The sequence below is a fragment of the Cricetulus griseus genome, chromosome 9, assembly GCF_003668045.3.
Source record: "Cricetulus griseus strain 17A/GY chromosome 9, alternate assembly CriGri-PICRH-1.0, whole genome shotgun sequence".
NCBI classification, from domain to species: Eukaryota; Metazoa; Chordata; class Mammalia; order Rodentia; family Cricetidae; genus Cricetulus; species Cricetulus griseus.
The window spans coordinates 14427429-14499517 of NC_048602.1; the positions used below are offsets into that span (position 1 = coordinate 14427429).

General features: G+C 36.0%; 1 protein-coding gene across 1 annotated transcript; it reads left to right on the forward strand.

Annotated features, from left to right (window-relative positions):
* Positions 1-36955: 36955 nt before the first annotated feature.
* Positions 36956-38569, forward strand: LOC118239322 (zinc finger protein 665-like). Its single transcript, XM_035449128.1, has 3 exons — positions 36956-37683; positions 37768-38357; positions 38442-38569. Exons 1-3 carry the CDS (start codon positions 36956-36958, stop codon positions 38567-38569), a joined length of 1446 nt encoding a protein of 481 aa, XP_035305019.1.
* Positions 38570-72089: the final 33520 nt, after the last annotated feature.

The window sequence follows — 72089 nt, forward strand, 5'->3', positions numbered from 1 at the left end:
TCATCAGGCCTTCTTTTTTCCCCACCCATCACCTTGTAATGATTCAAACTGTTACACTTTTCTTAGAGCCAATTGTTCTACATTTTCAGGTCATAATTTCTGGCAATTTTTGTATTGCAATTACTGACTCTTATTACCCTACGGTAGTATAAAATGGATATTCACCATAACAAGTCAGTAGTAATTGAACACAAGTTATATCATATTTATTGATAATTGAGAAAATGGGAATAAACATTAGGTTTAAAATTCTATATATATATTCTGTAAAATTGCAAACAATAGGGACACAGTTATAGTTACATGAAACTATTAATAAGAGTTCAATATTCTGTTCAATAAAATATACAGAAAATTTGGCAATGATGTTGAATTGCATGGTTATCAGTAAATTTAATCTGGCATAACAATTCATATTTTAAATTACTGGTGCATTTGAATCTTATCAAATTTATCCTATATTATTTTAATACATGGTTTCATTGTAGTTCACACAGATATATTGTTTCATATGTAGATTTATTTCCAACAATATTTTTGTGAATAGCCAGTTTATTTCTTGGTATAATGCTTTTAAAAAGATAGTGATCCTAAGACTTCATAATGCCACTCATCTAACTAAACAAAGTTTCAACATTTGCTAAAATTTTCCTTCCACACTTTATATTATAAAGAACCTTATTTTTGTATGATTTTTGGAAGAGTAATTCGTTATTGAGTTTGTCTCTTTCATGAATTTTCAGATGTTCTCTAAATTTTGAGCTTCTTTAAAAAATATTTAAAACACTGTACATCTGTTAGGTTTCTTTCCATTGGTGATGCTTTGTTGGCTTTGACTATCTGAGCATTCCATGAATCTTGCCATATTTTTAATAATGTGAGTGTATTTCTAGTAAGGATTCTGTGATGACCATTAAGATTTAAGCACCCAGAAGAGATTTTCACATTTATGAGCTTTCTCTAATGTATGGATGTAGTGAATTTTTGCAGAGAAGAGTTATGGGAAAAGGTCATAACATGTAACAGTCTTGTTAAATATTAAGGATTCTGACTTCCCTGGTTGTATAGTCTTGTTAACCCTAAGAATCATAGGCACACAATTTACCACACTTTGTATATTTTAACATGTTTTTCATTATGTATTATTGGAAGAAATGTAAGCATTGGGCTCTTAGTAAAGGACTTGCCACATGTATTTCCATTGCAATGCTTCTCTCCAGTATGCAGTTTTGAGAAATTTGAAGTGTTGAGCTCTGTTAAAGGAGTGTCACATACATTACACTTATACAGTTTCTCTTAGTGTGTACTGTTTGAAGAACTTGAAGTTTTGTGCTTTGTTTAAACAACATTTCACAATCTGAATATTTTTAAAGTTTCTCTCCAGTGGGTATATTTGATGAACTTCAGGAGTTGAGCCTTTGATAAAGGACTTGCCACATTCATTACAATCGTAAGGTTTGTCTTCAATATGTATTTTTGGTGAATTTGAAGATCTGAGCCATTGGTACAGGACTTCCCACATTCTGTACAACTGTAAGTTTTCTCCACAGTATGTATTCTTTGATGAACTTTAAGTGCTGGTACCATTTTAAAGGATTTCCCACAATTTGAACATTTATGAGGTTTCTTTCCAGTGTGTGTTCTTTGATGAACTTAATAATGTCAGCCTTCTGTGAATGTTTTCAACATTCTGCACATTTATAATTTTTCTCACCAGTATGTATCCTTTGATGAACTTAGAGATTTGAGCCTTTCATAAAGGACTTGCCACATACACTACAATAGTAAGGTTTCTCTCCAGTATGTATTCTTCGATGATATTGAAGATGTGTGCTCCTTTTAAAGGACTTTCCACAATCTGAACATATGTAAGGTTTTTCTCCAGTGTGTTTTCTTTGATGTACTTTAAGATACTTGTCATCAGTGAATGACTTTCCACAATCTGAACATTTGTAAGGTTTCTCTCCAGTGTGTAATCTTTGATGAACTTTGAGGTTTGAGGCTTTCTTAAAGGACTTGCCACATATTTTACATTTGTAAAGATTTTCTCCATTATGGATCCTCTGATGAATTTGAAATGTTGCAATCTGAGTAAAAGTCTTGTAACATTCTTCAGACATTGAAGGCCGTTCTTCTCCACTCACTCTATTGGGGATTTAATTGTCATTATAGGATTTGAAGAGAAGGATCTTTAGACACTATGTTACCTCACTTGACCTCATGAAAATCGTTTGAAGAAATATGAGGAACTGTAATTTGGGGATGCTTATTAAAAACATGTATATGTAAAAATAATTTAACTGTCATTAAAAATAGTTGGTATAAAGCTGGGCAATGTCCCTTTGTATGCTGTGACTACATGTTTCTTTTGTTGTTTCTTGTCAATTTTTATTGTTAAAACAATATTATTTTATCTACCAATCCCAAATCCCTCTCCCTGGAATACTACCACTCCCCTGCCTTTTCCCAAACCCACCTCCATCCTCTCCTCACAGAGGATGAGGCCTCCCATGGGGAATCATCAAAGCATGCCACATCATTTGTCTCATGTCCATAGCCTTTCCCTCTGTATCTTGCTTGTGCAAGCTAGCTCTCATTAGTAAGGGTATCCAAAATCCAGTTCATACAATATTGATAATTACTGGTTCCAATGCCAGCAGCCCAATAAGCTGCCCAAGCTGCCCAACTGGGACCCGCATTCAAGGGGCATATTTCAGTCTAATGCAGGTTCCCCAGATGTCAAGACTGGACTCACTGAGTTACCCCATGCTTGATTCAGCTGCTTCTGTGATTTCCCAACATGATCTTGACTCCTTTGCTCATATTATCACTCCTCCCTCTCTGTAACTAGAATGCAGGTGTTTGGCACAATGCTTAGTTGTGTATCTCTGCATCTGGGGACATCAGTTAATGTAGGAAGCCTCCATGATGTTAATCAGGAAGTAATCACCATGATTTTAGGGGAAGGTTTCAATTATTGTTTAGATTATTCTCGGGGTTCTTCCTTGTGATTTCCTGGGAATTTCCTTAGTGCTAGGTGTCTGGTTAATCTGTTAATGACTCCCATTAACAAAGCATCTCTTTCCTTGTTCTCTCTTTCTGTTTTTTCCCCATCTTTATAATTCTGATCCATCATCTTCTCCTGCCTCTTACCATTCTCCCTTGCACACTCTCTTACTATACTGTCCCCTTACCCCACTCCCAATTAGGTAAGAAAAACTTCTGTTTTTCCTACTCTGCAGGTGGGGATTCATGCATTTTCCTTGTCAATCGATGAATAAAGAATTTACTGGACAATAGAAAGGCAGAATTTAATTAGACAGTAATGTCAAACAAAGTGTAGGGGGAAGCAAGACATTGTCAAGACATAACATGTAGCCTTCAGGGAGACAAGCCACCAGGGTATCACATAGGTAAGCCAAAGCCACAGATTAATATAAATGGGTTGACACAGGAAAATCTCCAGGACCACATCTGCCACCATTGGATCCTTGGCCCCCCACACACCTGGAGAGGTGAATGCCTTTGCCCCCAATTTAGCCCCTAAATTTTAGGTCCTAATTGCCTCGGGCACATAGTCCTCCCCAACCCTGCCCACTGTAATCCCAGATGCCTGGAAGCAGCCTAACCACTCAACAAATTTTCCACCACTACATCTGTTGTCATTGGACCATTTGCCCCATCTCTGCAACAATTTGCCCCTACCCCCATGCCACCAACCTCAACCCTGGCTGGTGGCCATTTGCCTCTTCATTCTAGTGACCTGGGATACATCACATATGCATTCCCCCCTACTTAATCCGAAGATGCATGGATACAGCATTCCTACAAGCCAAAACATCCAACAAATTCTTAATACAGAGTATCCAGGAAAATCTGGGACTGTGTAAAAAGACCAAACCTAAAAAATTAGTTATAGTAGATATAGAAGATGTCCATCTCAAGGTCTCAGAAAACATATGCAACAAAATCATAGAAGAAAACTTTCCCAACCCAATGAAAGGAAAAGGCCTATGAAAGGAAAAGAAGCTCACAGAAAACCAAATAGACTGGGACAAGAAACAGTCCACTCCAAATATTAATCAAAACAAAACATACAAAATAAATACAGAATGTTAAAAGCTGCAAAGCAAGGAAAAATGCCAAGAAACACACAAACCAGACCTATCACACTTCTACCTGACTTTTCAATGGAAACTCTGAATGACAGAGTCCTAGATACAAATTCCATAGATATTTACCAAAAAAAAAAAATGGATGCCAGCCCAGGCTACATGCTCAAAGCTCTCAATTACTGCAGAGGGAGAAAATCATATATTCCATGAAAAAACCAGATTAAAAATTATCCCAAATCCATCCCTACAGTAAGTACTGGAAGGGAAATTCCAATCGAAGCAAGTTAGCTACACTCACAAAAACATTCAAAATAGATAATACAACATGCAATATTCAAAAAAGGGAAACACACACACCCAATACCACCAATAACAACAATACCAAAAATAAAAGGAATCACCATCAAAAGTTATCAATAATTTAATATCAAATGTCTCAGTTTTCCTATAAAAAGACACAGGCTAGCAGAGTTTACAAGAACACAGAATCTGGTCTTCTCCTGCATGTAAGAAATACAATTCAATTTCAAAAATAGAAATTAGCTCAGTGTAAATGTTTTAGAAAAGATTTTTATATTCAATTGGACCTGATAAATAAGGTTGTGTAGTGACCCTAATATGTAATAAATTAGACATCAAAATAAAATTAATCAAAATAGATGAAAGGTCATTTCATATTCCTGGCAGGAAAAATCCTGAAAGATGAAGTCTCATTTCTGTATATCTATGCCCCAAATAAAAAGGTATACAAATTCAAAAAAGAAATATTACTAAATCTGAAGATACACATTAAACCCCAAACCCTAATAGTGCAAGACTTTTACACCCCACTTCACCACTGAACCAGACAACTAGACAAAAACTTAAGAGAGAAATAAAAGAACTAACAGAAGATATGACAATATTGGGTTTAACAGACATCTGCAAAACATTTCATCCAAACAAAAAGAATATACATTTTTCTTAGTACCCATTGGAACCTACTCTCAAACTGACAACATAGTCAGCACCAAAGCAAACCTCAAAACATAAAGTAAAACTGGAATAACACCCTGTGTTTTATTAGTTCTCCATTGTTTAAAGATAGAATCAAACAAGAACACAAATTGAAGAATGTGTACAAAATGATGGAAATTGAACATTGTTCATTTGCACCACACTTGGTCAAGGAGAAATAAAGAAAGTAATTAACAACTTCCTAGAAGTCAATGAAACTAAATACACAACATACTCAACCTTATGGAAAACATTGAAAGCAGTGCTAAAAGGAAAGATCATAGCACTAAGGTCCTACATAAAAGAAATGGAGAACTCCCAAACTGGTGACTTAACAGCACACCTGAATGCATTGGAAGGAAATAATAAACTCATCCATTAGAATTAGACATCAGAAAATTATACTGATCCATAAAATTAGGCTGATCCATAAAATAGAAACAAAGAAAACAATGAAATAAATAAATGAAACAAAGAGCTTCTTCTTGAAGAATATCAACAAGATAGACAAATCTTTATCCAATCTAACCAAATGGCAAAGAGAGAACATGAAATTAACAAAATGAAAAGGGAAACATAACAATAGACACTGAGAAAATCCACAGAATAATCAGGTGAGAATTTAGAAAACCTCTACTCCACAAAATTGGAAAATTTAAAGGAAATGGACAATTTTCTGTGTAGATATCACTTACCAAAATTAAGTCAAGAAGAGATAAGTAATTTCAGTAGACCTAAAAGCCTTAGTGATATAGTGGCAGTGATCCAACTCTCCCAACAAAAACAGCCCAGGGCCAGATGGTTTCATAGCAGAATTCTACCAGAAATTCCAAGAAGAGCTAAAACCGATATTACTCAAATGGTTCCACACAATAGAAGCACAAGGTTCAGTGCCACCTCTGTTTATGAAGCAACAGTTTACTTGGGACACAAAACACACAAAGAAACAACTAAGAAAAGGAACGTTAGAACAATCTCCCTCATGAATATTGTTGTAAAAATACTCAATAAAATCCTGGCAAATGGAATCCAAGAACACATCAAAATATCATCTACCGTGATCTACCAGAGATGCGGGGGTGATTCAACATACAATAGTCTATCAATGTAATTCACTAGATAGACAAACTCAAAAAGAAAATAAAGCACATGATAATCACACTAGATGCTGAAAATGCTTCCGAAGAAATCCCATTCACTTTCAAAATAAAGATCTTGGAGAGAACAGGGATAATAGTAACATAAGAAAACATGATAAAGGCAACATACAGACAGCCACCAGGGAAGATCAAATGAAATGAACAGAAACTCAATCTGATTCCACTCAAATCAGGAACAACACGAGGTTGTCCACTCTCTCCATGTGTCTTCAATATTGCTCTTGCAGTTCCAGCTAGAGCAATGGGACAAGAAAAGGAGGTCAAGTGGTTATAAATCTGAAGGGAAGTAGTCATGTTTTCAATATTTTCAGATGATATCATAGTTTTCATAAGTGACTAAAAAAAATTCTATCAGGGCACTCCTACATCCAGATAAACACCTTTACCAAAGTGGAAGGATACAAGATAAAATAAAAAAATCAGTAGCCCTACTATATATGGAAGATAAATGGACTAAGAAAGACAACAGAGAAGCAGTGCTCTTTTAAATATCAACAAACAGCAAATGCTGAAAGAACAATACTCAAAATTGTATGGAAAAACAAAAAACCAAAGACAGCCAAAAGTACCTGTAGAATAAAGAAACTTTCAGAGGCATCACTATCTCTGACTTTATCATCTATTATAGAGCTATAGCAATTAAAACAGCATTCTTTTGCACCCCCGCCCCCAAAAAACCAGACAGGTATAACAATAAGATCTAACTGAAAACTCTGATATTAATCAATCCACATATGTACACCTGATTTTTGAAAAAAGCAAAAATTATAAAATGGAAACCAAATATTTTTGACAAATGATGATCACATAACTGAATGCTGACATATGGAAGAATGTATATCCAGCCACACTGAAATCCTTAGGAGAGAAAGTGGAAGGACCCTGAAATGATTTGGTACAGGAGATCATTTCCTAACCAAAAAGCTAGTAGCACACACAATGAGATCAACAATTAATAAATGGTACCTCTTGAAAATGAGAAGCTTCTTTAAGGCAAAGGACATAGTCAGTCAACAAGACAAATCAACAGCCCACAGACTTGAAAAACAACGTCCCCAAACACACATGTGACAGAAGGCGGACCTCAAAAATGTACAAAGAACTCAAGTAGCTAGTCGCCAAAACACCAATTAATCCAATTAAAAATTGGGGCACAGAACTAAATAGAGAATTCTCAGTAGAGGGATCTAAAATGACCAAAAGCACTTAAGGAAATGCTCTGCATCCTTAGCCCTCAGGGAAATGCAAATCAAAACAACTCTGAGATACCATCTTGTAACTGTCAGAATGGCTAAAATAAAAATGCTAATGAAAAATTATGCTAGAGAGGATGTGGAGTGATGGGAGCATTCTTCCATTGCTGGTGGGAGTGCAGCATTGTGCAGACAATTTGGAAATCAGTTTGGCAGTTAATCATAAAATTTGGAATTGATTTGGAATTCAATTGTACCTCAAGACTCAACAATACCACTCTTAGGCATATACCCAAAGATGCACATTCATACCACAAAGACATTTGTTCAACTATGTTAATACCAGCATTAACTGTAATTGCCAGAAACTTGAAGCAATGTGTATTCTCCTCAATTGAAAAACAAATAAAGAAAATGGGACACATATCACAGCTGAGTACTGCTCAGTGGTTAAAGCAACATCTTGAAATTCCCTGGCAAATGGATGAAAGCAGAAAATACCTTCTGCCTCCAGTAACTTAGGCCCAGGATGATGTGGTAGACTTTGGGGAGCCCACCTGGAGGGCCCTACCCTGCCTGAGGAGTGGAGGGTGGATGAGGTATGGGGTAGGTGGGGGAGGACAGGGATAGGGAGAAGGGATTGAAATGTGAAGTAAGCTTGTCCTAATTTGAGCTAATAAAAAAATAATAAATAAAAAGAAAGTACATCTAAAGACATAAATCTTTGACAAGAACATATGTGTGGTTCCTAACCCACAGAAGTAGGAAAATCTGTTCTTTGTTTGCTTAATCCAGGGTATAGCAATCAGATCCAAAGTCTTTTCTTCCAAATTACTTGGCTGGCACACATTTTCCTCTATTTTTATGTATTTTCTGCTCATGTGCTGATAGAGAATAAAATGGGATGGGGAAGACATGACATTGGGTTAATATAATAAAGTGATGGTACACAAGGAGGTAAATGAAAGAAAAATAAATAGATGCTGATATATTGCAAAAGTGTTCAAAAATTCAGAAAAAAATAGACAATACAATCCATTTATAACTGACATATATCAGAAAAGTCAGACATATATATGAAAACAAAATAAAACCACACATAGATTGCTATTGGCATACTAAATTTTATCTAACCACTATTCTGATGAAATGAAGGAAAACCACATAAAATTTTCTGTGTGCTGGATCCTAGTATGCAATTCTAAAAGAAATACTTGGCCTTCACTTCTAGTAAGGAGCAGGGCTAATCCCACTGTAGATGTTATTTTGTTCTTGTTTTATATTCCACACATGAACCATTGTTTCCTTTCACCTTACCTGGTTCCAGTCCTTCTGCTTCCTCTATATTCACCTTCCAGGGTTCTTGGTTTTGTTCAAGACAGGTGACTAGTTCAGGTTTGGATTCAGAATTACAAGAATTACAAGAGACGTGTAATGAATTTATTTCCATAATGTGGAGAAGTGTTGGGTTGTAACACAGGCTTGTACTCAATGAATGTAAAGGAATATAAGGAGAGATTCATAACTGAAGTCTTATTAGTACATAATTGACAGGTATTAAAAACTTTTAAGAAATTAATTTTAATTTTGTATACCTTCAACTTCCCTTGCATTAAACAATTACAAGTATATAATTGTTGGATTCAAACTGTATTCATACTTTATTGCTACTGAATGATTGCAAAAATTACCATAAGGGATTGAATTATATATTAGGCTAAATTAAAAGATCATTTAAAATTATGTAAGAAAAAATTAGTAAATATTTCACTCATCAATATCAAGGAATAAATTATAATATAAGTTGTTATACATTCCTATGGCTAAGCAGTATTCAGAAAATGATTTATTCTCACCTACAGAAACCAGGTTGCTGTAATTCTCCAACATGACACCTCTGAACAAATCCCTCTGAGAAGTATTCAAACATTCCCATTCTTCCTTAGAGAAATTGATGGCCACATCCACGAATGTCAAAAGACTCTGTGTAGGGAGACACCCCAGCCCCGCCCAATAGTCCTGGGACAGGTACCAGGTGGACCCGGGACTCCCCCATAAGGGCGTGGTGAAGGAAAGCTTGGGTGACATAAGGGAGCTTCTTAAGGGCTGCACGTGGAGACCCTAGCTCTCTCTTTCTGGCCACGCTTGCTGGGTTCCTGTAACCTCGCTCTGGCCTGCGTTGTGCCCTGGTGCTTTCTGGAATAAAGAGACTTTACTATCACGGATTACAGTTCATCTTTTGGCGCACGCTCCAACCTTTATTCTTCAACTCTGAAATGAAAATTGTTTCTCCTTATAATGATAGTTTGAGACCTTAATTTCCCCAAAGGAAAGACTATTTAACTAGGGAACTTGCTGTTTTATCAGTAATTAATCTGCAATTTTCAAATCTATATGTTATGAGGGAGGATGTGGTGACTTTTGAACAGAGATCAAAGTACCCAACACCTAAAATCCTCAGGAAATTTGTGCCTTTTCTCATTGATAAATAATATCTGAAGTTGTCCTCAGTAGGAATTGAGTATCAATATTAATCTCTCATGTCAGAAAAATTGTAAACCCTTCAGAGCATGCATCAATGTAGACATGTCATACTGGAAAATAAGAGGCAGGGAAGGGTGGAAAGTGAGATACAGCATAGAAATGAGAGTGATAATAAAGAATCGCTATGGAAAATACAATAAAACCTGAAAACAGATTTCTTACAATAAGGAGCTACAGGGAATGTTGATCTGTGCAAACCAATCATTTCTCTGTGGACTGTCAACCTGTCACAACCTTGTTCACACATTTACCTGAGAACAAGCCATCTGTCAATCCCCTTCTTTATGGATCTTTTCAATGAATTTATCTTCAAGGTTTACATTCCTGATACTATTCTGTGTGTAAGGTGAAAGCACCTTCATTCCATGCTACCACACTCAGAGACTGGAAAGCAGCTTAAAAAATATCCTCAGTTTGTGACTAGTTCCACAACACAGATGCAAAAACCATGAACTTTTACAGTGTGACGAACTCTTAGTTTTTCCTCTTCTGCATTGTAGGATCTATTATTCCAGCAGGTAGTGGTTATCTACCACCTGGGTTTGTGACTTCAGCAACCTGCTTTATACTTTGCACAGGTATTTCAAATTGAGTCTGATGACCAATTAAACAAAACTGACACATGTATTTGAAATATTGGATGGAGACTCAGGGGTAGCCAGAGGTATAAGTATTTTTCACATTGTGTAATTAATATATTTCTTATTGGCATGGCAGAGTGGGGAATTGATGCTTCACTAATGTCTCCAAAAATCATTTCCATATTCTAATATAAAATTCCATTATTTCCCAGATTTGCAGCTATACAAATGGTTAGATTGTCTCTCAAGTTCATTTTGTGCAGTGAAAAGCCTCTTTTGATTCACTGTCAAAAGATATCTCTACTCAAACCTAAACATGACATTCCTGTGCCCAATTTAAAACTTTTGCTTTAATAAAGACACTCCAATTCCAACCACCTAGGTTTTTCATGTTGAAAATTTGATTGTTTGCAAAATCCACCTTAATATAAGCACTCTTTTCCAGACAGTTGTTAGCTTCCAGAGGTTTTGATAAGACACACCTGACCTGAGCAGGTGGGAGTTCAAGGACTCCAGAATTACAAATGGGGAACTTGCCTAAGACTGAACTCAGCCTTCTGAGGGTGGGTGTCATTTGGGGTTCTCAGTCAGTCGATTATGCAGCTGGCAGTGGAACCAGTATCTATGCCTGGTGCCTGTACTGAATTTTGAAACTCACTCCTTATGGCGAGATACTCTCTCAGCCTAGATACAGGAGGGAGAGCTTCTTGTCCTACTCCAAATGGTGAAACAGAATTTGATGATTCCGCATGGGAGGCCTCACACTCTCTAGGAGAGGACAGGAGGTGGGAAGGGAAGATGATGGCGTGAGGAGGAGGACACAGGACAAGGAGTACCATAAGAGAGACAAACATGGACCCCAGAGAAGGGGAAGTGGTAGAAGCATGAAGGGAAGTGTTTAGGGGGAGTAAGAGCATGTGATGGTAAGGGAAATATTATTGTTACATAAAATAAAATATTTTAATTGACATAAAAGTAAGAAAAATAGAAAATGATTAATTTCCTAGAGAGAATTAGCCAATAAGAAGCCTAAGACCTTAGCCAAATAATTATAAGTAAAATTAATCCTCGGAGTGAATATTTCATAACCAAGTTGTGGAATGAGAATACAGAGAGAAACCAGTCTGTTAGGACCATTAACCAGACAGAGAAGTGTCTCCTCTACAGTTGGTATCAATAGGCTGGAGGAATAGCTCAGCCTTTAAAGGCCAGGCTCACAACCAAAAATAAAATATGTATCAACATTTGATAAGAATTTCTACATAAAGTTTAACAAACAGCTTCTTTTTAGCCACAAATTTTCAAATAGACTATTGGTGGTGGTAAGATGCATGACTCTTTTAAGAAATGACTTCTTCCTGCTGTGACATTCAGGGTTGAGCAGATCATCCTGATTTCTTCAAGGTACACAGAGACATTTCCAAGCCAAGCAGTGTGCTACATGGCAGATCAAAAAATAAATAAATAAATAAATAAAACAGGTTCATGGGTGGAATGCAACATACAGCTTCCCAGAACTGGTGGTAAATGTACCATTGACATATTGAAAGACTGAAAGAGAAGTAACCATTTTCCAGGTCACCACAACCATGGATTACCTTTTGAAAAACATTCTTTGTCATAAAATTGATTGTGGATACAAAATAAGGACAGATTCATACTAAAAGATTTGTAAATGTGTCACATAGTTTTTAAAAGATGTACATAAGATTGGTAGAAAAATAGTAAAAGTCATAGGTTAAAGAGTTGATTTTGGGGAAGAACAGAAGAGAACAATATATAATATAATAGAGAGAATCATTATAAATTTAAAGAGAAATTAGGCAAAAGGGAAAAGTCTGTAGAGGTACAAATCTGACACCAACTAGCAATCTAAGCAACAGAGGACAGGCTACCTTCAATGCCCACTCTTGATAACAAGATTGATGACTAATTCATATGCCATCATATCCCTTCATCCAGCAGCTGATGGAAGTAGAAGCAGACAACCAAAGCTGAACCTTGAATTAAATTGAAATCTCTTTGCAGAGAGGGAGGACTGATGAGTCAAGGGGTTCATACCAGGCTTGTGAAAGCCACAGAAACAGCTGAGCTGAACAAGGAAAAGTCCTTGGTCCCCAGACTGATAGCTGGGAAACCAGAATGGGACTTATCCAGATTCACTGAATATGGGTTTCTTTGAGGAGACCTTGGATCTCTATGGGGCTAGTGGATCAGTACTTATCCCTAGCATAGGAATGAACTTTGGGAGCCCATCCCACATGATGGGATACTCCCTGAGCCTAGACACAAGGAGGTTGGCCTAGGCCATATCCCAATGGCTATGACAGATTTTGAAGACACCCTCTGGAAGGCCTCACTCTTCCTGAACAGCAGAATGCATATGGGATAGGTAGTGTGTTAGTTGGGTGGGCTGTGGAGGAGAGGAGGATGAGGGACATGGGGTTGACTTTTAAAATAATTTTCTTTCTAATTAAAATAAAAAAGTAATTTAAGATAATAAAATATGATGCTTAAAAAGAAATAGAGAGATATAAGCAAATATATTACTGTATTTTCTTTAATTTTTTTGGCTACTGAGACATTTGATACTGGGGACTACTAAACTATATATATTTTAAACTATTTTAAACGTATCTTGACTTAAAAATCAGAATCTAAGGATATGTAAATTTGGAAAAGAGTTTCTGCTTTTATTTACACAGAGGATGGGAACCGAGGGATTCTTCCCAGTATACAGTTTGGTTAAGTAAGCCCAGGTGATCCAATCTAAAACAGCTGATGTGAGGCAATATTCTAGACAACTACAGACCAGATTTGGTTCTGGGTTTTCTCATGATCCACACAGGATTGAGAGTCCCCCAAACACCAGGTAGCAGTTTGGAGAGAACTTGGCCAAATTTCCAACTATTATTTATAAATGCTAGTTTTCCTATAAACAGTAGTTATTGTGAATGGTGGATGAGCATGGTCAATCGTTTTCTATAGAAAAAGAGAGGTAAATGTTATATAGAATTGAATACTTTGCATTGGTGTGGATTTTGGCTTATTGGTGCAATTTTAACGTCAATTTGTTATATGTGTATTTATAATCTTTTTAAGTTATTTTTTTAAAAAAGTCATTTAAAAATATAACATATCATTAAGAAGTAGTTATCTATCTTTAATAATCAAAACTTATATTTATGTTATTTTTCTATATTACATAGATATATTTCAGTAGATATATATTCTTCAAAATCTTTCAAAGAGCTACTGAATATGACATTTAAAATGGTTTATTAACTTAGTTTTTTTTCATGATGAAGAGACATGTCTGTTCCTGGCCACAACATCTATGTCAGAGCACCACAGTACCTCCATTTGTTGTTTACTGTCAATGTGGCATAGAAAGTCATTTAAACTAGAATCTGCAATTGCCTGGACTTTGTAACTGTTTGGTATATAAACTAGACATGCAGTACCCACAAAAAATTAGCTGCTAAACTTGCAGACAAGGGATGCGATAAACCTTCAGGGTTCCTGCTTCACAGAGAACACTGCCAGACAATCTATAAGCACATGAAAGAAAGCAACTGATGCCCTTTGCCAGTATAAGATAAAAATAATTTTCAAATTTCCTTTATCTTTTTACACTGAGAAGTCAACAAATGCATGTAAGCTGAAGATGGAAGCCCCAATATTACTGAGGAACTTAGGGTGACTGTCAAGGCAGCATGATGTCTCTGTTTATTCTAGAGTTAAAATTTACTTACAACACACTCTCTGTTTACTCTTCTCATATTATATACTTTTGAGTTCTTGGAAGGAATTGAGTTGAAGACTTATAGTTAAAAGCTTCCCTTAGATAATAATAAATGGTAAATTATACATAAAATTTTAGACACACGAAGATGGAGTAGATGATAAACTGTTTTCTTTAGATTTTGTCAAATGTAAGCGGACTAAATGTTATAAATATAATTATTACTTGATGACATAATTTTATTATGTTAAAGTTAAACCTTCCTTTGTAATTAGACAGAAAAAAGGACATGAAGGAGGATCTCATTTAAGCTGTTGTTTTAGCATCCTATTGATTTATGAATAAAGATGTTTTGGACAATCTGTAGGCAGAATTTAGGTAGGAACAAATTATCAACAAATAGGTAGGGAGAAGGAAAACAGAGTCAAGAGATGACATGTAGCTCCCAGGAAGCGGTATCCAGGGCATTACCTATGTAAGCCACAGCTACATATTAATATTGATGGGTTAATTTAGAATAACAGTAGCAAATAAGAAGATTAAGTGCTCGGACAAAAAATTATAAGTAGATATTAAGACTCAGAATGTTACTTTCATAACTGACTGTACGGATATGGATGGTGGAGAGAAAACAGTCTAGAAGGACCAAGAACAGATGAAGGAACATCTGCCTTTACAATGTAGACAACATTCAATATTGAAATCATGTGGAAACAAACAAAATCTCTGGTCTAAGTAATGGATTATATTATTTTCTGTGGTTACACCCCAAACCTATAGGGTATTGCCCTTGTAATTATTTACAATCAAGAATTCAATGATGATGCCAGGATGCTGAAGAAAATTGAATGGGAAGATATCAAATATGTATTCAGTTGGACACATTTATAGTGCTTGAAAGTAGTATATATGCTATATAAGGAGAGCATAGTCATCAGTATACAAAATTATGATCCATGTAACCACAGATACTGACTGGTCTAGAGGATATGTAAAAAATTGGAATGGATGTTTTCACAATAACTAATAAGTATTTGACTGTCTTACTGCCAACTCCATTGTTGGAAACCATATCTGACATAGTTATTAGAGCTAAGAAACTGAGACCAAAGTGGCATGGGCAGTAGATGAAAATCTATTGTTATTCCACTAAATGAACATGGCACTCAACTAATAGTATATTGCTGAACACATTGATTGGTGCCTTTCTCCTACTTTACTAGAAAATCTTATTATTCAGATTTTGGAAATTTAAGCTATATCTGGGATTCTTATCTTATAACCTCAATCATTGTGCAGAAACCAATGAATAAAAGAATTCAGAGAGAACATAAAGGAAGGAAACTGTAAATGACTCCCAGGAAGCAGAAGCTTAAAACAGTATAGGACCAATGAACATATAATTACGAAGGCTGGGACAGAAAGGCCAAAATCCACACAAGCTCAAGACAACCAAATTATCAGCTTGTTCAACTTTGAGATACCATCTTACACCTGCCAGAAAACACCAATGACAATCTATGCTGGAGAGGATGTGCAGAAAAGGGAACACTCCTCTATTGCTGGTGGGAGGGCAAACTTGTAAGACCACTTTGGAAATCAGTATGGCAGTTGCTCAGAAAAATGGGAATCAGTCTACCTCAATATCCAGTAATTCCTCTCTTGGGCATGTACCCAAATAATGCATGCTCATGCAACAAGGACATATATTCAACCATGTGCATAGCAGCATTGTTTGTAATAGCCAGAACCTGGAAGCAACCTATAGATGCCCCTCAACTGAATAATGCATAGAGAAAATGAGGTACATTTACACAATGGAGTATATCTTAGTGGAAAAAAAACATTGGAATCTTGAAATTCCCAGGCAAATGGATGGAACTAGAAGAAACCATCCTGAGTGAGGTAACACAGTCACAAAAAGACAAAGATGGTATGTAATCACTCTTATATGAATTTTAGAACATAGAGCAAAGGATTACCAGCCTACAATCCACTAAAACAAAGAAACTAGGAAACAAGAAGGACTGTAAGGGAAAAATACATTGACCCCAGGAATGGGAAATGGCAGAAACTAGGAGAAGGGGAGAGGAGAGGAGGAAATGAAGGAGCAGAAATATTGAGTTGGGGGAAGAATAGAGGAGAGCAAGATGACAGATAATATATGAGAGGGAACCATAGGTCCGAGGAGAAATCTGGCACTAGGATGATTTACAGAGACCTACAAGAATGACACAAACTTACAATCTAGGCAAAGGTGGAGAGGATAACCTAAAAGCCCTTCCCCTAAAAATGAGATTGATGAGTACTTTTTATGAAATCCTAGAGCCCTCATCCAGTGGATCATGGAAGTAGAGGCACTCACCCACAGATAAACACTGAACTGAACTCTGGAATTTATTTCCAGAAAGGGAGGAATGAAGATCAAGGGTTCGGGACCAAGTTGGTGAAACCCACAAAACACCTGGCCTGAATAAGGGGTGCACATGGACCCCAGACTGCTGTCTAGGAGGCCAGTACAAGACTGAATTAGACCTCTGAACATGGATGTCAAATAGGAGGCCTCTGCATTCTAGGGGGGGCCCTGGTGGTGGATTACTGTCTTTCCCTGGTCTGAGAAGTGACTTTTAGAGTCTATCCCATGTGAAGGAATACAATCTCAGCCTGGACACAAGGTGGAGGGCCTATGCCCGGCCCAGGATGATGTGGTGGACTTTGGCGAGTCCCCATTGAGGGCCCTACCCTGCCTGTGGAGTGGAGGGTCAATGGGGTATTGGGTATGTGGGGGAGGACAGGGAGAGGGAGAAGGGATTGACATGTGAAGTAAGCTTGTTCCTAATTTGAACAAATAAATAATAAAATAAAAATGTTTATCTAAAGTCCTAAATCGTTGACAAGAACATATGTGTGGTTCCTAATGCCCAGGGGCAGGAAAATCTGTTTTTGTTTACTTAATCCAGGGTATAGCAATCAGATCCAAAGTCTTTTCTTCTAAATTACTTGGCCAGCACACATTTTTCTCTGTTTTTATTTATTTTCTGGTCATGTGCTGATAGAATAAAATGGGATGGGGAAGACATGACATTTTGTTAATGTAATAAAGCAATGATACACAAGAAGGTAAACGAAAGAAAAATAAATACATTCAGATATATTGTAAAAATGTTCAAAAATACAGAAAAACACTAGACAACATAATCCGTTTATCACTGACATACTTCAGAAAAGTCAGTCATACATTGGAAAACAAAATAAAACCACACTTACATTGCTATTGGCATAATAAATTTTATCTAATCACTCTTCTGATGAAATGAGGGAAAACCACATAAAATTTTCTGTGTGCCTGCTCCTACTATGCAATTCTAAAAGAAATAGGTGGCCTTCACTTCTAGTAAGGAGCAGGGCTAATCCCACTGCAGGTCATGTTTTATTCTTGTTTTGTAATCCACACATTAACCATTGTTTCCTTTCACCTTAACTGGTTCCAATCTTTCTGCTTCCTCTATATTCACCTTCCAAGGTTCTTTGTTTTGTTTAAGAGAGGTGACTAGCTCAGTTTTGGATTCAGAATGGCCTAAGAATTACAAGAGATGGGTGATAAATTTCTTTCCATAATATGCAGAAGTGTTGGGTTGTAACACAGGCTTGTACTCAGGGAATGTAAAAGAATATAAGGAGAGATTCATAAGTGAAGTCTTATGAGCACATAATTGACAGGTGTTTAAAACTTTTAAGAAATTAATTTTAATTTTGTATACCTTCAACTTCCCTTGCATTAAACAATTACAAATAAATAATTGTTGGATTCAAATTGTATTCACACTTCTTTGCTCCTGAATGACTGCAAAGTTACCACAGGGATTGATTTATATGTTAGGCTAACTTAAATGATCATTTAAAATAATATAAGGAAAAAAATAGTAAATATATCACACACCAATATCAAGGAATAATTGGGAGCTGGTATTTATTCATAGAAATAGTTCAAAATTATAATACAAGTTTTTATATATTCTTATGTTTAAACAGTATTCAGAAAATGTTTTATTCTCACCTACAGAAACCAGGTTGCTGTAATTCTCCAGCAAGAAACCTCTGTACAAATCCCTGTGACAAGTATTTAAGCATTCCCATTCTTCCTTAGAGAAACTGATGGCCACATCCTCAAATGTCAAAAGACTCTGAAATGAAAATTGTTTCTCCTTATAATGATGGTTTGAGACCTTAATTTTCCCCAAAGGAAAGAGTATTTAACTAAGGAACTTGTTTTTTCATTCATTTATTTAGCTCATAAAAAAAGTCATGCACAATTATGATACACAATATAGTATGTTCACAATTGCATGGGTAAATTAAACCAATTAACATGTTATATCATACATATTCATAATTTTTATTTTGAGAACACTTAAAGTATACTATATCACAACTTTTATAGTATAGCATACTGTTATCAACTATATTTATCCTGCTGTCATTAGACCTCAAGACTTCACAGAGTCCATGCCTCTTGTCCAACTGCAGTTTTATATCCTTAAACCAATCATTTCCCCATTGTTAAAAGACCAACATTGAAGCATAATAGCCACAATTGTGCTCTCAGTTCCCATAAGTTCATCAATTCTAGGTTACACATAAAATTTAAATTGTGTGACATTTGTCTTCCAGTGTGTCACTTACTTTTATTTTTTGCAAGGATATAACTTTACTCCTTACTAAAGATGAAATCAAATTTGCATGCACAGGTGAGCACTCACTGAAACACCTTGGATTCATCCCATATTTGAGTTTCAGTTAGCATATATATATATATATATATATATATATATATAGAGAGAGAGAGAGAGAGAGAGAGAGAGAAAGAGAGAGAGCAATGATGGCAATATGTTATGCATTGTCAGCAATTAATCTGCAATTTTCAAATCTCTATGTTATGACAGAGGATATGGTGACTATTTAACAGAGTTCAAAGTACCCAACATCTAAAATCCTCAGGAAAATTGTGCCTTTTCTCAGTGATAAATATCATCTGAAGATGTCCTCAGTAGGAATTGAGTATCAATATTAATCTCTCATGTCAAGGAAATTTGTAAATCCTTCAGAGCATGCATTGATGTAGATATGTCATACTGGAAAATAAGAGGCAGGGAAGGGTGGAAAGTGAGATACAGCATAGAATGAGAGTGATAATAAAGAATTGCTATGGAAAATACAATAAAACCTGAAAACAGATTTCTTACAATAAGGTGCTACAATGATTGCTGCTCTGTGCAAACAAATTATTTCTCTGTGTACTGTAAACCTGTCACAACCTTGTGCAAACATTTACCTGAGAACAAGCCATCTGTCAATCTCCTTCTTTATGGATCTTTTCAAGGAATTTATCTTCAAGTTTCACATTCCTGATACTATTCTGTGTGTAAGGTGAAAGCACCTTCATTCCACGCTACCACACACAGAGACTGGAAAGCAGCTTAAAAATTATCCTCAGTTTGTGACTTGTTCCACAATACTGATGCAAAGACCATGAACATTTACAGAGTGACCAACTCTTAGGTTTTCCTCTCCTGCATTTGCAGGATCTATTATTCCAGCAGATAGTGGTTATCTACCACCTGGGTTTGTGACTTCAGCAACCTGCTTTATACTTTGCACAGGCATTTCAAATTGAGCCTGATGACCAATTAAACAAACCTACACGTTTTTGAAATATTGGATGGAGTCTCAGGGGTAGCAACAGGTGAAAGTATTTCTCACATTTTGTAAGTAATATATTTCTTACTGGCATGGGAGAGTGGGGAATTGCTGCTTCACTAATGTCTCCAAAAATCATTCCCTTTCATTTTCGTATTCCAATATAAAATTCCATTATTTCCCAGATTTGCAGCTATACAAATGATTAGATTGTCTCTCCAGTTCATTTTGTACAGTGAAAAGCCTCTTTTTGATTCACTGTCAAAAGATATCTCTACTCAAACCTAAACATTATATTCCTGTGCCCAATTTAAAACTTTTGATTTAATAAAGACATTCCATTTCAACCACCAATTTTTTTCAAGGTGAAAATTTGATTGTTTGCAAAATCTGCCGAAATATAAGACTCTTTTCCAGACAGCTGTTAACTTCCAGAGTTTTTGATAAGACACACCTTACCTGAGAACTTGGGAGTTCAAGGACTCCAGAATGACAAATGGGGAACTTGCCTAAGACTGAACTAGGCCTTCTGAGGGTGGGTGTCATTTGGGGATCTCAGCCAGTCTATTGGGCAGCTGGCAGGGGAACTAGTATCTATCCCTAGTGCCTGAAATGAATTTTGTAAGTCACTCCCTATGTTGGGATATTCTCTCAGCCTAGATACAGGGGGGAGAGCTTCTGGTCCTACTCCAAATGGTAAAAAAAAAATTGATGATTCCTCCATGGGAGGTCACACACTCTCTAGGAGTGGATAGGAGGTGGGAAGGGAAGATGGTGGAGTGAGAGGGAGGACACAGGACAAGTGCCAGAGGGAACTCAGATTGGTATGTAAAGTTAAAAGTTATTTTTCATTCATTTATTTAGCTCATAAATAAAGTCATGCACAATTATGATACACAATACAGTATGTTCACAATGGCATGGCTAAATTAACTTAAATTTAGAAATTAATACAAAGAACACTGGGCTGCAACAAAAGATGTGGCAATAACAAAAATACAGATAAAATCTAATTAGTAAAGAATAAATAAATAAGGAAAAAGAAAACACACACAAACCACCTTGGTTAGGAGTGGAAATTTAACAAAGTTTTATCAAAGTACAATGAATAGACAAGGAAGAAGGAAGGAATGAGTATACGGAAGAAGAAAAGAGTGGAGAAATAAGAAAAGATTCCATTTTCAGGTGGGAATGTATCAAAAATCATGTGGATGTATTGATGGCCAAAAGGTGAGATAATGTTTCTCACTTAGTTCATGAACTCCTGGATAGACCAGGCTTTGTAAGACATGCATATGACACAGGTGGATTCTCCCATTCTTTCTCTCATTTAAAAATTCTGCCTCTCTAGTTTTCTCATTTTCTTTTTCTATGTCTTCTTATATAGTTCATATCCCAAGAACAGAGAAGTGCAAAACTACATAAAATTTGAAACCTAATGTTTACAGTACAACTACTGAGTCTCTCAAACTGGGTGAATTCACTTGTTAACAGTTCATGTTGTTTCTTCACATTGTAGATATGTACATTTTAATGCAGACTACATTTCACAGTAAACAGCAAGCATGTGGGAAGCTCTGCATTCAGATGGACTCTTGATGTTTGATGACATGCTGTGGATTATAGTTAATGATTCTCTGCTGAGGTTATTTGATTATGACCATGAACTTGACATTTTGTCTCTACAGAAAAATTAATTTAGCTGAGTATGTTGGTACACTCCTTTAATCCATGCAGTTGGGAGGTGGAGGCAAGCATATTTCTGGGAGTTGCAGGCCAATCTGCTCTACAGAGTGAGTGTCAGCCTTGAAGGGATAACACAATGAGACACTGTCTCAAAAAGGCAAATGAAAGATGTGCACTATAGTTCCTATGACTTTATTGTATTTTTAGAGCTTGTTTGAATAACTGAAATTACATTGTTTCTTTTGCTACTTTTGTCCCTTTGTGTTATTTTCCTTCACTGGGGAACATTCCTTCTATGAGCCTCTGAATATCTGACATAGCAATAACAATTTTTTAAAAATGTATTTTTAACATGGAAAGATTTTTTTCCCACAAGTCCATTGCATAGTTTTGCTGGCATCATGAGTTCTTTGTATATTTTGGAAATCAGCCCTCTGTCAGAAGTGGGGTAGGTGAATATCATTTCCCAGTTTGTGGGCTGCTGTTTTGTCTTGCTGACTGTGTCCTTTTCCTTACAGAAGCTTCTCATTTTCTGGACGTCCCATTTATCCATATCTTGTTTTGGCTATCCAATGTCTTTTGTTGTTCATATAAAGTTGAGAATTGTTCTTTCAAGGTCTGTGAAGAATTGTGCTGGGAATTTGATGGAGATTGAGTTGCAGCTGCAGATGGCTATGGAAAAATTGCTATTCTTGCTATGTTGCTCCTACCTATCCAAGAACATTGGAGACAGGATTTCTCTGTGTAGCGTTGGATCCTGTCCTTTCACTCACTATATATTTTATGCTGACCTAGAACTCACAGAGATCCACCTACCTCTGCCTCCTAAGTTCTGTGATTAAAGCAAGCACCACCACACACAGCTTCTTTTCTTTTTCTTTAATGATTACCTTTGTCACTGTGGTAAAAATGGATAATATCTTGGATTTAAATTGTATATCTCCCTGTGTAGTAAATGTGGGTGGTTCTGCATCCATAAGTTTGGAAATCAACAATTCAAATATGGATAAATGTTTCTCTGTAATTTGTCTTTCAGTTTTTGCCCTTCGTAAATCACTGGAAAGTATAATTTGGTAATAATTTATGCATAGAAAGATTTTAATTTATGTAGCTGTTTAAAATGTATCCATTTATCAGAATAAAAGGATTGCTTTTCTAATAACAATAATCTACTCCTTTGGGGATACAAGCATGTGAGAGTTTTCCATCATATGAACTACTTTCTCAATTGGGCAGATTTCAAATTTGAATATAAATAAGCATGTGAAATTCAGTTCACTATAGTACCAATAAACATATTATACCAGAACAGTTGCTATTCTATGTTGTAGCCTTCTTCAGTTAGGTTGGGTGATTTCAAAAAAATGGCTTGCAAAGGGATTGCAATAATAGCAGTATGGCTATTTTGGAGTAGGGATGGCCTTGTTAGAGGAAGTGTTTCATTGTAGAGGTGTGTTTATTTTTTTCATAAATGTTCAATCCATGCCCAGTGTCTCACTTCCCTTCCTGTTGCCTTCTCATATTTTATGCCAGCCAATTAAATGTCTTTCTTTAAAAGAGTTGCAGTAGTCAAGGTGTCAACTCACAGCAATAGAAACCTATGACAGAATTTGGTACCAGCAACTGTGATATTAATGTTTGGAGGAATATGGATTCTTAGTATTTTGGGTAAGGGAAGCAATAGAATGTTTTAAGTGTTGCCAAATTAGCCATAAGCAAAGGAAATCTCAAAACAGCTTATAAACAGTTTTTTATTGTGTACTGTTCACACATAAAGATTTACAGTGTAAAGGAGCCAGTAGAGTAATGTAAATATTACAAAATGTAAATATTAAGTGTACATTTTGAGAAGAAAAGTACACCAACAAGTAGAATGGAGATAATTCCTGTGTTCAAGGAGACTAATGAGGTTGAGTACAGTGTATGGTAATCTCAGGGCAACATAACAAAGAGTAGTTTCTAACTTTTGTAAACATATTAAAGAAAAGCTTACAGTTTGGCATGGTGGTGCTTGCTTTTACTATCAGCATTCCAGAATCAGAGGCATGTGGAATTCTGAGTGTGATGTCAATCAAATGGATAGTATAAATTCCAGTACACCCAAGCTTATGCATTGATGGAAATCTTGGAAAATAGAAATCTGATGAGGATGTAATTGAATAAGAAGGCCAAGTTTCAGTTTTGGCAAGCATACTAATTGGCAACCTGGTTCAGACTTTACAGTCAATGATAGAGGAAAGGCATTATGGACCCTTCTTCTATGACTAAGGAAAGATACTAGGCCAGTCAAGTGTCAGAGTTGTCACTGGATGGACTGTGATTCATGGGTACCATGAGAGAGAGAGAGAGAGAGAGAGAGAGAGAGAGAGAGACCCTATGGCTGCCATGGGCATCTGAAATATCAAAACTTCAAAGGCTACATTCAGAACACATATCCTCAAATAAACAAAAACCAAAACAATAAAACTCCACATCTACTACTGGAAGGCCACACCTTCTCATCAAAAGAGTATATCATTTGGGAACCAAGGGTTCAAAAACATTACTGTGGTGATATATTTTTATCATTTATTAAAGCTTGGCCAGGGATTAAGAAAGCAGTCAAGAACAGATATAAGAAACAAGGTCCATGCCTTTTATGCCAGCAACCATAATCTAGGTGGTAGTGGTACACACTATTAACTTTAGACTCAGATTCATCTCAGTGCTTCCAAAGCCACCAAAGTCACCACAATCATAAATCAGTCTAAAAGATAATTATAAATCACAGCTTTAATCCCTACATTAGGGAAGTATATAATAGAGAAGCAAGATCTTTTAGAGGCATCCATTGTCCAGAGGTAAGATGATACTGGCCAGCTGCTCTGCTTTCCTTATACTCAGCATGAAACTTGAATCCCAAAATCAGTCTCTGTGTCATTTTTTTTTAATATCACGCATTAGCCTAAGGGTACTATAGTCCTAGAAACAAAAACATATACTACATGAAATTAAACAATTTTACAAGGAATCAATGTTTTTATTAATTAATAACCATGCAATGCAAATATGTAGAACTGCATAGACAAAAACACATACAGGAACATACATACACTGTAATTTAAAGCAGTAGAATATTCGCTATATTCTAGGCATTGAAATGTCTGTTCTTTACGCCATTTTCATCTGTATTTAGGGCAACAAGTGTTGATTGTTCTTAGATAAAAAATTCATTTCTATTAGAGGCAAGCCTGCTAAACAATCACATAGATGATAGGACGCTCTAACATTAAGAACTGCAATCATGCTATGAAGATTGTTTCCTCAGTTTTTTTGTGTGTCCATGGTCAGTATCTTCTTCAGTCTGGTTCAATTTGTGTTTCTATGACAATCTAGATTTTACTAATTTAACACTGTGTAGAGAATCTTTACCACACTCTATTTGTATATTGCATTTTTGCAACATATCCATGACAGGAACTAATAATATCTGCATATCTTCAAACCTAGAAAGACAATAGAAACATTGATAATGTGAAATATTCCATATTAAAATGAATTTTGAATTATAACTATGTAATTCTTTAAAAGAATCAAGATAGCCAGAAGTTGGCAGCATATGCCTTTAATCCCAGTATTTGGGAGGCAGAAGCAGGCGGTTCTGTGAGTTAGAGGCCAGCCTGATCTACAGAGCAAGTGCCAGGAGAGGCTCCATGGCTACACAGAGAGATCTTATCTCCAAATCCAAAACAAGAATCAAGATAATCAATAAAGGATACATTCATAATTCAATGCAATATCAGAAAATATGGTCACATGGTATATTTTTGAAAAAGAGAAATAACTGAGAACTGTCTGGAAATGAGTATCTTTATTTAGGTGGATTTTGCAAATAATCAAACTTGCAACAAGAAAAACACAGGTGATTGGTTTTGAAGTGTCTTCATTAACAACCAAAAATATTAAATTGGGCACAGGAATGACACGTTAAGGTTTGACTAGACATAGCTTATGACAGTGAATCAAAAAGAGGATTTCCACATACAAAATAAACTTGAGAGACAATCTAAACATTTGTATACCTGCAAATCTGGGAAATAATAGAATTTTATATTGTATTATGAAAACAAAATGGAAAGATATTTGGAGACATTAGTGAAGTATCAGTTCCCCACTTTGTCATGCCTGTAAGAAATATATTAATTACATAATGTAAGAAATGCTTTCACCTGTGGCTACCTCTAGAATTCCATTCACTATTTGAAATACATGTGTCAGTTTTGATTCATTTGATCATCAGAGTCAATTGGAAATGCCTGTGTAATATATAAAGCAGGTTGGTGAAGTCACAAAACCAGGTGGTAGATAACCACTATCCACTGGAATAATAGATCCTACAAATGAAGGAGAGGAAAAACTAAGAGTTGGTCACTCTGTAAAAGTTCGTGGTTTTTGCATCTCTATTGTGGAATATCTTTACACTGTTTTCCAGTCTCTGAGTGTGGTAGCATGGAATGAAGGTGCTTTCACATTACACACAGAATACTATCAGGAAGGTGAAACTTGAAGATAAATTTCTTGAAAAGATCCATAAAGAAGTACATTGACAGATGGCTTGTTCTCAGGTAAATGTGTGCACAAGGTTGTGACAGGTTGACAGTCCACAGAGAAATAATTTATTTGCACAGATCAACAATCTCTGTAGCACCTTATTGTAAGAAATCTGTTTTCAGGTTTTATTGTATTTTCCATAGCAATTCTTTATTATCACTCTCATTTCTGTGCTGTATCTCACTTTCTACCCTTCCCTGGCTCTTTTTTCCCAGTATGATATATCTGCATCGATGCATGCTCTGAAAGATTTACAAAATTTCTGACATGAGAGATTAATATCGATACTCAATTCCTATTGAGGACAACTTCAGATGATATTTATCACTGAGAAAGGCACTATTTTAATGAGGATTTTAGATGCTGAGTAATTTGATCTCTTTTAAAGAGTCACAACATCCTCCCTGGTAACATAGATTTGAAAATTTCAGATTACTTACTGATAGTTTAGCAAGCTCTTTAGTTAAATAATCTTTCCTTTGGGGGAAATTAATGTCTCAGACCATCATTACTGGGTGAAATAATTTTCATTTCAGAAGGGAAAATTGTAACTTTAAGTCTTCAACTCAACTCCATGAAAGAACTCAGAGGGTTATACCTAAACAGAGAGTGTGTTGTAAGTAAGTTTTAAAACTCTAGAATTGGCAGAGGCATCTTGTTTCCTGGACAGTCACCCAAAGTTCCTCTTTAATGGTGCGGCTTCCATTTTCAGCCTACATGCATAGAGTATTTGTCAACATTTCAATGAAGAAGGAAATTTGAAGATCATTTTTTGTCTTATATTGGCAAAGGGCATCAAATGCTTTTTTTTTTTTTTTGTACTTTTAGAACGTTTTGCAGTGTTCTCAGTGAAGCAGGGAACCTAGACGCCCCACCGAGGAATCTTCTTCAAACACAGTTTAATCGGGAACCTCTTTGCTTTTACAGTGTATAATGGCGGCGGCCCCGGGCCGAGGGAGACGGGGCTTGATATAGTCTACATCTACCAATCACCTAACCCTACGTGGCGCGCCAGGATAGGTTGTCTCCAAGCAGAATTAAGAGGATACATGACCTTTACCATATTTGGAGTTGTTTACCACAGAGAGCGCTCGCCGTCGGGCTGGCGGAAGGCGGAAACCGGTGCCATCTTTTGGGTGCGGTTTTCTGCAGCTCCCTACAGACAGTCACCCAAAGTTCCTCTTTAATGGTGCAGCTTCCATTTTCAGCCTACATGCATAGAGTATTTGTCAACATTTCAATGAAGAAGGAAATTTGAAGATCATTTTTTGTCTTATATTGGCAAAGGGCATCAAATGCTTTTTTTTTTTTGTACTTTTAGAATGTTTTGCAGTGTTCTCAGTGAAGCAGGGAACCTGAAGGACAATCCCATCCCTTGGCTGCAAGTTTAGCAGATACATTTCTGTGGGTACTGCATGTTCAGGTTATTTTTCAAGCAGTGACACTGTCCAGGCAAGAAACGTTTCTAGTCTAAAAGGTTATCTATGACACATTGAAAGTAAACACCAAACCGAGTTTCTGTGGTACTGTCCATTCTCTCTGACATAGAAGGTGGGGCCAGGAACAGATGTGTCTCATTGTCATGGAAAGAACTAAGTTAATAAACCATTTTAAATGTCACATTATGTAGCACTTTGAAAGGTTTAGAAGAATACTTGTCTACCTGAAATATATCTCTGTAATCTAGAAAAAGAAACATAAATATATGTTTTGATTATTAAAGATAACTACTTATAATCTGTATTTCTCAATGATATATTACATTCTTAAATGAGTGTTTAAAAATAATAACTGAAACAAGAGTATAAATATACATATAACAAATTGACCTTAAATTTGTATCAATAAACCAAAATCCATCCCAATGCAAAATATTCATTTCTATATAATACTTATCCCTCTTTTTCAATAGAAAGTGTTGACTGTCCTCATCAACCATTGACTAAACACTGCTTAAAGGAAACTAGCATTTATAAATAACTCTTTGAAATTTGGGCCTAGTTGTCTCCAAACTGCTACCTGATATTTGGCGGACTCTCATTCCCATGAGGATCCTGAGACAACCCAGAGCAATGGAAAAATCTGGTCTGTAGTGGTCTAAGAGATTGCATCACATCAGCTGCTTTAGATGTTGGATCACCCATGCCATTCTTTCAAGTGGTCTTACTTGATCAAACAGTTGACTGGAATGAATCCATAGATTCCTATTGTCTGTATAAAAAAAAGCAGAAACTTTTAAATTTACATATCCTTAGATTCTCTTTTTGATGTCAAGATAACTTTAAAATGTATATGTTGTTTTAGCTTAGTAGTCCCCAGTATCAAATGTCTGTGTAGCCAAAAAAATTAAAGAAAACACAATAATATATATAACCCAGACTCTCCATGAATATTTCATCTTTATTTGGCTTATATTTCTCTATTTCTTTTTTAAGCACCATATTTTATTATCTTAAATTACTCTTTAATCTATGACTTACTCTTTTTCTATCAAGTTTATGTATATCACTTAAACACTATTTACAGGTCTTTTTGTATGAATCTGTCCTGATTATGTATCCAGAAATGATTTTATGAAAAAGAGTGTTTTTAAAATGGTAATCCATGGTTGTGATAACCCTGGATTTTTGTCATTACTCAGCATGTATTAGCCCTAATCCATGAGGTTCTGCCTGAATGGGGGTGTGTGGACCTGGATGCTTCTAGCAACCCAGGGGTGATAAAGACCAAACACAGGCATCTTCTCATCTTCAGAGAGCTCTCAGTTCCATGTTTTAGAACTAGACTGATTTCTTTATTAGCCATCTTTTCTGGTGTTTCTTAACCATCCTGTGAAGACCACCAGGGAACCATTTCACCCTTTCTTCTCTCTGCTCTGGTTGCTTGCCTCTAACTACTAATGTTCTGTCCTCACAAGTTACTCATACACTTCTGATCTCTCTACCCAGGTTCAGGCCTATTCAGATACTTAGGCGCATAGAGATGTAAATTAGGAGCCATATTACCCTGAGGCCATGGTAAACAATAGTAGCCCTACTGGCATTAACAATACAATAGTGGGCATGAGTTTTCCAGTGCCACTGCTTGCTGAAGCTGGAGGCTGGGCCCCAAAATATTTCATAACAGAATTATTTGGTCCCCAACACTGGATTATGGTTCCTTCTCTTTCTCTCTTTCAATATGTCAAAGGTCCATTTACCACAAGCACTGGGAAGCAGAATGTGGCATGGCACCCATAAAAGTTTTGTGTCTACCATGTTGCACACTGCTTTGTTTGGAAATGTCTCTGTGTACTGTGGAGGGAATCTGCCATGCTCTGCTCAAGCCTGAATGCCACAGCAGGAAGACACTATTTCTTAAAGGAGCCTTGCATCTTATCACCAGCAGCAACAGAGTCTATCTGAAAATTTGTGGCTATCAAGAAGCTGTTTTTTAGGCATTATGTAGAATTTTTTTTCAAATGTTGGTACCTATTTTATTTTTGGTTGTGAGCCTGGCCTTTAATGGCTGAGCGATTCCTCCAATCCATTGGTACCAATTGTGGAGGAAACACTTCTCTGTCTGGGAAATGGTCCTACTAGATTAGTTTCTCTCTGTATTCTGGGTCCACAATTTGGTTTGGAAATAACCATTCTGAGGATTAATATTTACTTATAATTGTTTGGCTAAGGTCTTAGGCTTCTTATTAGCTAATTCTGTCTAAGAAATTAATCATATTCTATTTTTCTTGCTTTTTACATAAATTAAATAATTTCATCTCATGTAGCAATGATATTTTCCTCAGCCTCACCTCCTCTTACTCTCCCTAAATGCATCCCTTCACACCACCTACATTTACTCCTTAGAGAAGGTGAGGCCTCTCATGGGGAATCATGAACTATGTCCCATTCCTGGGGACAGAACACAGCCCACCCAAGTCTTGGTTGAGAAAGGTATCCCTCCTCCATCCATAAAAAAAGAACACCAAAATACCAGTACAAATAATAGGGATAAATATCGATTCAACTGCCAGTGAACCATAGACTGCCCAGTGACCAAAATTGACACCTAATTTCAGAGGCCATGGTGGGTTTTACTCCGATGTCCTAGATGCCAATCTGCAATCCATGAACTCCCACATGTTAAGGGAAGCTGTTTCTGTGGGTTTCCCCAACATTGTCTTGACCTCTTTGCTCATCTTTTCTACTTTTCCACAAGTGATTTCCAGTACTTCACCTCAGTGCTTAGTATTGAATATCTGCTTTCATCAGCTACTGAATATCATCTCTGTGATGGCTTAAATTAGTCATCAACCTCATTATAGGGGAAGGGCATTTATGGTGGTCTACAATATTGCTTAGATGCTTAGATGGGTTCATCTTTGTGGATTTCTGGGAATTTCACTAGTGCTAGTTTATATTTGACCCCATAATAGCTCCCAATAACAATATATCTCTTTCATGGCTCTCCTTCTCTATTCTTTCCCCAACTTGAACTTCCTGATCCCTCAGATTCTCCTCCATCTTCCCCAAAGCCACTCCTCTCTCTCTTATCTCCCAGCTCCATGTGACCATGCTCCCAGTTTACACAAATATGGACCATTTTCCCTTCTCTGGGGTTTAGTTTGTCTCTCTTATGGTACACCTTGTTTCCTAGCTTCTTTAAATTACAGATTGTAGGCTGGTTATCCTTTCCTTTATCTAATATCCACATATGAAAGTGGGCATATCATGGTTGTATTTTTATGCTCAAGTTACCGGAGGAAGGGTAGTATTTTCTCTTTTCATTCATTTGCCAGGGAATTTCAAGTTGTCCATGTATTTTTACCACCCAGCAGCAGTCAACTGTGTATATGTGTCACATTTTCTTTATTTATTCTTCAATTGAGGAGCATATACATTGCTTCCATGTTCTGGCTATTACACTGAATTCTGGTATTAACATAGTTGAACAGATGTCTTTGTGGTATGAATGTACATCTTTGAGTATATGCCCAAGAATGGTATTGCTGGGTCTTGAGGTACATCAATTCCAAATTTTCTGATTAACTGCAAAACTGATTTCCAAATGGGCTGTACTATGTTGCACTCCCACCAGCAATGGAAGAATGTTCCCTTCATTCCACATCCTAACCACAGTAAGCTTTTATTAACATTTTTTGACTTTAGCTATTCTGGCAGGTGCAAAATGGTATCTCAGAGTTGTTTTGATTTGCATTTCTCTGATGACTAAGGATACTGATCATTTCCTAAAGTGCCTTTTGGCCATTTTAAATTCCTCTATTGAAAAAAATCTCTATTTAGTTCTGTTCCCCAAATTTTAATTGGATTATTTGGTGTTTGATGACTAGCTTCTTGAGTTCTTTATTTATGTTAGAAATCGGCCTTCTGTCAGAGTGTGTTTGATGAACTTGTTTTCCAGTTCTGTGGGCTGCTGATTTGTCTTGTTGACTGACTATGTCATTTGCCTTAAAGAAGCTTCTCATTTTCAAGAGGTACCATTTATTAATTGTAGATCTCAGTGTATATGCTGCTGACTTTATGGTTAGGAAATGTTCTCCTGTACCAAATCATTCCAGTGTCCTTCCAATTTCTGTAGTAAGATTTTTCAGTGTGGCTGGATCTGCAATCTTCTCTATGTCAGCATTCAATGATGTGATCATCATTTCCAGACATACTTGTTTTCCAGTGTATAATTTTAGTTTTTTGTCAAAAGATCAGGTGGACATAATGGATTGATTATTATCAGAGTTTTCAATTAAATTCTATTATTCTACCTGTTTTTTTTTTTGTGCCATTACCAAGCTGTTTTAATTGCTATATCTCTATAATATATGGTAAAGTCAAAGATAGTGATGCCTCTGAAAGTTCCTTTATTGTACAGGTTCTTTTGGCTATCCTTGTTTTTTGTTTTTCTTTATAAAGTTGAGTATTGTTCTTTCAAGATTTGTGAAGAATTGCTCCTGGATTTTAATGGGGATTGCATTGAATATGCTGATTGCTTTTTGTGTGATTGCACTTTTTCCCATGTTTACCCTAATTAGCCAAGAGAATGTGGATCTCTCTATTTTCTGGTATTATTTTTAATTTCTTTCTTGAAAGAATCAAAGTTCTTGTCAAACAGGACATTCACCATTCACTTTACTGGTTAGAGTAACCCCAACATATTTTTTGGCTGTTTGTTGATATTTTAAAGGGCAATGCTTCTCTGATTTCTTTCTCAGCTCATTTATTATTTTTATGCTACTGATTTTTTATTTTATCTTGTATCCTTCTACTTTGGTAAAGGTGTTTATCTGAACTAAGAGTTCCTTCCTAGAATTTTTGGGGTCACTTATGTAAACTATCATATCATCTGCAAATATTGAAGGGTTGACTTCTTCCCTTCTAATTTGTAACCACTTGATCTCATTTTCTTTTCTCATTGCTCTAGCTAGAACTGTAAGAACAATATTGAAGACACATGGAGAAAGTGAAATACTTGGGTTGTTTCTGATTTGAGAGGACCCACATAGTTTCTCTCCATTTTGTTGATCTTCACTGTTGGCTTGCTGTATGTTGCCTTTATCATGTTTTCTTATGTTAGTGTTAACCATGTTCTCTCCAAGATCTTTAATTTGAAGGGACTGGGATTTTTTTCAGGGGCATTATCAGCATTTAGTGTGATTAACACTTGCTTTATTTTTTTATAGTTTGTTTATATGGTGGATTACATTGATGGATTATTGTATGTTGAATCACCCCTGCATCTCTGGGTGAAGCCTAATTGTTCATGGTAGAGGATATTTTGATGTCTTCTTGGATTCAACTTGCCAGTATTTTATTGAGTGTTTTTATATCAATTTTTATGAGGGTGATTGTTCTGAAGTTCTCTTTCTTAGTTGTGTCTTTGCGTTGTTTTTCTCCCAAGTTAATTGTCACTTCATAAACAGAGGTTGCAGTGCCCCTTCTGCTTTTATTGTGTGGAATAATTTGAGTAATATCAGTTTTAGCTCTTTTTTGAATTTCTGATAGAATTCTGCTATGAAACCATCTGGCCCTGGGCTATTTTTTTGGGGGGGAGACTATTGGTCACTGCTACTTTATCATTAAGGCCTATAGGTCTACTTAAATTTATTTTCTCTTCTTGATTTAAATTTGGTAGGTGATATCTACCCAGAAAATTGTCCATTTCCTTTAAAATTTTCCAATTTTGTCTAATACAGGTTTTGTAAGTTCTCACCTGATTATTCTCTGCATTTTCTCATTGTTTGTTGTTATGTTTTCCTTTTCATTTTGTTAATTTGCATGTTCTCTCTTTGCCATTTGGTTAGATTGGATATAGATTTGTCTATCTTGTTGATATTCTTGAAGAACCAGCTCTTTTTTTCAGATATTTACTATATTGTTTTCTTTGTTTCTACTTTATGAATTCCAGTCTTCAATTTAATATGCTGATGTCTAATTCTCATGGATGAGTTTGATTATTTTCCTTCCAGAGCATTCAGTTTTTCTGCTAAGTCACCAGTGTTGGAGTTCTCCATTTCTTTTATGTAGGACTTTAGTGCTATGAACTTTCCTCTTATTACTTCTTTTAATGTTTCCCATATATTTGGGTATGTTTTGTTTCATTGACTTCTAGGAAGTTGTTAATTAATTTCTTTGTTTCTTCCTTGACTGAGTGTGCTGCAATTGAGCACTTTTCAATTTCCATCATTTTGTAGGAATTCTGCAATTTGTGTTCTTGTTGAATACTAACTTTAAATAATGGAGATCTAATAAGACATATCGTGTTATTCCAGTTTTACTTTATTTTTTGAGGTTTGCTTTGTTGCTGACTATGTGGTCAGTTTTAGAGTAGGTTCCATTGGGCACTAAGAAAAAGGTATATTCTTTTCTGTTTGCATGAAATGTTGTGCAGATGTCTGTTAAACCTGATTGAGTCATATCTTGTGTTAGTTCCTTTATTACTTTATTACAGTTTTGTCTGGTTGTCTGGTTCAGTGGTGAGTGTGGTGTGTAAAATCTTCCACTATTACTGTGAGGGTTTAGTGTGCCTTCAGGTTTAGTTATATTTCTCTTTCAAATGTATGTATTTGTGTTTGGAGCATAGATATACAGAACTGAGATTTCATTTTGGTGAATTGTTCCCTTGATGAATATGGAATAACCTTCTTTATCTCTTTTGATTAATTTTACTTTGAAGACTAATTTTTTTATATATTAGGGTCGATACACTACATTCTTTCTTAGGTCCAATTGATTAGAAAAATTTTCTCAAACTTTTATTGTGAGGTAATTTTATCTTTAAAGTTGAATTGTATTTCTTATATGCAGAACAAAGATAGGTTCTGTCTTCTTGTAAATTCAGTTCACCTGTGTCTTTTTATAGGCAAACTGAGACCCTTGATATTAATAATTTTTTAGAACATTTCACTGTTGATTCTTGTTTATTTTTGGATTTGTTTTTATTTGTGGTATTTTGTGTGTTTGTGTGTGTGTGTGTATATTTGTGTATGTGTGTGTCTGTTTCCTTTTTTTGGAAATTTGGTAATGTTGTATTATCTATTTTGAATGTTTTTGTAATTATAGCTAACTTGCTTAGATTGGAGTTTCCCTTGCAGTACTTACCATAATGCTGGTTTTGGGGATTTTTTATTAAATCTGTTGGTTTCATAGAATTTATGATATTCTCCCTCTAAATCAATTGAGAGCTTTCAAGGTGTAGTCTCTGTAGAACATGTATCTAGGTCCTCTGGCTTTCAGATTTTCCATTGAAAAGTCAGGTATAATTGTGATCTGTTTTTGTTTGTATGCTTCTTGGCCTTTTTCCTTTGCAGCCTTTATCATTCTATATTTATTTTGTATGTTTTGTTTGATTAATATTTGGGAGGGGACTATTTTGGGGTCCAGTATATTTGGTGTTCTGTAAGCTTCTTTTCTTTTCACAGGCATTTTATTAATTGGGTTGGAAAAGTTTTCTTCTATGATTTTGGTGAATATGTTTTCTGTGACCTTGAGATGGACATCTTCACTTTCTACTATAACTATTATTTTCTGGATTGTTTTTTTTGGGTTATTTTTAAAATGTCCTAGAATTTCCTGGATACTTTGTATTAAAAATTTGTTGGATGTTTTGGCTCATGGGAATGCTGTCCCCAGTTGTTTGGGTTTTAAGGAGGTAGGATGGACATGTGATATATCCCAGGCAACTAGGATCTAGAGGCAAAGGGCCACCATCCGGTGCTCAGTTTGAGGGTGTCACTCACCTCTCTAGGTGGAGATAGGGAAAATGGTTCAATGACAAAAAGATGTAGTGGTAGATGATTTGATGTGTGGGTAGGCTGCATCCAGGTTTCTGAGTCTTCAGTGGGCAGGGCTGGGGAGTACTATGTGACCCAGGCAATTAGGGTCTAAAATATAAGGGGCTTCAGTGGGGGCAAAGTCATTCACCTCTCCTGGAGTGGGTGGGGCAAGGCTCCAATGGTGGCAGATGTTGTGCTAGAGGTTTTCCTATGTCACCCATTTATATTCATCTGTGGCTTTGGCTTGCCTAAGTGATACCCTTGTGTCTTGCCTCACTGAGGGCTATATGTTGTTTCTTCACAATGTCTTCCTTCTCCCTGCCTTTTTGTTTAATATTACTGCCTAGCTAAATTCTGCCTTCCCATAGTCCAATAAATTCTTTACTCATCAATTGAGAAGAGGAAATACACAAGATCTCCTGATGTACGTGGGAGTGGGGGGAGAGAAGTGGGTAGTCATAGCGTGAGCAGCAGAGAACAGTCAGAGGGAGGAGAAGATGAGTGATCAGAAATATAAAGATGGGGGAAAGGCAGAAAGAGAGAACAAGGAATGTGACACTTTGTTAATGGGAGGCATTAACAGATTGACAAGAAACCTAGCCCTAAGGAAATTCTGAGGAATCCACAAGAGAGACCCCAGTGAAGAAGCTAAGCCATAATTGAAAGGCCATATTAATGACCTTCCCCTAAAATCACTTTGAATACTACCATAGTTAACATCATGGAGCCTCCATCCTCTAACCGATGTAACCAGATGCAGAGATCAACATCTATGCATTGTGTTATAGAGAGGGAGGAGTGATAATATTAGCAATGGAGTCAAGATCATGTTGGGGAATCACACAGAAACAGCTGAACCAATCATGTGGGACCTCAGTGAGTCTAGTCTTGACAGGTGGGGAACCTGCATAACACTGAAATAAGCCCCCTGAATGTGGGTGACAGTTAGGGGCTTGGTCAGCTTATTTAGCTATTGGCATTGGAACCATTAATTATCACTAGTGTATGAACTGGCCTTTTAGATAACCCACCTAGATACAGAGGGAAAAGCTTTGGACATGCCCCAAATTATTTGGAAGGCTTTGATGATTCCCCTGGGAGTATCAACTTCTCTGAGGATAGGATGCTGGTGGGTTTGAGAGAAGGTGGGGGAGTGGTAGTATTCCAGGAAGAGGAAACTGGGATTGGTAGATAAAATAAAATTGATTTAACAATAAAAAATAGACAAGAAACAACAAAGGGAAGCATATAGTCACAGCATACAAAGGGACATGGCCTAGCTCTATACCATCTATTCCTAATGACAGTTAAATTATTTTTACACATACAAATATTTTAACAAGCATTCACAAAAGTAAAGTGCTTATATTTTTCAAAGGATTTCTCATGTGTTTAATTGGGGTAACATACTGTAAAAAGGTGTTTCCCTTCAAATCCTATAATGACAATTATATCCCCAATACAGACAATCGAGAAGAAACGTTTTCAATGTCTGAAGTATGTGACAAGACTTTTACTCAGGGTTCAACACTTCAAGTTCATCCAAGGATCCATAATGGAGAAAACCCTTACAAATGTAAAATATGTGGCAAGTTCTTTAAGAAAGCCTCAAATCTTAAAGTTCATCAAAGAATACACACTGGAGAGAAGCCTTACAAATGTTCAGATTGTGAGAAGTCCTTTACCAATGGCTCAGATCTTCGAGTTCATCAAAGAATACACACTGGAGAGAAACCTTACAAATGTTCAGACTGTGGAAAGTCCTTTAAAAGGAGCACACATCTTCAAGTTCATCAAAGAATACACACTGGAGAGAAACCTTACAAATGTTCACATTGTGAGAAGCCCTTTACCAATGGCTCAGATCTTAAAGTTCATCAAATAATACACACTGGAGAGAAACCTTACAAATGTTCATATTGTGGAAAGTCATTCACTTTTGGCTCAGGGCTTCAAGTTCATCAAAGAATACACACTGGAGAGAAACCTTACAAATGTTCACATTGTGAGAAGTCCTTTACCAATGGCTCAGATATTAAAGTTCATCAAAGAATGCACACTGGAGAGAAACCTTACAAATGTACACATTGTGGGAAGTCATTTACTGATGGCTCATATCTTAAAGTTCATCAAAGAATACACACTTGAGTGAAACCTTACAAATGTTCTGACTGTTGAAAGTCCTTTAAAAGGAGCACACATCTTCAAGGTCATCAAAGAATACACACTGGAGAGAAACCTTACAAAAGTTCACATTGTGAGAAGTCCTTTACCAATGGCTCAGATCTTAAAGTTCATCAAAGAATACACACTGGAGAGAAACCTTACAAATGTTCAGACTGTGGAAAGTCCTTTAAAAAGAGCACACATCTTCAAGTTCATCAAAGAATATACACTGGAGAGAAACCTTACAAATGTTCACATTGTGAGAAGTCCTTTACCAATGGCTCATATCTTAAAGTTCATCAAAGAATACACACTGGAGAGAAACCTTACAAATGTTCTCATTGTGGAAAGGCATTCACTTTTGGCTCAGGGCTTCAAGTTCATCAAAGAATACACAATGGAAAGAAACCTTACAAATTTTCACATTGTCAGAAGTCCTTTACCAATGGCTCAGATCTTCTAGTTCATCAAAGAATACACACTGGAGAGAAACCTTACAAATGTTCAGACTGTGGAAAGTCCTTTAAAAGGAGCACACATCTTCAAGGTCATCAAAGAATACAAACTGGGGAGAAACCTTACAAATGTTCATATTGTGGAAAGTCATTCACTGATGGCTCAAATCTTAAAGTTCATCAAAGAATAAATACTGGAGAGAATCCTTACGAATATTCAGATTTTGGAACATCCTTTAAAAAGAGCACACATCTTCAATTTCATCAAAATGTACATACTGGAAAGAAATCTTACAATTGTAATGTATGTGGCAAGTCATTTATAAAAGACTCAAATCTTCAAGATCATCAAATAATGCACAATGGAGAGAAAACTTAATAATATTCATGTTGTGGAAAGTCCTTTTAACAGAGCTCAAAACTTCAATTTCCTCAAACAATACACACTTTAGAGATACCATATAAGTCTAATGTATGAGACAATTCATTTAAATGGAGCCCAGCACTTCAAATTCATCAAAATTTCATACTGGAGAGACGCCTTGAAATTGGAAACATGTGGCAAATCATTACTAAGAGCTCACTGTATTTCATCAATAATACTCTATTAAAAAATGTTAAAATATACAAAGTATGGCAAGTGTGTGCCCATGATTCTCATGTTTAAAAACACAGCACAACCAGAGGAGTCATAATCTTAATATTTAACAAGTCTGTTACATGGTATGTCCTTTTTCCATTTCTCATCTCTGCACAAACTCACTACATCCATACAGTGTAGAAAGCTTAGAAATGTGAAGCACTTGAGAAAACCTCTTCTGGGTGATTAAGTCTTAATGATCATCACAGAATCCATACTAAAAGTACACTCACAATATTAAAAATATGGCAAGATTTAAGGAATCTTCAGATAGTCAAACACAACAAAGCATCGCCAATGGAAAGAAACATAACAAATGTACAGTGTTTTAAATTTTTGAAGTGAAGCTCAAAATTTAGAGCACATTTGGAAGTTTATGAAAGAGACCAACACAATACGGAATTGCTTTCTCAAAAATCATACAAAAATAAGGTTCTTTACAATGTAAGTAGTTGAAGAAACCTTTTGTCAGGAGTTGAAACTTTATTGAGTTAGATGAGTGGCATTATGAAGCCTTAGGATCTTTCTCATTTTAAAAGCATTATTCCCAAAAAATGGCTATTCACATAAATGTTGTTGGAAAACAATTTACATATGCAGGAATATATCTCTATGTACTACAGTGAAAACATTTATTAATATACTATAGGATAACTTTGATAATAGTTGAAGTCACAAGTAATTTAAAATATGAATTGTTATGCCAGTGTAAATTTACTGATAACCATCCAATTCGACATCACTGCAGAATTTTCTGTGTATTTTATGGAACAGAATATTGAACTCTTATTGATAATAGTATTCATATAACTATCCTTGTATTTCTCATGTTTGCTGTTTTATAGAATGTAATATAGCTTTTTTTAATCTTAATGTTTATTCCCATTTTCCCAATTATCAGTAAATACTATATAACATGTGTTCAATTACTACTGACTTGGATTGGTGAACATCCATTTTATACTACTGTAGGGTAATAAGAGTCAGGAATTGCAGTACAAAAAATGCCAGAAATCATGACCTGAAAATGCAAAACAAATGACTTTTAAAAAACTGTAACGGTTTGCATCATTAGAAGTAGGTGTGTGAGGAAATAGAAGGCTTGCATATGTAAAGACCTGAGTGGATGTGTGAGTAAAATGCAGCTGTTTACATAGGCAGAGTTAGGTCCCCGACCAGACTCTGAGACACAGCAAAAATGTAAACTAATTGAAAATTATTTTCCCTCATTGAATGAAGCTATGAACATTATAATTCCTTAAGTGTTTATGTGAGGTTTATGTAAAAATTTTACAGATATTTTCCTTTCTTCAGATACTTTTTCCTTAACATTTGAAGATTATAGAGACTGAAATTACTGAGATAATCCAAGAATGCCTACCTGCATAGCTTTAGATAATAACCCTGCCACTCAAATATAATCAATATGTAATAACTCTTTGAATCTATTTGTATGTAGGTATTGCAGCCACAGAGATTACAGGTGTGGTTTTTTTCATCTAGAGAGCTTGGAACATCTGATCCCAGCTTTTCTTTCGGTCTCTTTTTTATCTGTATATATTTTCTTCATTCTTACACCACTCCACTTATATCTGTCACTGGAGACTTAATGGAAAGAAAAGCAATAGCATACTAGTCTTTATTTAAAAAGAAATAAGATATTTGAGTGTGTGAATTTTATTGTATTCAAAATTTCTCATCAATGAAGAAAACTTCTAGATTATTAAGTATTAAGCAGTCTGAGAGTAAGACTTTCAAATAAAATCTTCTAGACAGAAAAATGAAGAACAACAATTGGCAACTCTAACTATTCTTAGAATATGTGCCAGTAAATAACAAAGTAATTAGCAGACAAGAAAACAAGCCGGAACTATTTTTCACAACTGGAAAAAGGACTCAACTAACCAAGAAATTCTTGTTTCCTCAATGTGATGTCTCATAATTTGTGTGTATATATATATATATATATATATATATATATATATGGATTTTCATCTCTTTTTAAAGTTGATGGGAATTTAATTCATTTTAATGAATACAGTGCATTGTAATCATGGAAATAATACAAAATCGGTATCTAAAATAGAGAATTCTACATATCATGTATTCCTGCCCTAGATTTTGTACCTTATGAAAAATTTATTTTGTATTCTATATAACTGATACATGCTAGATGATTATTCTATAAAAGCTCACCTGAATAATTTTTTCCTATATTTACTTGCACAGTGCTGGTTCAGCCATATCAAATAGGAATTGAAAAAGTCATAAAGCCATAAGAGCTGTTTAACAAGTTCCAACAAAGCTGAGACATATGATGCTTGCCGTGTCATTTTTGGTTTTGATTTTTGGATGTTGCACAATTAGGGAACTATTAATACTTGAACAATTTGGAGATATTCGATAACTGAGAATTTTTATGAATCATTTTTGCCTTCCCACAGAAATGCTTCTTCCATATTTAAGGAGATATCCTTCCTTTTCTACATTTTCCTTACAAATTGGAGATTTTGACACATACAGAAGCCAAAGGTTATTTTATGAGAGTTGAAACATCTGACTCAGAAGTTACTCAGAAACTGGATAATCAAAGCAAATTAAAAAAAGATGTTCAACAAATTCAGTTGGCTGCAATTCAGATTGCAAGCCTATTCCTTCTGTACAATCAGGTAATTATGTGGCATATAGAACAACAAAGTAAAATTAGCTGAAGACCAGTGAGCTACGGGAGTTCCTGCTCCAAGACCACCTCCAGGGTATAGAAAAAGTTCCACAAATTCGTATGGGGCTATAATTTTCTAACTCAGGTGAAAATAAGGAAATACATCTTTTCTGATTGAAAGTTGCTATTTTAGTTCATCTGACAAATCTCATTCTGAAAAATCTCTGTCTCCACATAGCTACATTTTAAAATATAACTACATATCTTCTATTACATAACACATCTCTCTCCTGCAAAGCCATGAATCTCTACAATGTCACACCTATTTTCTGTGTAGCTTAACCTTTCTTGTCTGCACACAGCTACAAGTCACCACGGAGTTACAGCTTTCACCACACAGCCACATCTCTTTCCTCACATAAATCTCTCTTACATACATGTCTGTCTTCTATACAGCGACATCTGTCAGATATCTGTAACCACCTAGGCAAATCACTTCATACTCTGCTTACACTTCTATTTACATCTTTCACACTTCTATCTTCAGTCAAACTTTTCTTACACAATCTCCCCTTACAGCCTGCTTACCCCTTTCTCAGGCCTCTATGTATAAGTCTCTTGATTTCTTTGCACACATCTCCTGTCTTATCTCCTGTTTCCAACTCAACACATAGCTTTCTCTCTCTGTTCCTCTCTCTTCTACTTAGAGACACATCTCCTTTCAGAGGAAGAACTCTCAAAAAGGGGAATAATATTTTTGGGGTCAGAAATAATTTCTTCGGTATACAATAAGGAAGAATCATGATAAATCATTTATACCCAGGCTTGGCATGTCAGAATGACCAGCCAGTAAGCAACCTTGCAGGTAGCTCTAAGTAACAAGTGTTTCCCAGTTGGCCGTAACATTGACATTCAGTTTATTTTTATTTGTTTTCTCCCTCTCATCAGCCCCAGGTAATTATGTTTACTACCTTAGAATAGGCCTAGTCCATTGATCCTGTTCACTCCCCCTTAAGCCATGTGCTGCGGGAGACTTGTCCTCATGGAGCCAATGTTTGCTATGTGGATCCTCAACTATTTGGAGCACACAGATGACTCTCTCCCTCATTATAGTTTTGTCTCAAAACTTCCACATGTTATTCAATACATGTAAAATTACTTTCACCCCAAATTAATTTTTGTTGCTGTTTTGAGATACAGTTTTAATCTATAAGGCAGGGTACCTGGAAAGCTGTCTTTTTCCTTCCTCAGATTTTTAAATTGATCTTAACGGTGGCTCTTATTTAGAATGTATATACTATGCACTGAGTATATTTTGAAGTCTATGTATTTCCCCATAACAGAATTTTGTTTGTCTTATACTATTTTTGCAGGAACTTGTGTGTCTCTTTTTTAATCTACTGGTAATTTCCAATAAAATAACTCTTAAATGCCCATTTGCTACGGTTTTAACTTCTGTGGTTACCTTGCTGTAAATGAACAAGTTTGAACTGCAGTCACCAGACCAAAGCCTTGTCAGACCATTCCAACAGATCATTAACTATTCTCATAAATTTTCATTGTATGGAAGTAATTCTGGGACCTTGCTGTGTTTGATAGCTTGATTTGGAGCAGGACTTGATTCTTTCCAAAATCATTTTTCCTCAAGCAAGAACATTGTCCTTCCATTAATACTTATCTTTGGCTTTGTTCTGATCACATGATTTTTCTTCTGATTTGACAACAAATTGATTTACATCAATATATAATTTGTGAAGTTAAATTTGCCTTCTATTTCCTCCTGTTATATTTATTCTCATCTTGAGTGAAGGATTAGTTTGAAGGGTGGGGAGTTGAGTTGACAAGCTTCCAGGCTCAACCTGGTAGCCACCAATCAAATGTTGATGACCTTGTAATGCAGGATTCAAATTCCTGTAAAATTCTGGACTCCAGGCATTCAGGCCAAGAAAGATTATTATGGCAGTAGGAATATGATAGATGGAAATTTTGTCTAGTGATTTTGGGTGATTTTGTGTGTATTGCCTATGGGCATTGACAAGTTTCTCAGTACTAGGAAACACTCAGGAATGACACCTGCAATCTTCATTAAAATAATCTATTCTTCCAGGAAGATGGAATAGGTAACAGAATGGTGTCAGTGAGCAGGATCACCACATGTGCCAAGGTTCCCAGAGAAAGGGGTAAACCTGCCACCACAGCCTGCCCTGTGGGGACACTGAGAGGTATTGGAGCAGCTTCCATATGCTTGCACTCTCCCGGTGCTTCTGGAGTTTAGACTCGGCACTCCCAAGATGATAAAGACAGATCCAGACAAAGAGAAACCTCTTAACCTTTACATTGCATTTAAAAATATATGTATGCTTGAGAGAGAAAAAGTAACAGGAGGAAATAGAGTAGCCGGTTGTGGTGGCCAACACTGGTAGGATTTGCTGAAGGAAGCAGAGACAGGCAGATTTCCACAGAGAAACCCTGTCTCAGAAAAAAGAAACAAAAGGAAGTAAAAGTAGAATAGTAAAAAAGCCACCTAGAGATGAAAAATACACAGAGAATCTGGATGCTTTATGGCATATTGTTGTCTCTAAATTGTTTGATTGCCGAGGAAAGACTTACTGCTACTATGATACATTTGATTATAAATGCTGCTAAATTAATCTAACTTATACATTTTAAAAAATTTAAGTCTAAGGACAGGCTACTTAGAAATAAAGGTTTTGCTTGTCTTTCCACAGAAAATCAAAAGCTGTTGATTCCTTCCAGACTAATATGGTTTGACCAAGCAAAACCCCCTGAAGCTGAGATGATACAGCCTTACAGACTACAAAAACAAGGACTTGGTCAGGTTTCTATCATATGAACATCGCCCCCAATCAGCAGGAAGCAGTTTAGAAAGAATGACGCCCTTATTCCCAAATATTGTTTATAAATATTTGTTTTCATTTAAATGGGGTTGGTTATAAATGATAATAAGCATAGCCAATCTCTTTTTAAAGAAAAAAGGAGAATAGGATATAGGAATGAATATTTTACATTGGTATAGATTTTCATTTATTGATAGAACTTTAAGGTCAATTTTGTGATATGTATATGTCTCCACTTGTATAGGTATTGTGTTTATACAGGTCTTTTACCTTTAATAGTCAAAACTTATAATTAGGTTAGTTAGATTTTCTAGATATACAGAGATGTATTTGAGATGGTTAGGTATTCTTCAAACCTTTCAAAGACCTACAGAAATATGGCATTTAAATGGTTTAGGCTTTATCTTGGCAAGGAGACACAACTGCTCCTGGCACACCAATTACATCAGAAAGGAGGATGGGCTTTAAAAAACTCGTTACGGAGTTTGCTTTCAACATGGCCAAAAAACTGAAATGCAGACAATAGAGAAGGCACAATCTGAGGGAATGCTAGAAATAGAAAAGCTGGATAAATGACCATTAACTTCAGATACAAGATTAACCAACAGATTACAAGAGATGTAAGAGAGAATCTCAGGAGTTGAAGATACACTAGGAGAAGCAGACTCATCAACCAAAGAAAATCTTAAGTTCACCAAATCCCTAACACAAAATATCCAGGAAATATGAGATACCGTGAAAAGAACAAAACTAATAATAATAGGTATGAAAGAAGGTGAAGAAATCCAACTTAAAGGCACAGAAAACAAATTCAACATGAATTGAAGAGGAAAATTTTCACCACCTAAAGAAAGGCTTGCCAATGAAAGTACAAGAAGCCTCCAAAACAGCAAATAGACTGGACCAAAAAGAGGTCTCCTTGCCACATAATAATCAAACCCCCAAATATACAGGACAAAGAGAAAATACTAAGAGCAGCAAAGGAAAAAGGTCAAATAACAAAAGGCAAACCTATCATAATTACACTTGATTTTTCCATGGAAAATCTGAAAGCTAGAAGGGCCTGGATAGATATTCTACCTACATTAAGAGACCACGGATGCCATCCCAGACTACTATACCCAGCAAAGCTTTCAATGAATATAGATAGAGAAAACAAGATATTCCAAGAAAAAAACAAGATTCACACAATACATATGCACTAATCAAGCCCTACAGAAAGTTCTTGAAGGAAAACTGCAACCCAAGGAAGTTAACTACAACCAGAAAAATATAGGCAATAGATAATCCCACTTTACCAACAGCCAAAAAAGGGGGGTGGAAACCCACACATAATTTCACCACCACCACCAAATCCAAAACAAGCAAGAATGAACAATCAATGGTCATTAATATTCCTCAATATTAATGGTCTTATTTGCCTATAAAAAGACACAGGTTAGCAGAATGGATAAGAAGACAGAATCCATCCTTCTGCTGCATAGAGGAGACATGCCTCAACTTCAAAGACAGATGGTACCTAAGAATTAAAGGTTGGGAAAAGATTTTACAATCAAATGGACCCAAGAAAAAGCAGAGGTAGCAATCCTAATATTCAACCAATTGTACTTTAAACTAAAATCAATCAAAAGAGATGAAATAGGTCACTTCCTACTCATCACAGGAGAAATCCATCAGGATGAAGTCTCAATTCTGAACATTTGTGCCCCAAATACAAGGGCATCCATGTTTGTAAAAGAAACATTACTAAAACTCAAATCACACATAAACCCACTCACTTATATTGGGAGACTTCAACATCCCACTCTTATCACTGGACAAGAAATCCAGACAGAAATTTAACAAAGAAACTAAGGAACTAATAGAAGTTATGACACAATTGGGCTCAACAGTTATCTATAGAACATGCCATTCAAATACAAAACAATATACCATCTCAGCGCCACATGGAACCATCTCTAAAATTAACCACATTCTTGGCAACATACCAAACCTCATCATTTACAAAAAAAGGGGAGGACAGGTCAGGTGGGAGAAGGGAACTGGGATTTTCATGTAAAACAATCCTGTTTCTAATTCAAATAAAAAAAGTTGAAAAAAAAACAAAGAAATTAAAGATTTCCAAGAAATCAATGAGAATGGGGACACAACATACCCCAATTTATTGGGACACTTTGAAAGCAGTGTTAAGAGGAAATCCCACAGAGCTCAGTGCCCACATGAAGAAACAGGGGAATAATCACACTGGAAAATGAACAGCACAACTGAATGCTTTAGAACACAAAGAAGCCAATACACCCTGGAGGAGCAGATGCCCGGAAATAATCAAATTGAGGTCTGCAATTAATAAAGTGGTAGGTAGTAGAACAATAAAATGAATCAATGAAACGAAGAGATAATTCTTTGAAAACATAAAAAATATAGACAAAACTTTATCCAAACTTACCAAATGGTAGAAAGTGAACATGTAAATTAACAAAATCAGGAATGAAAAGGGGGACATAGCAACAGATACAGAGGAAATCCGGAGAATCATCAGGTCATACTTTTAAAATCTGTATTGCTCAAATTTCGAAAATCTAAAGGAAATGGACAGATTTCACTTACCATATTTAAATCAAGAACAGATAAGCAACTTAAATAGACCTATAACCCATAATGAAAGAGATAAGTCATCAAAAGTCTACTAACCAATAAAAGCCCAGGACCAGATGACTCCAGTGTAGAATTCTACCAGAAATTCAAGGAACAGCTATCACTAATTCTCCTCAAAGTATTCCACATAATAGAAGCAAAAGGGTCATTGCCAAACTCTTTTCATGAGGCTTTAATAACCTTGATATCAAGTCACACAAAGACACAACTAAGAAAGAGAACTACAGTCCAATATCCCTCATGAATATTGATGAAAAAATACTCAATAAAATACTAGCAAAGCGAATCCAAGAATGTAGCAGAGAAATCATTTACCAACATACGAAAATCCATCCATGTAAACCACCATATGAACAGACTGAAGAAAAAAAAAAAAAAACACATGATCATCTCACTGTTTTGGCAGGTTAGAGGAGACCGGAGACTAACCCAAGGAGTCGATACTCTGATGCAAGAGCAAAAGGTTTCTGTTTATTTCAAGATGGCCAGGTAGGATATCACTGCATGTTGGGAAAATGAGATGTCACCTGGCCAAAAGTAAAGCTTTTAAAGGGGGATACCATGAGTTTATAAGCCACAAATTACAGTTTCCATGGTTACTTAAAGACATACAAAGTACAGAGCCTTAATCCTTCCTACAATTGACAGAACCACAGAGCTGCATCATCATCTAGTAAAATGGGGAACCCACCTCCATTTATAGGAAGAGTGACTACCTAAGAAACAGGTCACACCTACCCAGTGGAAGAAGAGGGACGCCCTGAAACATACACCCCACTGTATCCACTGGAGAAAGAGATGGGTAAATGACTGTATGAGAATACATCCAACATCAAAAGAGCAATATGACAGCACCAGAAACATGGGTTCCACACCCGCAAGACCTGAACATAACAATGAAGATGAAGAAGATAAAACACCCTTAAAAATAACTTCATGAAGATGATAGAGTCTATTAAATAGGAAATAGGAAATTCCATGAAAGAAATGGGGGAAAACACAAACAAAAAATGGATGTAATCTACAAATCCCTTAAAGCAAGGAAAGCCTAGAAAAAAATAAACTAACAGGTGATGGAAACTGTACAAATAGTTCAAGTCTTACAAAATGAAATAGAGACAATAAGGAAAAGAAAAACTGAATGAACCTGGAATGGAAATTTTGGGAAAATGATCAGGATATGCAGATTTGAACAATAACTAAGAAATTATGAGACATGAATTAGAAAACCTTAGGTGTTGAGACCACCCAACAGAATATAGATTCAATAACCAAATAAATAATTAAATCCAACAATTACCTAAAAAATGTGTCCATGAGATGTTGAAACAGCAGGAAAAGAGACCAACCATAAGATTATTAGGATCCAAGAAAGTGAAAAAGACCACATCAAAGGTACAGATAACATGGTAAACAAAACCATAGAAGGTGGATATTCACCTATTCCCACCTTGATGGTTAGAAAGTTCTGTTACAACTGTGGAGATGTTTGCATGTTTACCTTGTTGATTTGAACACTGAGACTCAGATGAGGACAAAGTGTTGGGCAAAGAGAACAATGCTGATGAGTCCTCAGGATACTGTCCCTAAGACTATGATTTGTGCAGTGTTCTCCACCACAGAACAAATGGGAGGAAGGTGTTGTCTACCAAGCCTTCAAGAGATGACAGGGATTTATGATTGGAGGATCTAGGGACTGTGGAGTTTTTCTCATCTAGTTCTGTTTTTATTCCCATGTTCTTCAGTCTATGCAGACTTCACAATGGAAACAGCTTCCATGTGAACCCAGAAACAATGATTCCTTGTGCTTCCCACTTCACCTGGACTAAAGATGTATGGAGGCCCCATTCTGCTTCCAAGTAACAAATACTCTAGCTCTCCAGTGAACCTAGTCATCCAAGGTTCTGCAAGGTGCTCAGGTCAACCATATCCACAAGATCTACCATATCCACAAGTTCTCCATACTTCTCAAGTTCTCCAAAGTCCAAAGTTTCTCTCAATGATCCAATGAGGCAGAAGAAAATATGGGCAGTGTTCACACAAGAACAACATCTGGTTTTGCAAGAACATTTTGAAGAGTGCTTACTTGTACCAAAACCAGGAGCAGTGCTGGCTAAAAGATTTAGCTTAAAGGAGTACAATATCAAGTTTTAACTTCTCCGATGTCCCCTCTCTTCTAGTTAGATAGCCAGTCTCCCAACAGCTACCTGCATACTTCCCAAACACTGCATTTCTAGTGCCCTTCCATTATTTCAGCTACTTAACCTGGGAACAGGCTGAAGCAGGGTGATGAAGGTGTATCTAAGATTGTATTATCAGGTCCTTACCCTCCTCATACACAATAAAGGTGAAATTGCATTCCAAACTGTCCTTGTGGCCTCCACAATGGCTCACCTTAAAACCCTGCATTCTAATAGAAATTTCCTGAAACTCTGGTGTTGACTCATCCTGCAGTCATCCTCCTTATTTCCTTGAACGTTAGATTTCTTTGTTTAGGTACTGGGTAAAGATCAAGTTTTATGCTTTTCATCCATAAGAGCCCTAAACTGAGCAGCAGAACTCTCTTGATCTCCTCTTTCCTTTGTCTCCCCACATGTGGTTCAAGAACAGACAAGCTAGAAAGAATTGGATCAAGGTCTGAGAAGTACTCAAGAATCCTGTCTCTGGTTCTCACAATAGACTTGCCTCTCCCACTGGCTGTGTTTCTGTAGTGGGATTTGTCAGTGCAAATTCCCTGTGCCAGAGCCCACCCAGAATCAGGATATTCCACAGCTTAGCCCCTCAAGTAACTATTCAAGCCAGAAATCCAACTTCTCCATCATTCGTCTTCATTTGAGGAGAACCACTTGAGAAAGCTCAGCTAGGGAGAAGAGGTGGTGGCTGTAGAGTTGCATCCTTAGCCCTCAGGGAAATGCAAATCAAAGCAACTCTGAGATACCATCTTGTAACTGTCAGAATGGCTAAAATAAAAATGCTAATGAAAGCTTATTCTGGATAGGATGTGGAGTGATGGGAACATTGCTGGTGGGAGTGCAGTATTGTGCAGCCAATTTGGAAATCAGTATGGCATTTAATCATAAAATTTGGAATTGATGTACATCAAGACCCAACAATACCCCTCTTAGGCATATACCCAAAGATGTACATTCATACCACAAAGACATCTGTTCAACTATGTTAATACCATCATTAACTGTGATTGCCAGAAACTTGAAGTGATGTATATTCTCCTCCATTGAAAAACAAATAAACAAAATGTGAAAAATTTACACAATAGACTACTGCTCAGTGGTTAAAACATTATATCTTGAAATTCCCGGGCATATGAATGAAAGCAGAAAATACCTTCCTGCTTCTGGTAACTTAGACAAAATTATAACCATGCTATGCCCTCTTTCATATGATGATATTGGACAAAAAGGAAAGGATAACCATCCTACAATCCATAATTTCAAGAAGCTTGGAAACAAGGAGTACCATAAGAGAGACAAACATGGATCCCAGAGAAGGGGAAGTGGTAGAAGCATGAAGGGAAGTGTATAGGGGGAGTAAGAGGATGTGATGGTAAGGGAAATATTATTGTTACATAAAATAAAATTATTTAATTGACATAAAAGTAAGAAATATAAAAAATGATTAATTTCCAAGAGAGAATTAGCCAATAAGAAGCCTAAGACCTTAGCCAAATAATTGTAAGTAAAATTAATCCTCGGAGTGAATATTTCATAACCAAGTTGTGGAATGAGAATACAGAGAGAAACCAGTCTGTTAGGACCATTAACCAGACAGAGAAGTGTCTCCTCTACAGATGGTATCAATGGGCTGGAGGAATAGATCAGTCCTTAAAGGCCAGGCTCACAACCAAAAATAAAATATGTATCAACATTTGATAAGAATTTCTACATAAAGTTTAACAAACAGCTTCTTTTTACCCACAAATTTTCAAATAGACTGTTGGTGGTGGTGGTAAGATGCATGACTCCTTTAAGAAATGACTACTTCCTGCTTTGACATTCAGGGTTGAGCAGATCATCCCGATTCCCTTCAAGGTACACAGAGACATTTCCAAGCCAAGCAGTGTGCCAAATGGCAGATCAAAAAATTAAAAAAAATAAAAATAAAACAGGTTCACGGGTGGAATGCAACATACTGCTTCCCAGAACTGGTGGTAAATGTACCTTTGACATATTGAAAGACTGAAAGCGAAGTAGGCATTTTACAGGTCACCACAACCATGGATTACCTTTTGAAAAACATTCTTTGTCATAAAATCGATTGTGGATACAAAATAAGGACAGATTCATACAAAAAGATTTGAAAATGTGTCACATAGTTTTTAAAAGATGTACATAAGATTGATAGAAAAATAGTAAAAGTCATAGGTTAAAGAGTTGATTCGGGGGAAGAACAGAAGAGAACAAGATATAATATAATAGAGAGAATCATTATAGGTTTAAAGAGAAATGAGGCAATAGGGAAAAGTCTGGAGAGGTACAAATATGACACCAACTAGCAATCTAAGCAACAGAGGACAGGCTACCTTAAATGACCACTCTTGATAACGAGATTGATGACTAATTCATATGCCATCATATCCCTTCATCCAGCAGCTGATGGAAGTAGAAGCAGACAACCATAGCTAAACCTTGAATTAAATTGAAATCTAGTGGCAGAGAGGGCGGACTGATGACTGATGAGTCAAGAGGTCCATACCAGGCTTGTGAAAGCCACAGAAACAGCTGACCTGAACAAGAAAAAAATCCTTGGTCCCCAGACTGATAGCTGGGAAACTAGAATGGGATTTATCCAGATTTCCTGAATATGGGTTTCTTTGAGGAGACCTTGGATATCTATGGGGCTAGTGGATCAGTACTTATCCCTAGCATAGGAATGAACTTTGGGAGCCCATCCCACATGATGGGATACTCCCTGAGCCTAGATACAAGGAGGTTGGCCTAGGCCCTATCCCAAAGGATTTGACAGATTTTTAAGACCCCCTATGGAAGGCATCACTCTTCCTGAACAGCAGAATGCATATGGGATAGGTAGTGTGTTAGTTGGGTGGGCTGTGGAGGAGAGGAGGATGAGGGACATGGGGTTGACTTTTAAAATAATTTTCTTTCTAATTAAAATAAAAAAGAGTAATTTAAGATAATAAAATATGATGCTTAAAAAGAAATAGAGAGATATGAGCAAATATATTATTGCATTTTCTTTAAATTTTTTGGCTACAGAGACATTTGATACTGGGGACTACTAAGCTAAGCCAACATAAATATTTTAAACGTATCTTGACTTCAAAATCAGAATCTAAGGATATGTAAATTTGGAAAAGAGTTTCTGCTTTTGTTTACACAGAGGATGAGAACCTAGGGATTCTTCCCAGTATATAGTTTGGTTAAGTAAGCAAACGTGAAAGAATGGCCCAGGTTATCCAATCTAAAACAGCTGATGTGATGCAATATTCCAGACCACTACAGACCACATTTGGTTCTGGGTTTTCTCATGATCCACACAGGATTGAGAGTCCCCCAAACATCAGGTAGCAGTTTGGAGAGAACTTGGTCAAATTTCCAACTATTATTTATAAATGCTAGTTTTCCTATAAACAGTAGTTATTGTGAATGGTGGATGAGCACAGTCAATCATTTTCTATAGAAAAAGAGACATAAATGTTATATAGAATTAAATACTTTGCATTGGTGTGGATTCTGGTTTATTGATGCAATTTTAACGTCAATTTGTTATATGTGTATTTATACTCTTTTTAAGTTATTTTTTTAAAAAGTCATTTAAAAATATAACATATCATTAAGAAGTAGTTATTTATCTTTAATTATTAAAACTTATAATTATGTTATTTTTCTATATTACAGAGATATATTTCTGTAGACATGTATTCTTCAAAATATTTCAAAGAGCTACTGATTAAGACATTTAAAATGGTTTATTGAGTTAGTTATTTTCATGACGAAGAGACATGCCTGTTCCTGGCCACAACATCTATGTCAGAGCACCATAGTACCTCACTTTGTTGTTTACTGTCAATGTGGCATAGAAAGTCATGTAGACTAGAATCTGCAATTGCCTGGACTGTGTAACTGTTTGGTATATAAACTAGACATGCAGTACCCACAAAAATTTAGCTGCTAAACTTGCAGACAAGGGATGTGATAAACCTTCAGGGTTCCTACTTCACAGAGAACACTGCCAGACAATCTCTAAGCACATGAAAGAAAGCAACTGATGCCCTTTGCCAGTATAAGACAAAAATGATTTTAAAATTTCCTTTATCCCTTTACACTGAAAAGTCAACAAATGCATGTAAGCTGAAGATGGAAGCCCCAATATTACAGAGGATCTTAGGGTGACTGTCAAGGCAGCATGATGTCTCTGTTTATTCTAGAGTTAAAATTTACTTACAACACACTCTCTGTTTACTTTTATCGTATTATATCCTTTTGAGTTCTTGGAAGGAATTGAGTTGAAGACTTATAGTTAAAAGCTTCCCTTAGATAAAAATAAATGATAAATTATACATAAAATTTTATACACACAAAGATAGAGTAGATAATAATCTGTTTCCTTTAGATTTTGTCAAATGTAAGTGGACTAAATGTTATAAATATAATTATTACTTGATGACACAATTTTAGTATGTTAAAGTTAAGCCTTCCTTTTTAATTAGACGGAAAAGAGGACATGAAGGAGGATGTCATTTAACCTGTTGTTTTAGAATCCTATTGATTTATGAATATAGATGTTTTAGACAATCTGTAGGCAGAATTTAGGTAGGAACAAATTCTCAACAAATAGGTAGGGAGAAGGAAAACAGAGTCAAGAGATGACATGTATCTGCCAGGAAGCAGGTATCCAGGGCATTACCTGTGTAAGCCACAGCTACATATTAATATTGATGGGTTAATTTAGAATAACCTTAGCAAATAAGAAGACTAAGTGCTCGGACAAAAAATTATAAGTAGATATTAAGACTCAGAATGTTACTTCATAACTGACTGTACGGATATGGATGGTGGAGAGAAAACAGTCTAGAAGGACCAAGAACAGATGAAGGAACATCCGCTTCTACAATGTAGACAACATCCAGTATTGAAATCATGTGGAAACAAACAAAATCTCTGGTGTAAGTAATAGATTATATTATTTTCTGTGGTTACACCCCAAACATATAGGGTATTGCCCTTGTAAATATTTACAATCAAGAATTCAATGATGATGCCAGGATGATGAAAAAAAATCGAATGGGAGGATATCAAATTTGTTTTCAGTTGGACAAATTTATAGTGCTTGAAAGTACTATATATGCTATATAAGGAGAGCATAGTCATCAGTTTACAAAATTATGGTCCATGTGCCCACAGATACTGACTGGTCAAGAGGATATGTAAAAAATTGGAATGGATGTTTTCACAATAACTAATAAGTATTTGATGTCTCACTGCCAACTCCATTGTTGGAAACCATATCTGACATAGTTATTAGAGCTAAGAAACTGAGACCAAGTGGAATGGGCAGTAGATGTAAATCTATTATTATTCCACTGAATGAACATGGCACTAAACTAATTGTATATTGTTGAACCCATTGATTGGTGACTTTCTCCTACTTTACTAGAAAATCTTATTATTCAAATTTTGGAAATTTAAGCTATATCTGGGATTCTTATCACCACAATCATGGTGCAGAAAACAATGAATAAATGAATTCAGAGAGAACATAAAGGAAGGAAACTGTAAATGACTCCCAGGAAGCAGAAGCTTAAAACAGTATAGGACCAATGAACATATAATTACGAAGGCTGGGACAGAAAGGCCAAAATCCACACAAGCTCAAGACAACCAAATTGTCAGCTTGTTCAACTATGAGATACCATCTTACACCTGCCAGAAAACACCAATGACAATCTATGCTGGAGAGGATGTGCAGAAAAGGGAACACTCCTCTATTGCTGATGGGATGGCAAACTTCTAAGACCACTTTGGAAATCATTATGGCAGTTGCTCAGAAAAATGGGAATCAGTCTACCTCAATATCCAGTAATTTCTCTCTTGGGCATGTACCCAAATAATGCACATTCATGCAACAAGGACATATATTCAACCATGTGCATAGCAGCACTGTTTGTAATAGCCAGAACGTGGAAGCAACCTAGATGCCCCTCAACTGAATAATGCATAGAGAAAATGTGGTACATTTAGACAATGGGGTATTACTTAGTGGAAAAAAACATTGGAATCTTGAAATTCCCAGGCAAATGGATGGAACTAGAAGAAACCATCCTGAGTGAGGTAACACAGTCACAAAAAGACAAACATGGTATGTAATCACTCTTATATGAATTTTAGAACATAGAGCAAAGGATTACCAACATACTTCAACAAAGAAACTAGGAAACAAGAAGGACTGTAACGGAAAAATACATGGACCCCAGGAATGGGAATGGGAAGTAAACCCTTTGCTAATTGGGAGCATGAGGGTAGGGGAGAGGGAGCTGCCAGAAAGAGAGGAGGAGAAGGGGAGAGGAGAGGAGGAAATGAAGGAGCAGAAATATTGATTTTGGGGAAGAATAGAGGAGAGCAAGATGACAGATAACATATGAGAGGGAACCATAGATCCGAGGAGAGATCTGGCACTAGGATGATTTACAGAGATCTACAAGAATGACACAAACTGACAATCTAGGCAAAGGTGGAGAGGATAACCTAAAAGCCCTTCCACTAAAAATGAGATGGATGAGTACTTTTTATGCTATCCTAGAGCCCTCATCCAAGTGGATGATGGAAGTAGAGGTAGTCATTCACAGCTAAACACTGAACTGAATTCTGGAACTTATTTCCAGAGAGGGAGGAATGAAGATCAAAGGTTCGGGACCAAGTTGGTGAAATCCACAAAACACCTGGCCTGAATAAGGGGAGCACATGGACCCCAGACTGCTGTCTAGGAGGCCAGTACAGGACTGAATTAGACAGCTTAACATGGATGTCAATTAGGAGGCCTCTGCATTCTAGGGGGCCCATGGTAGTGGATTACTATCTTTCCCTGGTCTAAGAAGGTACTTTTAGAGTCTATCCCATGTGAGGAATACAATGTCAGCCTAGACACAAGGAGGAGGGCCTATGCCCGGACCAGGATGAGGTGGTGGACTTTGGGGAGCCCCATTGAGGGCCCTACCCTGCCTATGGAGTGGAGGGTGGATGCGGTATTGGGTAGATGGGGGAGGACAGGGAGAGGGAGAAGGGATTGACATGTGAAGTAAGCTTGTTCCTAATTTGAAGTAATAAATAATTAATAAAATAAAAATGTATATCTAATGTCATAAATCTTTGATAAGAACATATGTGTGGTTCCTAATGCCCAGGGGCAGGAAAATCTGTTTTTGTTTGCTTAATCCAGGGTATAGCAATCAGATCCAAAGTCTTTTCTTCCAAATTACTTGGCCAGCACACATTTTCCTCTATTTTTATGTATTTTCTGTTCATGTGCTGATAGAATAAAATGCGATGGGGAAGACATGACATTTTGTTAATGTAATAAAGTGATGGTACACAGAGAGGTAAAGAAAGAAAAATAAATAGAACCAGATATATTGAAAAACAGCTCAAAATACAGAAAAACACTAGACAACATAATCCGTTTATCAGTGACATACTTCAGAAAAGTCAGTTATACATTGGAAAACAAAATAAAACCACACTTACATTGCTATTGGCATACTAAATTTTATCTAATCACTCTTATGATGAAATGAGGAAAAACCACATAAAATTTTCTGTGTGCCGGATCCTAGTATGCAATTCAAAAAGAAATACTTTGCTTTCACTTCTAGTAAGGAGCAGGGCTAATCCACTGCAGATGATGTTTTGTTCTTGTTTTGTATTCCACACATTAACATTGTTTCCTTTGACCTTATCTGGTTCCAGTCTTTCTGCTTCCTCTATATTCACCTTCCAGGGTTCTTTGTTTTGTTCAAGACAGGTGACTAGCTCAGGTTTGTATTCAGAATGGCCTATGAATTACAAGAGATGGGTGATAAATTTCTTTCCATAATATGCAGAACTGTTGGGTTGTAATACAGGCTTGTACTCAGGGAATGTAAAAGAATATAACGAGAGATTCATAAGTGAAGTCTTATGAGCACAAAATTGACAGGTGTTTAAAACTTTTAAGAAATTAATTTTAATTTTGTATACCTTCAACTTCCCTTGCATTAAACACTTACAAATAAATAATTGTTGGATTCAAATTGTATTCACACTTCTTTGCTCCTGAATGACTGCAAAATTACCATAGGGGATTGAATTATATGTTAGGCTAAATTAAAAGATCATTTAAAATAATATGAGGGAAAAATAGTAAATATTTCACTCAGCAATATTAAGGAATAATTGGGAGCTGGTATTTATTCATAGAAATAATTCAAAATTATAATAAAAGTTGTTATATATTCTTATGTTTAAGCAGTATTCAGAAAATGTTTTATTCTCACCTATAGAAACCAGGTTGCTGTAATTCCCCCACAGGAAACCTCTGTACAAATCTCTCTGAGAAGTATTTAAGCATTTCCATTCTTCCTTAGAGAAATTTATGGCCACATCCTCAAATGTCTGAAGACTCTGAAATGAAAATTGTTTCTCATTATAATGATGGTTTGAGACCTTAATTTTCCCCAAAGGAAAGAGTATTTAACTAAGGAACTTGCTTTTTTTTCATTCATTTATTTAGCTCATAAATAAAGTCATGTTCACTATGGCATGGGTAAATTAAACCAATTAATATGTTATATCACACATATTCATAATTTTTATTTTGAGAAAACTTAAAGTATACTATCTCACAACTTTTAAAATGTAGCATACTGTTATCAACCATATTTATCATGCTGTCAGTAGACCTCAAGCCTTCACAGAGTCCATGCCTCTTGTCCAACTGCAGTTTTATATCCTTAAACCAATCATTTCCCCATTGTTAAAAGACCAACATTGAAGCCTAATTGTCACAATTCTGCTCTCAGTTCCCATAAGTTCATCAATTCTAGGTTACACATAAAATTTAAATTGTGTGACATTTGTCTTCCAGTGTGTCACTTACTGTTTTTTTTTTGGAAGCATATAACTTTACTCCTTACTAAAGATGAAATCAAATTTGCATGCACAGGTGAGCACTCACTGAAACACCTTGGATTCATCCCATATTTGAGTTTCAGTTAGCATATATATATATATATATATATATATATATATATATATATATATATTGAGAGAGAGAGATCAATAAAGAGAGAGCAATAATGGCAATATGTTATGTATTATCAGCAATTAATCTGAAATTTTCAAATCTCTATGTTATGAGGGAGGATGTGGTGACTATTTAACAGAGTTCAAAGTACCCAAGACCTAAAATCCTCAGGAAAATTGTGCCTTTTCTCAGTGATAAATAACATCTGAAGATGTCCTCAGTAGGAATTGAGTATCAATATTAATCTCTCATGTCAAGAAAATTTGTAAATCCTTCAGAGCATGCATCTATATAGATATGTCATACTGGAAAATAAGAGGCAGGGAAGGGTGGAAAGTGAGATACAGCATAGAATGAGAGTGATAATAAGGAATCGCTATGGAAAATACAATAAAACCTGAAAACAGATTTCTTACAATAAGGTACTACAGTGATTGTTGATCTGAACAAAGGAATCATTTCTCTGTGGACTGTCAACCTGCCACAACCTTGTGCAAACATTTACCTGAGAACACTCCATCTGTCAACCTCCTTCTTTATGGATCTTTTCAAGAAATTTATCTTCAAGTTTTACCTTCCTGATACAATTCTGTGTGTAAGGTGAAAGCACCTTCATTCCAGGCTACAACACACAGAGACTGGAAAGCAGCTTAAAAATATCCTCAGTTTTTGACTTGTTCCACAATACAGATGCAAAGACTATGAACATTTACAGTGTGACCAACTCTTAGGTTTTCCTCTCCTGCATTTGTAGGATCTATTATTCCAGCAGATAGTGGTTATCTACCACCTGGGTTTGTAACTTCAGCAACCTGCTTTACACTTTGCACAGGCATTTCAAATTGAGTCTGATGACCAATTAAACAAAACTGAAATATTTTTGAAATATTGTTTTTGAAATATTGGATGGAGTCTCAGTTGTAGCCACTGGTGAAAGTATTTCTTACATTTTGTAAGTGATATATTTCTTACTGGGATGGGAGAGTGAGGAATTGGTGCTTCACTGTCTCCAAAAATCATTCCATTTCATTTTCGTATTCCAATATAAAATTCCATTATTTCCCAGATTTGCAGCTATACAAATGATTAGATTGTTTCTACAGTTCATTTTGTACAGTGAAAAGCCTCTTTTTGATTCACCGTCAAAAGATATCTCTACTCAAACATAAACAAGACATTCCTGTGCCCAATTTAAAACTTTTGCTTTAATAAAGACACTCCAATTCAACCACCAAGGTTTTTCAAGGTAAAAATTTGATTGTTTGCAAAATCTGCCTAAATATAAGACTATTTTCCAGACAGTTGTTAACTTCCAGAGTTTTTGATAAGACACACTTGGCCTGAGAAGGTGGGACTTCAAGGACTCCAGAATGACAAATGGCAAACTTGCCTAAGACTGAACTAGGCTTTCTGAGGGTGGGTGTCATTTTGGGTTTTCAGTCAGTCTATTGGTCAGCTGGCAGGGAAACTAGTATCTATCCCTAGTGCCTGAACTGAATTTTGTAAGTCACTCCATATGTTGGGATACTCTCTCAGCCTAGATACAGGGGGGAGAGCTTCTGGTCCTACTCTAAATGGTGAAACAGAACTTGATGATTCCCCCATGGGAGGCCTCACACTCTCTAAGAGTGAATAGGAGGTGGGAAGGGAAGATGGTGGAGTGAGTGGGAGGACACAGGACAAGTGGAAGAGGGAACTCAGATTGGTATGTAAAGTAAGAAAGCATTTTTCATTCATTTATTTAGCTCATTAATAAAGTCATGCACAATTATGATACACAATACAGTATGTTCACAATGGCATGGCTAAATTAACTTAAATTTAGAAATTAATACAAAGAACACTGGGCTGCAACAAAAGATGTGGCAATAACAAAAATACAGATAAAATCTAATTAGTAAAGAATAAATAAATAAGGAAAAAGAAAACAGACACAAACCACCTTGGTTAGGAGTGGAAATTTAACAAAGTTTTATCAAAGTACAGTGAATAGACAAGGAAGAAGGAAGGAATGAGTATATGGAAGAAGAAAAGAGTGGAGAAATAAGAAAAGATTCCATTTTCAGGTGGGAATGTATCAAAAATCATGTGGATGTATTGATGGCCAAAAGGTGAGATAATGTTTCTCACTTAGTTCAAGAGCTCCTGGATAGACCAGGCTTTGTAAGACATTCATAAGACACATGTGGATTTTCCCATTCTTTCTCTCATTTTAAAATTCTGCCTCTCTTGTTTTCTCATTTTCTTTTTCTATGTCTTGTTATATAGTTCATTTCCCAAGAACAGAGAAGTGCAAAACTACATAAAATTTGAAACCTAACGTTTACAATACAACTACTGAGTCTCTCAAACTGGGTGAATTCACTTGTTAACAGTTCATGTTGTTTCTTCACATTGTAGATATGTACATTTTAATGCAGACTACATTTCACAGTAAACAGCAAGCATGTGGGAAGCTCTGCATTCAGATGGACTCTTGATGTTTGTTTACATGCTGTGGATTATAGTTAATTTTTCTCTGCTGAGGTTACTTGATTATGACCATGAACTTGACATTTTGTCTCTACAGAAAAATTAATTTAGCTGAGTATGTTGGTGCACTCCTTTAATCCATGCAGTTGGGAGGTGGAGGTAAGCAGATTTCTTGGAGTTTCAGGCCAGTCTGGTCTACAGAGTGAGTGTCAGTCCTGAAGGGATAACACAATGAGAACCTGTCTCAAAAAGGCAAATGAAAGATGTGCACTATAGTTCCTATGACTTTATTGTTTTTTTAGAGCTTGTTTGAATAACTGAAATGACATTGTTTCTTTTGCTACTTTTGTCCCTTTGTGTTATTTTCCTTCACTGGGGAACATTCCTTCTATGAGCCTCTGAATATCTGACATAACAATAACACTTTTAAAAATGTATTTTTAACATGGAATGATTTATTTTTCCCCCAAGTCCATTGCATAGTTTCGCTGGCTTCTTGAGTTCTTTGTATATTTTGGAAATCAGCCCTCTGTCAGATGTGGGGTAGGTGAATATCTTTTCCCAGCTTGTGGGCTGCTGCTTTGTCTTGCTGACTGTGTCCTTTGCCTTACAGAAGCTGCTCATTTTCTGTAGGTCCCATTTATCCATATCTTGTTTTGGCAATCCAGTGTTTTTTGTTGTTCATATAAAGTTGAGAATTGTTCTTTCAAGGTCTGTGAAGAATTGTGCTGGGAATTTGATGGAGATTGAGTTGAAGCTGTAGATCGCTATGGACAAAATTGCTATTCTTGCTATGTTGCTCCTACCTATCCAAGAACATTGGAGACAGGGTTTCTCTGTGTAGTTTGGATCCTATCCTTTCACTCACTATATATCTTATGCTGACCTAGAACTTACAGAGATCCACCTACCTCTGCCTCCTAAGTTTTGGGTTTAAAACATGCACCACCAAACCCAGCTTCTTATCTTTTTCTTTAATGATTACCTTTGTCACTGTGATAAAATGGATAATATCTTGGATTTAAATAGTATATCTCACTGTGTAGTAAACGTGGGTGGTTCTGCATCCATAAATTTGGAAATCAGGAATTCAATTATGGATAAATATGTTTCTCTGTAATTTGTCTTTCAGTTTTTGCCCTTCTTAAATCACTGGAAAGTATATTTTGGTAATAATTAATGCATAGAAATATTTTGATTTGTGTAGCTGTTTAAAAATGTATCCATTTACCAGAATAAAAGTATTGCTTTTCTTATAACAGTAATCTATTCCTTTGGGGATATAAGCATGTGAATGTTTTCCATCATGTGAACTACTTTCTCAATTGGGCAGACTTCAAATTTGAAAATAGATAAGCATGTGAATTTCGGTTCACTATAGTACCAGTAAGCATTTTGTACCACAACAGTTGCTATTCTATGTTGTAGCCTTCTTCAGTTAGGTTGGGTGGTTTCAAAAAAATGGCTTGCAAAGGGATTGCAACAATAGCAGTATGGCTTTTTTGGAATAGGGATGGCCTTGTTAGAGGAAGTGCATCATTGTTGAGGTGGGTTTATTTTTTTCATAAATGTTCAATCCATGCCCAGTGTCTCACTTCCCTTCCTGTTGCCATCTCATATTTTAAGCCAGCCAATTAAATGTCTTTCTGTATAAGAGTTGCAGTAGTCAAGGTGTCAACTCATAACAATAGAAACCTAACACAGAATTTGGTAACAGCAACTGTGATATTATTTTATTAGAAATGTCAAAGTTTTTGTTTGGAGGAATATTGATTTTTGGTATTTTGGGTAAGGGAAGCAATAGAATGTTTTAAGTGTTGCTAAATTAGCCATAAGCAAAGGAAATCTCAAAACAGCTTATAAACAGTTTTTTATTGTCTACTGTCCACACATAAAGATTTACAGTATAAAGGAGCCAGTAGAGTAATGTAAATACTAAGTGTACATTTTGAGAAGAAAAGTATACCAATAAGTAGAATGGAAATAACTCCTGGGCTCATGGATATTAGTGAGGTTAAGTACAGTGTATGGTAATCTGAGGGCAACATCACAAAGGGTAGTTTCTAACTTTTGAAAACATATTGAAGAAAAGCATACAGTTTGACATGATGGTGCAGGCTTTTAATATCAGCACTCCAGAATCAGAGGCATGTGGAATTATGAGTTTGATGTCAATTAATGGATAGTATAAATCCCAGTACACCCAAGCTTATGCGTTGATGGAAATCTTGGAAAATAGAAATCTGATGAGGATGTAATTGAATAAGAAGGCCAAGAAGGCCAAGTTTCAGTTCTGGCAAGCATACTAATTGGCAACCTGGTTCAGACTTTACAGTCAATGATAGAGAAAAGGCATTATGGACCCTTCTTCTATGACTAAGGAAAGATACTAGGCCAGTCAAGTGTCAGAGTTGTCACTGGATGGACTGTGATTCACGGTTACCATCAAGAGACAGAGAGAGACCCTATGGCTGCCATGGGCTTCTGAAACATCAAAACTTCAAAGGCTACATTCAGAACACATATCCTCAAATAAACAAAAACCAAAACAATAAATCTCCACATCTACTACTGGAAGGCCACACCTTCTCATCAAAAGAGTATATCATTTGGGAACCAAGGGTTCAAAAACATTACTGTGGTGATATATTTTTATCATTTATTAAAGCTTGGCCAGGGATTAAGAAAGCAGTCAAGAACAGATATAAGAAACAAGGTCCATGCCTTTTATGCCAGCAACCATAATCTAGGTGGTAGTGGTACACACTTTTACCTTTAGACTCAGATGCTTCTCAGTGCTTCCAACGCCACCCAAGTCACCACAATAGTAAATCAGTCTAAAAGATAATTGTAACTCACAGCTTTAAGCCCTACATTAGGGAAGTATATAATACAGAAGCAAGATCTTTGAGAGGCATCCATTGTCCAGAGGTAAGAAGATACTGGCCAGCTGCTCTGCTTTTCTTATAATCAGCATGAAACTTGAATCCCAAAATCAGCCTTTGTGTCATTTTTTTTAATATCACATATTAGCCTAAGTGTACTATAGTCCTCGAAACAAAAACATATACTACATGAAATTAGACAATTTTACAAGGAATCAATGTTTATATTAATTAATGACCATGCAATGCAAATATATAGAACTGCATAGACAAAAACACATACAGGAACATACATACACTGTAATTTAAAGCAGTAGAATATTTGCTATATTCTAGGCATTGAAATATCTGTTCTTTAGCCATTTTCATCTGTATTTAGGGCAACAGGAGTTGATTTTTCTTAGATAAAACATTTCATTCTATTGGAGGCAAGCCTGCTTAACAATCACATAGATGATAGGACATTCTAACATTAAGAACTGCAATCATGCTATGAAGATTGTTTCCTCAGTTTCTTTGCGTGTCCATGGTCAGGATCTTCTTCAGTCTGGTTCAATTTGTGTTTCTATGACAATCTAGATTTTACAAATTTAACACTGTGTAGAGAGTCTTTACCACACTCTATTTGTATATTGTATCTCTGCAACATCATATCCATGACAGGAATTAATAATATCTGCATATCTTCAAACCTAGAAAGACAATAGAAACATAGATAAAGTGAAATATTCCATATTAAAATGAATTTTGAATTATTTCTATGTAATTCTTTAAAAGAATCAAGATAGCCAGAAGTTGACAGTGTATGCCTTTAATCCCAGTACTTGGGAGGCAGAAGCAGGCGGTTCTGTGAGTTAGAGGCCAGCCTGATCTACAGAGCAAGTGCTAGGAGAGGCTCCATGGCTACACAGAGAGATCTTACCTCCAAATCCAAAAAAAGAATCAAGATAATCAATAAAGGATAAATTCATAATTCAATGCAATATCAGAAAATATGGTCACATGGTATATTTTTGAGAAAATAAACTAACTGAGAACTGTCTGGAAAAGAGTGCCTTTATTTAGGTGGATTTTACAAACAATCAAACTTGAAACAAGAAAAACATAGGTGATTGGATTTGAAGTGTCTTCATTAACAACCAAAAGTATTAAATTGGGGACAGGAATGACATGTTTAGGTTTGACTAGACATAGCTTATGACAGTGAATCAAAAAGAGGTCTTTTCCCTACACAAAATAAACTTGAGAGACAATCTAAACATTTGTATACTTGCAAATCTGGGAAATTATGGAATTTTATATTTTATTATGAAAACAAAATGGAATGATGTTTGGAGACATTAGTGAAGCATGAGTCCCCCACTGTGCCATGCCTGTAAGAAATATATTAATTATATAATGTGAGAAATGCTTTCACCTGTGGCTACCCCTAGAATTCCTTTCACTATTTGAAATACATGTGTCAGTTTTGATTCATTTGATCATCAGAGTCAATTGGAAATGTCTGTGTAATATATAAAGCAGGTTGCTGAAGTCACAAAACCAGGTGGTAGATAAACACTATCCACTGGAATAATAGATCCTGCAAATGAAGGAGAAGAAAAACTAAGAGTTGGTCACTCTGTAAAAGTTCGTGAGTTTTGCATCTCTATTGTGGAACATCTTTACACTGCTTTCCAGTCTCTGAGTGTGGTAGCATGGAATGAAGGTGCTTTCACATTACACACAGAATACTATCAGGAAGGTGAAACTTAAAGATAAATTTCTTGAAAAGATCCATAAAGAAGCAGATTGACAGATGGCTTGTTCTCAGGTAAATGTGTGCACAAGAATGTGACAGGTTTACAGTCCACAGAGAAATAATTTATTTGCACAGATCAACAATCACTGTAGCACCTTATTGTAAGAAATCTGTTTTCAGGTTTTAATGTATTTTCTATAGTGATTCTTTAATATAACTTTCATTTCTATGCAGTATCTCACTTTCCACCCTTCCCTGGCTCTTTTGTCCCAGTATTACATATCTGCATCGATGCATGCTCTGAAAGATTTACAAAATTTCTGACATGAGAGATTAATATCGATACTCAATTCCTACTGAGGACAACTTCAGATGATATTTATCACTGGGAAAGGTACAAATTTGATGAGGATTTTAGATGCTGGGTAACTTGATCTCTTTTAAAAAATCACAACATCCCCCCTGGTAATATAGATTTGAAAATTTCAGGTAACTTACTGATAGTACAGCAAGCTCTTTTGTTCAATAATCTTTCCTTCGGGGGAAATTAATGTCTCAGACCATCATTACTGGGAGAAACAATTTTCATTTCAGAATCTGTTGACATTCGAGGATGTGGCCATCAATTTCTCGAAGGAGGAATGGGAATGCTTGAATATGTCTGATAGGTATTTGTACAGAGGTGACATGTTGGAGAATTACAGCAACCTGGTTTCTGTAGGTGAGAATAAATCATTTTCTGATTACTGCTTAACCATAGGAATGTCTAACTTCCTGTATTACAATTTTGAGTTGTTTTCTATGAATGAATTCCAGTTCCCAATTATTCCTTGATATTGTTCAGTGTAATATTTACTAAATTTTGTCTTATGAAATTTTAAACGATCTTTTAATCTAGCCTATCATACAATTAAATCCCCTATGTTATTTTTGTGGTTATTCAGGAGAAATAATGTGTGAATACAGTTTGGATCCAACAATTATATATTTGAAATTGTTTAATGGAAGGAAAGTTGAAGGTATAGAAAATTAATTTTAATTTCTTAAAAGTTGACAACACCTGTCAAGTATGTACTAATAGGACTTCACTTAAGAGTCTTTCTTTATGCTCCTTTATGCTCACTGTATACAAGCCTGTGTTGTAAAACAAATCTTTTCTACATTATGTAAAGAAATTATCACATGTCTCTTCTAATTCATAGGACTTTCTGTATCAAAACCAGAATTAGTCACCTGTCTTGAACAAAACAAAGAACCCTGGATGGTAAATATAGAGGAATCAGAGGCCCTGGAACAAGGTAAGATGAAAGGGAACAATGGTTCATGTGTGGGATACAATACAATGAATGAACAACAACTGCAGTTTGATTAGCCCTGCTTCTTACTTGAATTGATGCACAAGTATTCATTTTATGATTTTATACTAGGTTCTGGCACACAGGGTTTCATACATTTGTTTTCCTTCATTGCATCAGAATAGTAATTAGATAATATTTATTTTGAAAATAGGATTTTGGAAATGTATGTATGGCTTTATTTTGTATTCTAATATATATCTGAATTCTTCTGAAATATGTCAGTGAAAATGGATTATATTTTCTAGTGTTTTTCTATATTTTTGAACATTTTTTACAATATATCTGCATCAATTTTTTTCTTTCTTTACCTCCTTGCCTACCATCATGTTAATACATTAACCCAGTGTCATTACTTCCCTATCCCATTTTATTCTGTAAGCACATGATCAGAAAATACATAAAATATAGAGGAAAATGTGTTCTGGCCAAGTATTTTGGAAGAAAAGACTTTGAATATTAATGCTATACCCTTGATTAACTAAAAGAAAAACAGATTTTACAACTCCTGGGAGTTAGGGACCACATATATGTTCTTGTCAATGATTTATGTCTTTAGATCTACTTTAATGAACAAGCTGGCATTTTGGCTGTCTTGAGCTTTATGGGTTTTGACCTTTCTGTCACAGACTTGGTAATTGTATGTTCATTGGTCCTATACTGTTTATAAGCTTCTGCTTCATTGGAGTCATTCATTTACAGTTTCTTTCCTCTATGTTCTCTCCAAATTCATTTATTCATTGGTGCCTGCACCATGATTGCAGTGATAAGAAAAAAGAATCCCAGTTATAGCTTAATTTTCCAAAATCTGAATAATAAACTTTTCTAGTGAAGGATGAGAAAGGTACCAGTCTATGGGGTCAGCAGTATACTATTAGTTGGCTGCCATGCTCCTTTAATGGAATAATAATAGTTTTTCATCTAGTGCCCAAGACAGTTTGGTATCAGTTTCTTGGCTCTAATACAATGTCAGATATGGTTTCCAACAATGGAGTTGGCAGTAAGACAGTCAAATATTTATTAGTTATTGTGAAAACATCTGTGCCAATTTTGTACATATCTTCTAGGCCAGTCAATATCTGTGGCCACATTGTCCAAAAATTGGAAAATCCCATTGTGTAGCATATATAGTACTTTCAAGCATTTGAATATATCCACTTGAATACAAATTTGATACCCATCCCTTTATTTTTTCAATATTCTGTCATCATCATTAAATTATTGAGCTTAAATAATTACAAGGGCAATACCCTCTATGTTTTGGTTGTAATAACAGAAAATAATATAAGCCATTACTTATACCAGAGATTTTGTTTCTTGGCACATGATTTTAACTTTGGATGTTGTCTACACTGTAGAGGCAGATGTTCCTTCATCTGTTCTTCGTCTTTATAGACTGTTTTCTCTCTGCCAACCATGTCCCTACAGTCACTTATGGAAGAAAGATTCTGAGTCTTAATATCTACTTATAATTTTTGTTCAAGAGCTTAGTCTTCTTAATTGCTAGGGTTCTTGTAAATTAACCCTTCAATATTAATCGGTAGCTTTGGCTTATATAGTTAATGCCCTGGAGTCCTGCGTCCTGGCATCTCCTCCTTCTCCGTACCTCTTTGTTCAGAACCTCTTCCTAGCTAAATTCTGCCTATATATTGTCCAAAAGTCTTTATTCATAAAACTACTATATATATATATATATATGTGCATATACATAATATATAATAAAACTATTATATATACATATATAAAATACATGGGTGTAAATATGTGTATATACTTTTGATATCCCTGCCAAGATTCAGGCCTATTCAGATGCTTAGGCGCATAGAGATGCAAAATGGGAGCCATATTACCCAGAGGCCCTGGTAAAAAATTGTAGCCCTACTGGCATTAACAATACAATAGTGAGCCTGAGCGTTCCAGTGCCACTGTTTGCTGAAGCTGGAGGCTGGGCCCCAAAATATTTCAAAACAGAATTATTTGGTCCCCCACATTGGATAATGTTTCCTTCCCTTTCTTTCTTTCAATATGTCAAAGGTCCATTTGCCAACAGCTCTGGGAAGCAGTATATGGCATGCCACCCATAAAAGTTTTGTGTCTGCCATGTTGCACACTGCTTGGCTTGGAAATGTCTCTGTGTACTGTGGAGGAAATCTGCCATGCTCTGCTCAAGCCTGAATGCCACAGCATGAAGAAACTCTTTCTTAAAGGACCCTTGTTTCTTATCACCAGCAGCAACAGAGTCGATCTGAAAATTTTTGGCTATCAAGAAGCTGTTTTTCAGGCTTTATGTAGAAATTTTTTCAAATGTTGGTATCTATTTTATATTTGGTTCTGAGCCTGGCCTTTAATGGCTGAGGTTTTCTCCAGTCCATTGGTACCAATTGTGGAGGAAACACTTCTCTGTCTGGAAAATGGTCCTACTAGATTAGTTTCTCTCTGTATTCTGGGTCCACAATTTGGCTTGGAAATAACCATTCTGAGGTTTAATCTTTACTTATAATTGTTTGGCTAAGGTCTTAGGCTTCTTATTAGCTAATTCTGTCTAAGAAATTAATCATTTTCTATTTTTCTTTCTATTTACATAAATTAAATAATTTCATCTTATGTAGCAATGATATTTTCCTCACCCTCACCTCCTCTTACTCTCCCTAAATGCATCCCTTCACACCACCAACATTTACTCCTTAGAGAAGGGGAGTCCTCTCATGGGGAATCAAGAACTCAGTCCCATTCCTGGGGGCAGAACACAGCCCACCCACATCTTGGTTGAGAAAGGTATCCATCCATAATAAAAGGACACCAAAACACCAGTACAAAAATTAGGGATAAATATCGATTCAACTGCCAGTGAACCATAGACTGCCCAGTGACCAAAATTGACACCCAATTTCATAGGCCAAGGTGGGTTTTACTCCGATATCCTAGATGCCAATCTGCAGTCCATGAAATCCCACATGTTAAGGGAAGCTGTTTCGGTGGGTTTCCCCAAAATTGTCTTTACCTCTTTGCTCAATTTTCCTACTTTTCCACAAGTGGATTCCAGGACTTCACCTCAGTGCTTAGCATTGAATATCTGCTTTAATCAGTTACTGAATATCAGCTCTGTGATGCCATAAATTAGTCATCAACCACATTATAGGGGAACGCCATTTATGGTGGTCTACAATATTGCTTAGATTCTTAGATGGGGTCATCCTTGTGGATTTCTGGGAAATTCCCTAGTGCTAGTTTATATTTGACCCCATAATAGCTCCCTATAAAAATATATCTCTTTCATGGCTCTCCTTCTCTATTCTTTCCCCAACTTGAACTTGCTGATCCCTCAGATTCTCCTCCATCTCCCCCAAGGCCACTCCTCTCTCTCCTATCTCCCAGCTCCATGTGACCATGCTCCCAGTTTACTCAAATATGGACCATTTCCCCTTTTCTGGGGTTCATGTTTGTCTTTCTTTTGGTACTCCGTGTTTCCTAGCTTCTTTAAATTATAGATTGTTGGCTGGTTATCCTTTCGTTTATCTAATATCCACATATGAAACTGGGCATTTCATGGTTGTATTTTTATGCCCAAGTTACCGGAGGCAGGGTAGTATTTTCTCTTTTCATTCATTTGCCAGGGAATTTCAAGATGTCCTTTTATTTTAACCACCAAGCAGTAGTCAACTGTGTATATGTGTCACATTTTCTTTATTTATTCTTCAATTGAGGAGCATATACATTGCTTCCCTGTTCTGGCTATTACACTTAATTCTGGTATTAACATAGTTGAACAGATGTCTTTTGGTATGAATGTAAATCTTTGAGTATATGCCCAAGAGTGGTATTGCTTGGTCTTGAGGTACATCAATTCCAAAATTTCTAATTAACTACAAAACTGATTTCCAAATGGGCTGTACTATGTTGCACTCCCACCAGCAATGGAAGAATATTCCCTTCATTCCACATCCTCTCCACAGTGAGCTTTTATTAACATTTTTTGACTTTAGCTATTCTGGCATATGCAAATGGTATCTCAGAGTTGTTTTGATTTGCTTTTCTCTGATGGCTAAGGATGCTGAGCATTTCCTAATGTGCCTTTTTGGCCATTTTAGATTCCTCTATTGAAAAAAATCTCTATTTAGTTCTGTTCCCCAAATTTTAATTGGATTATTTGTTGTTTTGATGACTAGCTTCTTGAGTTCTTTATATATTTTAGAAATCGGCCTTCTGTCAGACGTCAGTTTGATGAAGTTGTTTTCCAGTTCTGTGAGCTGCTGATTTGTCTTGTTGACTGACTATGTCATTTGCCTTAAAGAAGCTTCTCATTTTCAAGAGGTACCATTTATTAATTGCAGATATCAGTGTATATGCTGCTGACTTTATGGTTAGGAAATGTTCTCCTGTACCAAATAATTCCAGCGTCCTTCCAATTTCTCTTGTAAGAATTTCAGTGTGGCTAGATATACAATCTTCTCTATGTCAGCATTCAATGATGTGTTCATCATTTGTCAAAGATATTTGTTTTCCAGTGTATAATTTTAGTTTTTTGTCAAACTATCAGGATTGATTATTATCAGAGTTTTCAATTAGATTCTATTATTCTATCTATGTTTTTGTGCCATTACCAAGCTGTTTTAATTGCTATATCTCTATAATAGACGGCAAAATCAAAGATAGTGATGCCTCTGAAAGTTCCTTTATTGTACAATTACTTTTGGTTATCTTTGTTTTTTTGTTTTTCTGTATAAAGTTGAGTATTGTTCTTTCAAGATTTGTGAAGAATTGCTCCTGGATTTTAATGGGGATTGCATTGAATATGCTGATTGCTTTTTGTGTGATTGCACTTTTTCCCATGTTTACCCTAATTAGCCAAGAGCATGGTGGATCTCTCAATTTTCTGGTATTATTTTTAATTTCTTTCTTAAAAGAATCAAAGTTCTTGTCAAACAGTACATTTACCATTCACTTTACTGGTTACAGTAACCCCAACATATTTTTTGGCTGTATGTTGATATTTTAAAGGGCAATACTTCTCTGATTTCTTTCTCAGCTCATTTATCATATATATATATATATATATATATATATATATATATATATATATATATGCTACTGATTTTTTTATTTTACCTTGTATCCTTCCACTTTGGTAAAGGTGTTTATCTGTCCTAAGAGTTCCTGCTAGAATTTTTGGGGTCACTTATGTAAACAATCATATCATCTGCAAGTATTGAAGGGTTGACTTCTTCCCTTCTAATTTGTAACCACTTGATCTCCTTTTCATTTCTTATTGCTCTAGCTAGAACTGTAAGAACAATATTGAAGACATATGGAGAACGTGGACATACTTGCGATGTTTCTGATTTGAGAGGACCCACATAGTTTCTCTCCATTTTGTT

Coding starts and splice junctions, on each gene's coding strand:
- LOC118239322 (XM_035449128.1), top strand. CDS start 36,956: ATGTGTTTAATTGGGGTAACATACTGTAAAAAGGTGTTTCCCTTCAAA. Junction 37,684..37,767: donor AAGTCATTTACTGATGGCTC/ATATCTTAAAGT, acceptor TAAAAGGAGCAC/ACATCTTCAAGGTCATCAAA. Junction 38,358..38,441: donor GTCATTCACTGATGGCTCAA/ATCTTAAAGTTC, acceptor AAAAGAGCACAC/ATCTTCAATTTCATCAAAAT.